The 70,810-nt window shown below is 34.9% G+C and overlaps 1 protein-coding gene across 1 annotated transcript; it reads right to left on the reverse strand.

Annotated features, from left to right (window-relative positions):
- Positions 1-23,343: 23,343 nt before the first annotated feature.
- Positions 23,344-50,688, reverse strand: LOC139699961 (uncharacterized). Its single transcript, XM_071598354.1, has 12 exons — positions 50,492-50,688; positions 49,881-50,093; positions 47,104-47,227; positions 46,178-46,287; positions 38,292-38,501; positions 37,681-37,893; positions 34,065-34,188; positions 30,388-30,464; positions 27,029-27,154; positions 24,301-24,381; positions 23,781-24,008; positions 23,344-23,634 (listed from the first exon to the last, which is right to left on the reverse strand). Exons 1-12 carry the CDS (start codon positions 50,651-50,653, stop codon positions 23,344-23,346), a joined length of 1,959 nt encoding a protein of 652 aa, XP_071454455.1. The 5' UTR covers positions 50,654-50,688.
- Positions 50,689-70,810: the final 20,122 nt, after the last annotated feature.

A 70,810-nucleotide genomic window follows, 5' to 3' on the forward strand; every position in this document is an offset into this window, starting at 1 on the left:
TTAGGCTACATAAAATTGAAGTGCATTAGACTGCTGAGGATTATTTGTTATTCCTTAACTCTTCCCAAATATTCCCATACACTCTGAAAAAACCAATTGTAAAACATAAATTATAACTCTTTAACAGTGACATTGCCCTGTTTTATATAATTTTTTAAATAAAAAATAATTGATAAAGCTGAAAATCTCTGGATGATTATGTATATCTTGATAACATAAATCTAAACAGAAAAATTTTCAACCTGTAAGAATTAAAATTTCATAATTTTTCCATTTTAATCTTCTAATTCATCATTAACTCAAACATACCTATCATTTTTTCAATTTTTGGATCTTCTAAACGTTAAATCAACTTTAAGGCTTATATTATATATAACTATGGGAAGAGTAATGGCACTTGTATGGCTTTTCACCAGTATGTGTCAGCATGTGCCTCTTTAGGTGACTACTCAGAATGAATGCCTTTGAACACAGGCTGCACGTGTGAGGCTTTTCTCCAGTGTGTGTCATTATGTGTGCCTTCAGTTCACCACTCTGGATGCATGCTTTTGAACAGATGTTGCACTTGTGTGGCCTTTCACCAGTGTGTGTCAGTATGTGCCTCTTTAGATTACTTCTACAAGCAAAAGCTTTTGAACAAAAGTCACAATTGTATGGCTTTTCACCAGTGTGTGTAATCATGTGTAACTTTAGATTACCTCTGTAAGTGAATGCTTTTGAACAGACTTTGCACTTGTGTGGTTTTTCGCCAGTGTGTGTCATCATGTGTGACTTTAGATGACTATGCCTTTTGAATGATTTTGAACACATCCGGCACTTGTGTGGCTCTTCGCCAGTATGTATCATCATGTGTGACTTTAGATGACTTCTCTGAGTGAATGATTTTGAACAGATGTTGCATGGGTGTGGCTTTTCACCAGTTTGTGTCAACATATGATGCTTTAGACAATTACCCGTAGCAAATGGTTTAGAACAAATATTACACTTGTGTTGTTTTCCAGCAGTGTGTGTCAACATGTGCCTCTGTAAAAGTATATTTTTAGGAAAACCTTTTAAACACAATGCACATTGGAATGGTTTTTCCCCAGTGTGCGTTGACATGTGAATTTTGAGTTTACTGAAATTCAGAAAGTTTTTAGAGCAGAAATCACATTGGTGCTTCTTCTTAAGAGAATGCACTAAATGGATATGACTTGCAAGGTCATCTTTTCTCTTAAATACTTCCACACAAACATCACATCTGAATAGCATCACCTTGCTAAGGTGCACATACATTACATGATCTTTGAGAAGGTCCCTTTGTTCAAATACCTTGGAGCAAATTTCACACACATGGAGTTGAGTGGATGAAGCATCTTCTCCTGAATCATCTTGTTTTTGGTGTTTATCTGTAAGATTTGAAGTATAAGTAGATATTCATTGAAAAGGTGCATACATTTATACAAACATACATCTACTCTTGCCTGTACATACTCATCAGTCTAAATATGTATGTTAGCAATGTCAGTTGCAATAAAATCTCAGGAACAAAGTATCTGTCATCACCTACTGCTGACCTGAAAAAGGCCTTTTAGCACTTTTTGTTTTACCTTCATCAGTGTCAAAGTGCTTCTCTTTTAAGTGTCTTTTGAGCCTGGGAAACATAAAGAAGTTACAGCAAGCTAAATCCTGTGAGTGAAGATGGAGTGAACATGATGTCATGCTGTTATTTTTCAAAAACTGCATCACAAAGAGGGCAGTATGACAATTTGGTATGCAAATCTTCAGAAGAAATCCATAACTTTGCATATCATGTCTTGAGCAATACAAATGTTTTTGCTGCCAATTTACCCAACAGGAAATAAAAATTTACTGTAGTGTTTTGCTCTGGAAATTTTACCATCATGTTTCATTGCCAAAATGAAAAAAAAATTGTTCCATTGACACAGCTGGTTTTGACTCTTGCAGCCATTTTTTTCTGTTACTTTCGTGTCCTCCTTTGGGTATCTGCAAAATTTTACCCTTTTTGTTATTATGTCAATTGCTTATTTCACCAAGTATGCTTAACCAATGAGCACCTAATCCTTTATAAGTACATACAGTATGTATTAAAAGTCACTCACAGCATCTTCAAATTCTGACCAATAAATGAGAGATAAAAATATGTCATTTTGCTTAATTATGTTTTTTTGCTTATTTTGTAACATAAAGTCTACATTTTTCTTGGCTAAATTATACGAGGGTCATCCGGAAAGTAGTACCCGTTCGTGCCGCATGAAGTGCTGACGACGCGAGTAGCCGCTGGACGAGGTCAGATAGCTTCAGTGGCTTGTCTGCCTTCTCTGAGCCAAGTTGCGTGACGCTAGCATTGCCTGTGTTGTTTCTGTGATTGTTTACAATGTTTAAAAAAATTGAGAACGCCGCCAGTTGTGAAGTGAGGGCAGTGATTAAATTCCTCAATGCAAGAAACGTTCGCCCATGTGATATTCATCGCCAATTAAAGGAGGTGTATAGAGACAATGTAATGGACGAGTCGTCTGTTCGGCGGTGGTGTCGCAACTTCAACATGGGGAGGGGGAATACACACGACGATGAGCGTTCGGAGAGACCGTCTGTCATTACAGACCAACTGGTGAGCTCAGTTGACGAATTCGTGAGGAACGATCGGCGCGTCACAATTGATGACATCTGTGAGCATTTTCCCAATGTTTCTCGAACAATTGTTCATGAAATTGTTAAACATCATCTGCATTATGCAAAACTTTGTGCAAGATGGGTCCCTCGCGTATCTCAATGAGCTGGCGGCGAAGGACTATGCAGCAGGAATACAGAAACTTGTCACACGTTATGACAAATGCCTTAATTTGCTTGGAGATTATGTTGAGAAGTAGTTTAAAGTATCCTCTTTCAAATAAAATTTTTTATGTTTGTTAATATTTACTTTTGTGTCTTTATTTCACGAACGGGTACTACTTTCCGGATGACCCTCGTATGAATCACTGAATTATTTTGTAGCAAATTATTTTTGCAACTTATTTTACATAATATAATTAACTCTTTATGCATTTTTCAGAAGAAATTTAATGAAAATTTATTTTAATTTCTTTAAAAAAGTCATAGGTCAAACTTTAAAACCAAATTTTTGCTGCATAAAAAGGTGTTCTGCATATGTCTTAGCTTATCTTGATAACATATTGACAAGATCAATTGTGAAGCAGTGTTGTGTGATGCTGTTCTTAAATTCAATTATTCCAAAAAATCAACTTTTCTTACTTTTGATTTTATTTAATGACTTTTACCTCCTGAAAATAAAAAAATATCAAATTTTGGCAAAATTTTATCAAGTTGACCTAGCCAATTGTCTATTTTGCCATTTTAATATCTCATGAGGACCTTAGCGTAAATATAAAATTAGAAGGCACTTAACTATCATCTTGGGATCTTAGATTTTTGTGGCATTTAGATAAAAGACTTCACATTCTCAGGATGTGACCATGTACATTGTTTTTCTGACAACAGTTTTGTCTGTGTTTCAATGAGCATCTTCAGTTTGAAGTAAACCAGGTCAGATTACTTTGACCTGAAGATGCTCATTGAAACAGGCAAAACTGTTGTCAGAAAAACAACCTATATGGTGACATCCCGAGTATGGAATTTAACTCTCATCTTAATGTTTAATTAAAACCATTGCGCAGACATCACAATTACAGTATAATTCTTGGCATGTTAATTTTCAAAAAGGTACATACTTCTAACAAGTGCTTTCATAAGAAATTGAAGGTTTCTCCAATTCCGATGGAAACTGAATGAATTAGAACAGCAGGAAACTAATATTAAGAATGAAACTATGGGGCAACTAGAAAAAATTAAATTATTCCTATCCTGTTGTTTCAAACAAAAGCAACAAATACTTTACTAAGAAATAATAGACATGGAAAATCAAAGAAAATAGTTTAACTGTAAATAATGGAAATGTAAAAACAACAAATGAATGGCACTGACACCTTTCACATGATATTTGAATCTTACTTAGGATAAAACATAAGATATTGAAAGGGAAAATGGTTGTGTTTGGTTATATCATTTATAATTCTTAACTGATAACATCTAAAATCAGAATATTTCAAGCAAAATTGAGAAATGGCTTGAAAACATAGCAAGATTAATTAAAGATCTAGTCTGAGTAGCTTTATAAATAATAGTAAATATATTAATAAATAATAGCAAAAATGATGATAACATTATCATCTTTTTTGCAATTTATTATATTTTAAATGGCCTTTCAGTTATTTTTAAAACATTTTGCTGATAGCACAGTCCTTAGCTTTCCTTACCTTGTTCCTGCAACACCTCCCCTCCCAGTCTTACTTTCATCTGAGGTATATCAGCATCACAATCATCCTTAATCTCCACTTCCTCCTCAGAGGGCATATTTACTTCTGCATTTGCCAAATGATCCTGCAAGATCAAGGAAAAAATATTACAGATTTTCAGGAAATGCATGAACAATATGTTTTAAAAACATGTTATTTTAAAAATTAAGATTAAAAAATTGTTAACTTGTATACATTAAATTAATATAATAAAATAGTATTTTAGCTGATACCTCTTCAAAAAAATTTTTTCCTTCAAACAATTGGCTTGCATTGGTTAGGAAGAGACGATTGATATATGCAGAGATTATGAAAGACTTGCTGGGAAGTTGTGTCAGCCTGTTCTGTTAAGAAATACAAAATAAGTAACCACTTAAAACTTTAAACAGTAAAAAACATTTTAAGCCTCTTGCTTTAAAAAAATAAAATGTGAGGAACAGAAATGCCTCTTGAGACTTGGCCTAAGCCCTAGTGAACAGATATGAAGAACCCATCAACTGAGGCTGTGCAGTTTGCCAACTAGTGCTAACTTCATATGCATTATAATTTTGTTTAGGTAATCAGCGGTTCAGTTAGATTATGGATGGACATAACAACCAAAAAGATATTTTTTCAACTGCTAACAAAACAAAATCCAGTGAAAAACTTTACATTATCTCAGTCTTTATCTCTGAGTACTTCTTCCCTTCACCCAATCCAAAATTCTTATATTGTTCCTGCCCTTTCCTCATTTGACTAGCATTCTCCCTTCTATTACAGTTTTTAGCCTCCTATTGCCAGTCAACATGGCTTTCCTCAATTTCTCCTGCCTTCATATGATTTTTTGGACAAACTTATACCCTTGTCCACAATGTCTAGCACTTCCTGATTTGTTTTCTTTTTGGTCAATTACATTTTCTCTATCCATTTACATACCCTCATTTCAAAAGCCTTCAATCTACTTCTGTAAATGTCCCATACCAAATTTGAACAAGTCTTTACTTTACATCCTTACTCCACATCCCTGTCATTAACTCCTTCCTTGTTATTGCCTCATTTCCTAGTGCAGGTTTTCTCCTTACCTCACTGCTGCATTGACAGTATTGGTACTGAACACAATCTAGATCTGTAAAATCTAGTTTTTGCCCTCCTTTTTTTCTTTTCTTAAAAATTCTAAAATCTTTTTTCATTAATGTTGATTGTTATTCAATAGCTATCATATAATTGACAACCCTGCATTACATCTCTTCCTAGCACTGGCCAACATGACCATCTGTTCTTCACTTACAACTTCCAAGTCTGAGATATATGCAGGTTAATGATTAGCCTCCTGTTCATTCTATCTTTTCTTTTTTTCCACATTTACTCATTAGTTCATCCCAATTCACTCTACACACTGACCGGTACACACTGATTGTAATCTAAATTTTTCTTGATTAGTGTTCTCATTGCTTCAAAAGCATTCAGCATGCCTCTCCTATCCTTGAACCTAGACTAAAAATCCCCTTAGTAATTATTTGCCCGAATCTATCTTTTTATCGACAATACAAAGTGCCACTTTAGATGTGCCGTATTTCAAACTTATTGTTCTGTGGTTTTCACATGATGTGACCTTTACCTTACTTGGAAAAGAACTAAAACTTATCACATAACGTTTTCCTGACACATTCCTTCCTCAGAGCTACTATGAATCAGTCCATATACTCATATTTACCAAAACATTTTGGTAATTCTGCAAACATTGTCTACCCTTAACGTCTACCCTTATTGTCTATTTAACTTAATCTGCTATTAAGCCCTTTTTATGTCATCATTGGATATTACTGGACCTAAGGCATCTTCTTCACTGTCATCTTACTTTTCTATGCTTAAGCTTGGTGACCTTAGTTCTTAACCATTCAGTTCTTTGTATATTCTTTCCAAGTTTCTTGGATATTTTCTTTGTCTTAGCTTTTTTTATCTGAGTCAAGTTCTAACACTGTGTTACCATGTTGGCCTAAGTTCTTTAACAGACAGTTTTTCACATTATTCCTTTCAATTCTCTTGGATCTTTTCTATGTCAGCTATAATCTCACTCAACTTATCTTTAACTGCTAGAATAGATCTTTCCTTCTTACTTTCTGATAATGATTTAACCTTCTTAAACAGTACTTTAATTTATTCTTCCTTCTGCGGACTTATCATATTCTTGTATAATCCTGAGAACCCTCATTTCATATGCTACCAATAATTCAGAGCACCAATTACCTCCAAATATAATGAGTAGAGTCAATCCCAGCTTATGAATGGGCAAAGGATAGGTGAGGGAAATTAGAAGTAGTACTAACTCAATAAATATTATAAAAATAAATAACTGAATATAAACCAATAAGAAATACAATAAAAAACTAAAAATAATTGAAATTATTGGAAACAGTAAACAGTTAGAATGATGAAATGGAAGACTGTAAATAAATCACGCACTATCTATCTTGGACTATATAGCATTGATACTTGCTGGTCACATGCACTCACGCTCTATAAGGTATTATGAGACTTTTCTCTCTGCATCAGGGACTCACTAATCACACAAAGGGAAATACAATTACAAATTATTACAAATGGAAAATAATTACATACTCTCTTGTTTGGATGTATTATATAGAATTGATCCCTGGCTAGTATCAAGCACTTACATTTAATCAGGGCTTAGGAGAAATGCCCTCTGCACCACTGGCCCGTTAGTCATAAGGAATATACTTATTATAAACAATTACAAAGTGTATGGATTTGATGTACTATACAGCATCGATCCTTGATAGTAGCATGAACTCACAATCTATCAGGGATTACAAGAGGTTTCCCTCTCCATAAAGGGCCCAGTAATTACAATATTATTAGTGAAATAAAATTTAAAATTAAAATAAATAAAAAATAATCACCCATCCTCTAGCTTAGATGTGCTATATAGCCTTAATGCCTGATAGTCTCAAGAATCACATTCAATCAGAGCTTACAAGAGATTTTCCCTGAAACAGTTGCCCCTCACCCACCAAAATGATTACAAACTATCTAGCTTGGATGTACTAAGCAGCATTCATCCTTACTTGTTGCTTGCACTTACACTATAGCAGGGCTTACAAGAGGTTTCCCTCTGCATCAGGGGCTCACCAATCACACGTAGTGGAATAAAATCAAAAATTATAACAAATAAAATATAATCACCTACCCTCTAGCTTTGATGTAATATATAGCATTCAATCAGGGCTTATAAGAGGTTCCCTCTGCATCACTGGCCTATCAGTCACACATAGTATTATAATAATAAAAGCAAAATAATCACACACTCTCTAGTTTGGATATACTAAGCAGCATTGATCCCTGCTTATCGCATGCACTCCCACTATCAGGGCTTACGAGAGGTTTCTCTCTGCACCAGAGGCCTGCCAATCACTCACTTGCTTGGTTATGTGAAGATGCCTTAATCCTTCCAAAACTCACTCACAGGTCGACCGTGGAATCTCTTGTGACATTTATACTGTGACTGGTACTTAGTGAAAAGGTAAGGGGAGTGCCCAGAGGCTCTTGCATAATAACACCTTGAAGGACATATTCAAGTCAGACAAGGAAGTGCAAAAAGCAGGAGTCAGTTGGCTTTATGATGTGGCATGAGAAAGGTATGACTCAAGTATTATGAAGCTGTTTACAAGGATAAAAAACATGATTGATTGTCAAGGCAACTTTAAATCTTCAGGCTTTCTTAAGGTTTAAACAAAGTTGAGAATACATTTCTTTCTCCATAAAAAGCAATGCAAGACCTTACTTTTTGAAGGGTCTTTGAAAAATGCAGTGAATGTGAATGACTATAGCTCATGCATATGACAATCTAATAAAGGATAAACTTGAACATAAGTTCTCTCATCAAAGTAATACTCAAACCGTACTGTCATTCTTTTTCTTCTTCTTTTTCACAGTATCTTTCAATTAATCTACATCTGACTCGAATATAAATTTCCTAGCTATCAACATTCACACCTAGAAAAATAATTTTAACAGTTTGAACGAGACTTACCAACTATCAACAATAAATTTATTTCAACTGTTGCCAACCATGACATACAAAATCCTTCATCCCCTTCTCACTTTGTCAGTGGCTTTTGTTTCTACAAGAACGCTCCTCCCCAATAAAAATACATGGACCAGCTACTTCACTGTCTCAGAAAAAGTGGGAAACCTGAAAAACTGCTGAAGAGTAACATTCTCAAACCTTCATCCCAATAAACTCCTTTTTTTGAACCAAACTGCCTGAAAAGCCGTTACCTTATCATCACTTCTTTATCCAAATACCATAAAATTAAATAATCTGTGAACTTAGCCTTTACTGTAACTTCTGCCCTGCCTAGTACATCAGTCAATGAAACACCACCATTTCCCTCTTCATCATAACCAATACTATTCTACCAAAACCATCATGATCTTTAACTATCCCATCCTTAATCACCCTGCCTCCCAATACCAATCTTTGATGACCACTTCTCTGTTTAGGTGATTGAAAACCTTTCAAAACCTGCAAGTAGCAGATAGTTAAGAAATGAGAGATGGTGCATATCTGAGTGCTCCTGTCATTAAAGGCATTCCAGCCTAACCAAGCCCACTGAATGCATCAAATACCTGGCTACGAATAATAAATTCATGTGTGAGGGAAATAACAAATAATATGATTTGTACGTAGAGGTATTAAAAAGAATAAAGATAAGGATAAACTAAGTTATCCCAGTAAAAAACAGGAATTTGAAGTTGTATCAGAACATTTTATCCAGCCCTATCAGCTGAAGAGTAGCAGAACACCTTATTAAAAACAGCATCTTTACAATTCTGACATATCTCCTTACTTGGCACAAGCTGTCTATTTCCTGTTCTTAAAATTAAATCCTGCCACAATTTTCACACAAATCTAATACATGTCATGCTACATAATAGCCATTATCTATCTTAACACTTTAATTTGCTATGAAATCCTGGGCATACCTTATCTCCTCTTAAAACACTGACAAATCACTACATTCACCTGTTTGAATGCACCACCTATATCATGAGCAGTAATTCAATGCTTTTGCCTTTTTCATTGGAGAGGAACTACAATAAAACTATATGGCCAAAAACATAAGTCAGAAAGACTAATATAGTATAATTAAATAAATAGCATAACATTTACAGCATAAAAAGTAAACATCTGTTCCTCTCATGGTTATCATGACTTGAAAAATTAAGCATTTGTCATTATGACACAATAGATCTTATTTTTCCCTTACCTCAATAGAAGTCCTTTCCTGAATTTGAATATTGTAGTCCACTTCCTCCTTGCTAGCTGGAATTTCAATAACCTCCGACTCTTCAATATCCATCTTCTCCCTTTTCACAGTGATCTGCATTTATTTGTTAAAAATGATGAACAATAATAAAAAAATATGACTAGCTTTGCCAGTTTTACCATTTAAGTACGAGAATTTTGGAAAGATATTGTGTTACAAAAATGATTTATGTTAGGTTATCATTGGTCATATATGAAGTGAAATGTAAATCTCAGACATTACACAATGACAAATTGAGAATTCTTCTTTTATCAGGAATCATTCAAAATTGTATGTTTTGAGCATATGACCCAATAACTTTAACTATATAAGGATTAGATGCTAGTCATTTTCTTGGCAATTTGTATGTTTACCCAAGATTAAATGAAAAACTACCATTGGTCCAATGTTTACATGAACGAAATATTTCCACATAAAAGTACATCTAATAAAAATGAATACATTAATGAATCTAACAGAGTAGTAAACATACCAAAATACAGGGGAATTACTTTGGCAATGCTATGGAAATAATTGTTTCCATAACTATTTATGTATACAAAGCATAAAAAATGAATGCTAAGATATAATGATGAAAAACACCATAATTGTAATCAGAATAAAACACGTCAAAGAAAGCCAGGCTAAGTACTCTTACGCATGCTCTTGAATAAACAAATCATTATTCAATTTTTTCTTATCTACACATCTTATGTATAAAATATTCACAATTTTTAAGTCATTTCCCGTATTTGCCATTTGGTCCTTAGACCTTTAGGCATTTCTACATTAGGGATGAAATACTCTTAATTACTCTTAATTTTCCCTTACCTCAACAGAAGTCTCGTCCTGAATTTGAATATAATGGTTCACTTCATCCTGGCTTGCTGGAATTTCAATACCCTCCGGCTTTCCAACATCCATCATCTCTCTTTTCATTGTGATCTGTACATAATTGTTAAAAATGTTGAAAATAATAAAAAAATATGACTAGCAACATATAAATTAAAGTAGAGTGCAAAATCAACAATTTTTATTGAATGAAAATGATTGTGGTAATTGCAATTTGAAATTAAACAGCAGGGCTTTTGTCCAGATATCTTGTGCTTATGGCATAACATATTTTCATTTTAATCCGAGAGAAGATCATTTGTATTTATGTATAGTGGGGCTAGGTATCACAGCAAAACCAATTAATAATCTAAAAAATTCTAAAATACAGAAAGACATTATGTTTGCTAATTTCAACATTTAAGGATTAGAAATTTTGAACAGATATAATCTTAAAAAATGAATTGTATTAGGTTATCATTTGATATATATAAAGTAAAAATATAAATCTCAGACGTTCTCCAATGACTGAATGAGAATTATTCAAAATTGTGGAATCATACAAAATTATAAGTGTTGAACAATTGAAACCAAATATTTATATAAATAAGAAAATATGCTAGTCATTCTTTAGATAAATTAGTTTCCAAAATGAACTGAAAAACTAAAGGATGGAAAATTTAAGGAAAGAATTAAAGAACACCAAACATGTGTAAAAAATAAGAGCTTAACATTCCTCTTTGCAAAGAAACTCATCAAAAGTGTCCACTGATATTACTTTGACTTAAATTATTTATTTTGCTTATAAATGTCAAAGGCTTGATGCTTTGAGCAGTTGCAGATTTTGAAATGCATCTGTTGCAAAGATATCCTTGCCAATGAAATTTTGTATCCCTCTCACTCACCACTCCTACGCCTACCACTCTTCCAAGTCAAAGGTTGACAAAAGTATGTCGAATTGGAAAGTCAATTATTTAATTTCATTATAAAACAAGATAAATTGGGAAAATATAAGCTCTCCATGATGCACCAATGCCACATTTGATGAATTAATTATGAGCATATACCTCATAAATTGCCTGTTTTGTAATATAAAATGTCCAGCTTATATATTAGCATGGGTGGATAACGTTCTTCTCTTTGGAAAATTATTATAAAATGTAAGAAGCCTAAATTGTGTTGTAAAAAAATATTAAAAACCGTTTAAAAAATTAAAAACAAGTGCTTTCCGACTATGTCATTAATTATTAGAGAAGATCTCAATGGGAAAATACTAATCAATATGAATAAATAAAACATAAAAAAAAGATTTATCAATTTTCCAACGTCCACTTTACACCTTTTTGGCACCTGCATTAATTTTTAATCCTTGCGCAACTATGATGCCTATATACAATTAAGCTGCAGAATTGCTAAAAAGTAATTGTAGATGTAACTCCGATTCAAATTACAAATTCTGTTGAAAGCACTGATTAAAAACTACACAATTGCACATTTTACTTAATAATTCTCGGAGTTTCTTCATGAGGAGGAAATTTCTTCAAAAAAATGGCTTTGAACAAGAAGTCATTACTATAATATAGTATTTTCCCACGAGATTATATTTCACATAGGTACATACGTAAATTCGTAATCTTTTCCGCTTTTTTACAATTTATGAAGCGTAATTACCTTTTTTTATGAACTAATTTCACTAATTTTTTAAAAGAAGGCAGTTTAAGTACTCTCACACATGCTCTTCTAATAAACATACAAGTATTCAATTATTTCTCACGAACATCGTTAATGCGAACAATATTCACAACTTTTAAGTCGATGCCCGTATTTGCCATTTGGTTATTAGCCATTTAGGCATTTGTACACTTGGGATGAAATCTATTTAATATAAACACGTTTATTAAACAATATGACTAAATTCGTAACGGATATTGTTACCACGGACATTATAAAATAAAAACATAACTTGGAGACAACTCACCTTTTCGCGGCAAATATTTCCCTCTTCCTGTTTGTATTCCGTTTGCCTCTCCAACGTAAGATTGTTTTCGTAGCATTGCTGCTTGAACATATAGAAATCGGTCAGCATTTTAAAGCACTGATAGCAAATAAACCACGGGTTGATTCTATCCATCACTACCTACGAAAACAAGATTATCAAGGTATTAAATCCCACACATCTTCTCTCAAAAGGACTCTTATTATTGACATAGTAATGCAAAGGCTTTTTACTGACCCAAAACAGGGAAATACCGAAAAATTTGCGGTAAAATTACCATAAAAGCGTCATGGTGAAAACGTAAACATTCAATGGCTAGCTTACTTTCAATTCCAATAACTCTTCTATTGCTTCCCGTACAAACTGCTCAGCATCGTCGTTTTCACTAAAAATATTTGTCAACCGACCACCACTGCCAAGACATAATCTACACTTTAAACTTTCTTGTCGAGGCATCTTCGTAACACTTAAAACTGTCAACATTAAAAACACGTAAGCAATAGATTCCAAGATGGCCGACTACATATCGATGGGTCATTCGTTCTGAATCGATTACTAAGTGCGAGGTGGAGAGTCGATCTGGTTATATTTTGACTCCAAGAGATCACCAAATTCAAATAAATTTCAGCATCTTATAATTATTTAATTTCTCACTTAATTGAGTGTAATCATTCTTATCAACAAATAAAACTCTTCAAATAGCAAGAGTTTAAAATAGTATTTGGTTACCTAAAAACGACAATTTAAAAATAATATTACAATTCCGTAGTATTAGAGTTAACCTTATTTATTATTTATACGTTAACCCCCAAGTTTAATCCTTTTAAAGTGATGCTGTGATAACACTGCTGAGATTTCGGATTAAACATTTTCCAAAAAGCGTCACTATTCAGAGTGAAAAAAATATTCATGAAATCATTTCTGGCATAAGTTACCTTTTTAATGTGTTAATGAACCAAGCACAAATTACTTAATACGTCATTTTTTTTGAGTTAATAAATTTTAACATCGGAAGTTGAAACAAAACCATGGCATGGAATCTTAAACATACAACGACTGTTAGACAAAAGACAAATGATTTGAAATAATTATAAAAGTAAAGTTTGAATTGCTCTGTTATTTGCTTTTAATTAGACCATTTAAATTGATAGTTATTTTCCTAAGTATTTGCTGATATTCTTCTGCTCAGTAATTTTCAAAATAAATGACGTTTGTAATGTGAAATGATTAAATCCGGGTTTTCGTTTATTATAAAGAGGCAAGTCCAAAGTCATATGTAAATTACTAGTCATACCTTCTTAGCAAAAGCTACAATATTAATATTTAGATTTTTCTTGACCTGTTTACTCCAGAAAAAACTTATAAAGCTTAAAAAAGAACCTATAAGAAAAAACTTATAAGCTATAAATCAAAGTTTTAATGGCAGTTCTGTGTTAATATTAAAATGAAATTCCGTTTATTTTGAATGAATAGTGAATTAACGTTTTTCATGCATCATTAAAATTCAATAATGATCCATCCTTTGGATTTCTCCCAAACAATCCCCAAACTCCTCCCTTATTTGCCCATTTTTATCCGTTTTCAGTCATGTCTGCTTAACCTCCTACATTTTTCTCCACACACATAATACATAAGGCTCCAATGAACGCCTATTATACTATACTACTACTACTATACTATACTATTAGCAGGACAGTTGACAATAGAAGAGACGGCATGCCATAGTCATACTCCTAAAGCTGCTCATACTGACTCTTCTTTCCCCATGCGCCCCTGATAGCAGTTTCAGACATGGACAGTATGTGGAATAGCTTCCTTTCCTATCTGTGATGTATCCCTTAGATACTATTCCCACCCATATTTGTATAATCAAAACTAGTTGTTCGTTATTATGATAGTTCAAACGATCAGACTTTTCCATTAGCTCAAGATAATAATAGTATTATGGCTCTATGATATAATCCCAAAGATACTCTGCCTCCCAGATTTTCCTAGGCCCATTTATAACTATTAGAGCAGTTCATCAAATTCTATCGAATAATTATTTTGACGAGTATTCTTTAAGAAGCCTAGTGATAAAATGGTACAGTAGAACTTATAATTTAATTTCATTACTCTAGAATTACGACAGCTGATAGATGCCTTTATTTTTGGTTAATCTTGAATGTTTGCCTCGTAAACAATGGTTATTGTAAACCTTTTGACAAGGGTCTTGAAATGAAAGAACGGAACAGCAATGTTTTCATTCATTTATTTATTTGCCAATTCTATGATTTCATTGATACTACAAAAGATGAAAAATATCTTAGGAAAGATTGGATGACCTACTTCTCCATTAGGGGATATTCATTCATCAATTGTTGCATCAATACAGGAAGTTAGCAGCCATTGGTCAGACAATGAAGAGGCAGATAATATGGTAACTGATCATACATATTTCAGCATAAAAAAATAAACACTCTTGTGGAAAATAAATTTATTATTAAATGAACTTGCACAAATTGATTCAAATATTCACCCCCTCTCCCTTCCAAGTACTCTTTCCCTGAAATATAATTGGAGCAGCACGCCAATGACATTAGACAAATGACTATCAGTCTGCACTACTGTACAGTGTACCAATTTCTCACTTACTTTTTAGACTTTTAATAGCCTCTGACAGCCTTTTTACAATTCTTTTTACACTATTTTCATTTGTGTTAATTTATTATTTAATTCTTAATGCTTAGCTCTACTTAAATCTCAGTATTAATTATCAAACTAATGCCTATCTGATTCACCTGGTATTTTTCATGCAAATCTATTTCTTTTAGTGTCAAAACATGGAGAAAGTAATGGCTAATCCTCATCTTTAACCTGCAGAACTCAATTCCTTTCTTCATGCAGTGATTCTCCGAACTAATCACCATCTATTATTTTCCTTACATCTTATTCCAATCTTAAATCACTATCATATGTTACAAATGCTGCCCTATTTTCCGGCATGAATTCATTATTTATTTTGTCCTGTAAAGGTGGTAAATCATATTAATTACTTTCTACTTACAGGTATATTAATTGAAATTCCTAAACTAGGATATACCATAATAACTCTATACCAGAGTCATCTATTCAATGTAACTTTAAATAATAATGCCTTGCCTAATGACTGGAAAAAGGCAAACATAACAACAATGTTTAAAAAAATCCTGTATGATTGCTTTGTATGTAGACCAGAATGATGACAAAGGGTGTCAATCATATGTGCACTTCTACCAATAATAATTTATCAGTTGATAGGTCTATGATAACAATGCTTTTATTAACATTTTCATTCACCATTTTAATCATCCTTAAATATTATATCAGGAATTCAGGGCTCATTATTTTGTTATGCCCGGGTCCATCTAAGACATAGCCACACATGTTTTGAAATAAATGATTACAAGTTTGATGACATGTTATTTATATGGAATATTTATTGATGTGCATGTGATTCAAAGGAAGAAAATGTAGCAAATATTGACCTAGAAAATAAGATTAATTTCTGGAAAGCCTCGGTTTGAGGAAGGTAGAGGCAGGGGTGTGGGAAGATGCTTGGATTTACTTTAGGGAGGAAAATCACCCCCTCCATCTACCTCCCCCCCTTCACCCCCAAACAAAATTTTGAAGTACAACTTCTTCGAATGGATCATATTTCATTTGTTCTTTTCTTTGATTTCAACCCTATTGTTTTAAGAATCCACTCCACCTTCAAATGCCAGGGCACACTTCTGCCTGTCTATATCACACCTCTGACTCTAAAGACATGAGTTCATGCTCCTCAGACCAGCTGAGTTCCATTACGGAGGAGTCTGTGTGGACCAAGTGGCTAGAGTCCAGTGTAGAAGAAGACAGGAGCTGCTCCTGACCCAACTTGAGCAAGTTGGTGCCAGGGATCAGTTCTTCCTAGGGTGCCATTTCATTATTCCCATTGCACCTTGGCTCCTCAACATGAATAACCTCCTACCTGACTGCTGCCTCAGCAGATGATGCTGTTTCACTGCTGGGGATCCTGCCGGCACTACTGGTATGGAATTGATGAAACAACTCCCATCACCTCCAAACTATCCTCACTGACCTCTAGCAACTTCCCATTTCCCCTCTTTTCCTCCTCCTCTTCCTCTGACTTGCCCTGTGTGTCATCAGAGATCTCCTCGGAGATCATTGCCTTTTTGGCTGACTCCTTGATGGAGAGGTACAGGTGGGTATACAGGGAGGAGAGCACATGCCTCAGCTGATAGTGTTGAATCTTAGCAATGAGTCTTATTAGTGGTGCAGGGCCATTCCATCACCTGGCCCACCCTTGGATGGGCCCTGGCTAGTCAGAAGTGGTGACCCTGGGGTATTTTTCAGTATACCCAGCAAGATCTCCATGCTAGAGCAGTTGAGGCTCATTCCATTCATCTTGAACTGGCGGTGGAAGGAAATTGGTCGGAAAAGTGGTCACTGAACTCATAGAAAGGTGAATGGCTCCAGTTCTTCAAGGGCACGGGTGGCATGGACAGCAGTGCCAGTGGATCCTCCTCAGAGAGGTAAGAGCAGCCCATGTCCCTATCCTGACCTTCCTTCACCCTCTCCCTTTTGACCCCCATCAGCCACCTTCCTTGACTGGGGTGCTTCCTCCTGGGCAGGCACCTTGGGGGAAACCAGCACCCTGGTACCCTTCCAGGCCTTAAGCTTGTCTGACAGGCACCAGCTGCAGCAGATGCCTCTTCTGCATCAAGAAACTGAGTCTGTGGACATGGTGTACCTGGTGAAGCAGATACGTAAGTAAGAGGGGCAAGTCACGGACCTCGGCTGGTAATTATAACAGTAGTGATGTCATCCCCCTGACAAGGTCACCAGGGGGCAGTGTCCGGTGAAAGGGGTTAAGGTATAGACCATCCCATGACCGGCCAGATTACCCCTCTTGGGGCGAGTCTTCTTGGCAAGGAAGACCGCAATTGAGGCCCATCTGGGGTGGCTTCTGATGGGGATAAAATCAGGATCCTTTGTGGAATACCCTGCTGCTGGGATTGGAGGATGTGGGCAAGGTAGGAGAGGGAGAGTTGGCCAGGGAAGTCAGCTCCCAGGAGGTTGAGGTGGGAGGTATGGTGCGGGAGATGGCAGATGGCCTTGCCTCTTCCCACTTTTATCTCTTCTTCCTCTACATCATCCTCCATATCTTCCCCTTCCTCCTCTAGCTTAATTGTCCTGCTTATATCAGAAAATGAGGATTCTGGTGATAGTCGTGTTGAAAACCTTAGAAACATGAAGTTGGGTGGTAGATCAGGGCTTCCATGCCATGGTGGAAATACCACAAGGGTTGCTGCTAGGACTGAAGGATACCATCATTGAGCTAGTCATAGGTGATGACATGTCCAATTACCCAGAGTAGGATGCCATTAGCTTGCTGTTCTCATTAATCTTCCACTTCAACACTTTGTTCTCCAGGACAAGCTACTCATTCTGATGGCATTCCCTTTCTAAATTCTCAGACAAATATTTCACTTTCTCTTGTATTTTCATTTTTGAGGTCATCTTGCACTGGAGTTGAGCCTCCAGGTCCTTCACTTGGGCTTGCAAAGCTGCATTGTGTGCAAGGGCACTGTTCAAAGCCTCCCAATTCTGTCAATATTCTTCTGTTTTTCCAGTGGTCATGCAATTTCACCCTTCATTTCTAATAAATGATTGAGGATGCCAACTAAAAACAGGAAAAAGGAAAAGGAAGGACATTTCCCACTTTCAAAGAAATAAATTTATCGAAGAAAAATAAGGTACTGAGATAAGAATATTTAAAATAATCCATAATGAAATCAAACTCAAATGACACATTTTTCTTACTGATCATTTAGGATCCAACAGTTCCTCTCTATAAACAAGCTTAGTGACCCATCAAGTACAACTTTGGAAGCAAGTTGAAAACACTTGCTATGGAAGGAAACAGTACAGTTTAATACACTTCTCCTCTCAAATCAATGTAACAGGACTTCTCCTAGAATATATTAATAAAAATTGACTTATTTTCTATTAAATATTTATTCAATGGATATCCATCATTAGAGTTGGTGCTTATGTAAAATAATAATACAGTGTTAAACGAAATTTAAGAGAAGTTTTCATTGAAAATGACAGGTAAATCATAACAAATGAATACATTTTTAACATTAATTTAATGATTTCACCTGTAGATATGGTAGAGTTATTCAAACAGATATGAGCTCAGGCATCAACCAATCATCTACATTCTAATATCTTCCATAAATATTCTGCAAAGGCACTGTTTGTCCCAGAAGGAAGTGAATGTTCAATGGTTGCCATACATTCATGATTAGGTATTCACTTAATATCTATTTACTATTACATAAGCCTTCCAAAGTTGCATTATTTCATTCTGCAGATGGAAGATGAACATAACTTAAGATTGAGATTTGAGAGAAACTAAAATTAACACCTTGGTATTTGAAGAATCAATAAGTCAGCTCTGTTATTTTTTGTTTAAGTTGAGGGTCTAAGGAGATACTAAAATGGAGATATTATAGTATTTATCAAAGTAACTATAGTATTCTGGGGCTTTTTTTTAGGATTGGAAGTATCCCAATTGGAAGAATTCCAAAATGAGTCTTGAGGTATTTATTGTATATAATATTAAGGGTTGTGGTATATTGTACAATATAGAAGGCAGGGCATTGCTGGCACTTCAGGCAGTGAACCTCATGACATAACAACCTTTCATAATTTTAGTGACTGGATCATTCAGCTTTGATTTCATGTTGCTCAGAAACATAATCATTGAAATACTTTTGAAATGTGGGTTTTGAGAAGGTAAAGTGCGCAGAGAGGAAAAAAACAAGTAATTGCTATTGGTAGATTGAGAGGGAAATGCTGCAAAACATCTTCAGAAGGAAAAAATGATAAAGTCAGAGTTGTGGTCAATCTGATGGTTTCCCTCCAAAGCAACTACAAAATGGCATGGTTTGCAGACTAAACACTAACAAAGAAACTGCCTTTTTACCAAAATGAATGCTCAAAAAAGTGAATAAAATGCTAGCCAAGGATATTGAAATGGCATTTATAAATTCCCAACTGAAACAAGTAATTAGCATATTGATTTTACATAACTTGGTACATCTCAACTGATGGCTCATATGAACTAAAAAGGAGACACTGAGGGCAGTCAAAAGGCTTTTCTTGATGAAAAAGTATACCAACAACGGTGGTGAGACCTTCTCAGCTAGTTCAATCAACTGATCCTATCACAGGCATCCTTCCTCCCAAGGAATCTTAATTATGCACTCATCCTGAATTTCCAATTCTTAATTTAAAGACAAGCAGAATCATTCATTATTTGAAGGATCTTGCAAGATCAAAGAAAAGCATTACGGCTGCATAGATGGTTTCATACTTCCATAGTTATAATGACTGATGGAATTGTTTACATACTCCTAATCACTACTGCAAACAGAGATAGATAAACTGCAGTCATCAATGGTCACAATAACTCAAGTGAAATGATATGATAACAAATAGAAAGTGCAAATTCATGTAAAGAGAGAAGATAATTAAAATTCACATAGCAAATTGTCCAGCAAATTATTCGGCGCACTCTAAAACCTTCATAATGTGCGATAAACACAAATTTGAAGTCTGCAGATTGTGATTAAAAAGTCGCCGTCTCTTGATCAATGTTTTCGGCGACAATATTTAATTCCAAAAAATGTTAGAACATGCGATAGAGGATTTAATAGATGCCAAAGTAAGTTCAGTTGTTTGCTTTAGGTGTTTTTAAAAAATTTTTTTGGCGAGATATCTGAACTGAATTGGTATTTAGTTTATATATTCCGTCCACTGTTAAAATGTAAATTAAAGTTTAGGGAGATGAGTTACGTGGATTCTATTGTTAATACATGGTTATAGCATATTCAATTAGGTTGTGGAGGATACAAATCATCCCTGGTTGGTGTGTTATACCTACATGGAAAAGCTTACGGAATTCTGGCTGCTTAATCATCGATGAGCCCAGTGTTTTTTTTGTTTTATATAATCGCATCAAAGAGGGAAGCTATCATTCAAGGAAATACGTAATAACCAATCGAGAAGAGGTCAGTTGTATCTAATAACATGAACGATATCAATAATGAAGGCAAATTTGGCTAAAAGTTAATAATAATTCCTGACATGTTCCTTGATTAAAATGTGGAAAAAACATTTAATCGTCCCTGCGATCGAACGCAGTCATTTAAATGTTATTGAAAATACTACTTTTTGAGGATTGAATGGGGTTAACATTGAAATTGGAATTTAATTTTATGGATAATTTTTCAAGATATGCGCCTTTTTTTCAAAAGTGTTGAAAATTCAATGTTTCCATCACTTTGCAACTTGAATGTCAAAAAAAAACCTTTCCACATTGAGCAAAAAATTGGCTTTTTGAGTGAATGATATAGTCACCCCTTCTTACTCTTTGATGGAGTTTTCATCATATATTTATTTAGTCCAATAATAGGGTTAAGCCGATGACTTTGGGTAAATAAAAATCAATCTGCCTTCCTGTGTACTGCAACAATGTCACCCTAACTCTTTAGACATTCCATATCCTCGCACTAAATCTTGGCAGTGGTCCCTTTTTTTCTAAAAATGATTTACTTCTGTTTATTATTTAACTAATTACATATTTGGCTGTTGTCATTCTTTGGCAAGATAAATAAAATACAATAGATTTATATTTTGGTGTCCTTACCAAAACTTACATTTAAATTGTAGTCCACCATGCAATAATATGTAATCTTTTTATGAATAGTTGATGTCAGCAATTTAATTGTCTTTGGGTACAATTGTTACTTTTTTGCGAAATGAATGAGTCCCCCATGATTGTAATTAGAAATATATGAAAGAGTTTTGACATAAGGATTTGTTTTCTTGGTACTCTTATTTTGAAATTGTGAAGTAAGGATGTTGATGAATTATGGCATTTTAATGCTTTGCGGTGCATTCCTGGTGAAACCGAGAAAGAGTATTCTGACGACTTGATTGACAGTGATGTTATTGACAAGTCGGCTGTGTCATACCTGATGACATGATCATTGTCTAAGACGAGGTTGACATTGCCATTAGATGCTCTATTTTTACAGTAGAGGATTTTCATTCATGCATTGTTGCATGAATACTGGAAAGTAGCAGTCATTGGTCAGACAATAAAGAGGCAGGTAATATGGTAACTTATTATACATATTCCAGCATTAAAATAATGCACATTCTTGTGGAAAATAAATTTATTATTTAAATCAATTGCACAAATTCATTCAATTCTTCATCCCCTCTTCCTTCCTAGTTCTCTCCCCCTGAAAGTTTAATATGACCAGCAAGCCAATGACATTAGGCATATGACAATACGTCTGCATTACTATATACTGAACCAATTGCTCCCTTACTTTTTAGACTTTCCACAGCCTCAGACAGCATTTTTTTCAATTCTTTTTACTCTTTTTTTCATTTGTGTTAATTTATTATTTAATTTTTAATGCTTGATTCTACTTAAATCTCAGTATTAATTATCTAACTAAGTCCTATCTGAGTCACCTGGCAATTTTCATGCATACCTATGTCTCTTAGTGTCAACACAAGTAATAAGTAACAGATAATCCCCATCTTTAACCTGCGGAACTCAATTCCTTTCTCCATGCCGTGATTTCTTGTGTGTAAACTCTAGTCTCCAACCTAAACACCATCTTCTTTGCCTTTCATCTCATTCCAATCTTTAATCATCATTGTCTGTTACAAATGCTGCCCTATTTTCCTGCATAAACTCATGGTTTATTATGTCCTCTAAAGGTGGTAAATCCTATCAATTTCTTTCTGCTTATGATTGCTTGGTATGTAGACCAGAATGATGATCAACGGTGTCGATTCCGTGCAATTTCTTGCTGGAAAGCCTGGGTTTGATGAAAGTAGAGGCAGGGATGTGAGAAGATGCTGGGATATACCTTGGGGAGGAAAATCAGTCCCTCTCTCCCACCTTCTCCCCAATACCAAATTTTGAAATACAACTTCTTTGAATGGATCGTATTTCATTTCGTCTTCTCTTTGATTTCAGCCATAACATTTTAAGAATCCAATCCACCTGCAAAGGGCAGGGCAGACCTGCCTGTCTCCGCCACACGTCTGACTCTGAAATCATTAGTTCAAGCTCCTCAGACCAGCTGAGTTCCATTACGGAAGAGTCTGTGTGGGCCAAGTGGCTAAAACCCAGTGTGGAAGAAGACAGGAGCTGCTCCTGACCCAACTTGAACACGTTGCTGCCAGAGATCAGTTTGTCCTGGGGTGCCCTCTCATTATTCCCGTTGCACCTTGGCTCCTCCACATGAATGACCTCCAACCTGACCGCTGCCTCAGCAGATGATGCTGTTTCACTGCCGGGGATCCTGCCGGCACTACTGGTATGGAGTTGATGAGACAATTCCCACCACCTCCACACTGTCCTCACTGACCTCTAGCAACTTCCCATTTCCCTTCTTTTTCTCCTTCTCTTCCTCTGACTTGCCTTGTGTGTCATCAGAGATCTCCTCGGAGGTCATTGCCTCTCCGACTGACTCCTTGATGGAGAGGTGCAGGTGGGTATACAGGGAGGACAGCACATGCCTCAGCTTGTAGTGATGCATCTCAGTGGTGCTGGCCATTCCATCCCATGGCCCACCCTTGGATGGGCCCTGGCTGCTTGGGAGCGGTGACCCTGGGGTCTTTTTCAGTGTCTCCAGCAAGGTCTCCATGCTATAGCAGTTGAGGCTCATTCTGTTCATCTGTAACTGGCGGTGGAGGGCAATGGGTCGGAAAAGTCATCACTGAACTCACAGAAGGGCTAACAGCTCCTGTTCTCTGAGCACATGGGTGCTTTGGACAGCAGGGCCACTGGATCCTCCTCAGAGAGGTGACAGCAGCCCATGTCCCTATCCTGACCTTCTTCCATCTGTCCCACTTGACCCCTGTCAGCCACCTTCCTTGGCTGGGGCACTTCCTCCTGGGCAGGCACATTGGGGGGAACTGGCACCCTGGTACCCCTAAAGGCCTTAAGCTTGGCCAGGCAGGCACTAGCTGCAGCAGAGGCCTCTTCCACATCAAGCAACTCAGTATGTAGATATGGAGGGTGTACCTGGCAGAGCAGATGGTTTAGTTGGATGGGCAAGGCATGGACCTCAACTGGTGCTTATGGAAGTAATGATGCGACCCCCCTGACATGGTCACCAGGTAGCAGTGTCCAGTGAATTGGGTCAAGGTGTAGACCATCTTATGACCAACCAACTTATCCCTCTTGGGTTCAGTCTTCTTGGCAAGGAGGATGGTGTTGGAGGCCCATCTTGGGGTGGCTTCTGTCGGGGATAAAGGTAGGATCCCTTTGTGGAACATGCTGCTGTTGGGGTCGGAGGATGTGGGCAAGGTAGAGGAGAGAGATTTGGCCAGGGAAGTCAGCTCCGGGAGGAGATTGAGGGAGGAGGTTGAGTGCAGGGGAAGGTGGATGGCCTCAGCCTGTATTTACAATGAGAGGCTGAAGGCAAGGATGACCTCTTCCTTCCTTACAAGCCACGAAATAGACTCATTCTTCTTCATCAGGGTATTGACCTTTGGAGTGATGGGTGTCAGTTTGATGCTCACATTGCTTCATCTTAATCATCTTTGTCTTCCTTATCTCTCCTCACCTTTGTCTCTTCCTCTTCTTCATTGTCCTCATGTCAGAAAATGAGGAGTTTGGTGATAATTAAGGTAAAAACCTTAGAAACATGAAGTTGGGTGATTAACTAGAACTTCCAAGCACAATTACCATGGTGGAAATATCATGAGGATCACTGCTGGGACTGGAGGAAGCCATCATAGAGCCAGTCATGGGAGATGACATGTCCAACTGCCCAGAGTAAGATGTAATTAGCTTACTGATCTCATTAATCTTCCACTTCAATTCTTCATTTTCCAGGACAAGCTGCTCATTCTGATGGCATTCCTTTTCTTAATTCTCAGACAAATACTTCACTCTCTCTTCTAGTTTCCTTTCTGTGGCCAACTTCCTCTGGAGTTGAGCCTCCAGGTCCTCGACTCGGGCTTTCAAAGCTGTATTGCGTGCAAGGGCACTGTTCAAAGTCTCCAATTTCTGTCAATATTCTACCATTTTCTTCCAGTGGTCATGCAATTTCACCCTTCATTTCTAATAAATGATTGAGGATGCAATCTAAAAACAGGAAAAAGGAAAAGGAAGGACATTTCCCACTTTCAAAGAAATAAATTTATCGAAGAAAAAAAAGGTACTGAGATAAGAATATTTAAAATAATACATAATGAAAACAAACTCAAATGACACATTTTTCTTACTGATCATTTAGGTTGTAAGAGTTCCTCTCTAAAAACAAGCTTGATGACACATCTGCTACAACTTTGGAAGTAAGTTGAAAACACTTGCTATGGAAGCAAACAGTACAGTTTAATACAATTATCCTCACATATGAATTTAACATGACTTCTCCTAGGATATATTAATAAAAATAGACTTATTATCCATCAAATATTTATTCAATGAATAACCATATATTTGTTTGCTGTTGGGTAAAATAATTACACAGTAAAGACATTATTTCACGAAATCAAAGAGAACTTTTGATTAAAAATGACAGGTAAATTAAAATTAATGAATACATTTTTAATATCAATTTAATGATTTCAAGAGTAGTTAGGCAAAGTTATTCAAACAGACATGAGCCCAGGTATCAGTCAATTATCTGCATTCTAATGTCTTCCATAAGTTTTCTCCCAAGGCAGTATATGTCCCAGAAGGAATTGAATGTTCAATGGTGGCCATATACTCATGAATAGGTATTTACTTAATATCTATTTACAATTATATGTGCCTTCCAAAGTCGCAATAATTCATTCTGCAGATAGAAGTTGATCAGAAGTTAAGATTGAGTCAATTAATAACTAACATTAACAGCTGGCTATTTGAAAAATCAAGGAGTCAGCTCTGTTATTTTAAGTTTAAATTTAGGGTCTAAGGATGAGAGGGATATTAAAATGGAGATATTATAGTATTTATTGTGGGTCGTGAAAGTCCAATGGGTAGAGCATTGGACTGCTGACCAGAGGGTCCAAGGTTCGATTTCCAGGCAAGGCACTCTGGGCACCCGCAGCTCCACTTAAGCTAAAATGATTGTTTGGGTACCAGGTCTCCCTTGGAAACCATAACTTGCAAAGGGGAAGCAACTGGCCTCCCTACCCTGATGTGTGAATCTTCACATGCTGTATAGGGCTTAGTACTGTGTGATCTCTAAACCTCGTCACATACTAAACCAACCTTAGGGTTGATTACTGTGTTTATGGTTTTTTATAGCATTCATCAAAGGAATTGAAGTGTTCTGGAGCTTTTTTAAGGATTGGAAGTATCCCAATGAGAAAAATTCTAGAGTGAGTCAAGATGTAATTATTGATTCTAATATTAAGGGTTGTGGTATATTGTACAATATAGAAGGCAGGGCATTGCTGGCACTTCAAGCAGTGAACCTCATGACATAACAGGCTTTTAATAATTTTAGTGACTGGATAATTTAGCTTTGATTTCATGTCGCTCAGAAATATAATCATTGAAAAATTTTTGAAATGTGGGTTTTTAGAAGGTAAAGTGGACAGAAAGGAAAACAAACAAGTATTTGCAATTGGTAGATGGAGAAGAAAACGCTGCAAAACATCTTAAGAAGGAAAAAATGATGACGTCAGAGTTCTTGTCAATCCAATGGTTTAGCCCAAAGCAACAACAAAATGTCATGGTTTGCAGACTAATATCTAACAAAGAAACTGCCTTTTTACCAAAAAGAACCCTAAAAAAGTGAATAAAATGCTAGCCAAAGATATTAAAATCGCATTTATAAATTCCCAACTGAAACTAGTAATTTGCATTTTGATTTTACATATACTTCGTACATCTCAACTGATGGTTTATAATAATTAAAAAGGAGACACTGAGGGAGGTCAAAAGGCTGTTCCTGATGAAAAAGTATACCCATAACAGTGGTGAGACCATCTTATCTTGTTTCAGCAACTAATTCTTTTCCCAGGCATCCTTCATCCCAAGGAATCTTAATAACATACTCATCCTTAATTTCTAATTCTTAATATACAGACAAGTAGAATTCTCCATTTTTTGAATGATCTTGCAAGATCAAAGAAAAGCATTACTGTGGCAAAGATAGTTTTATAATTCCATTGTTATAATGACTGATAGAATTCTTTACATTCTCCTAACCACTACTGCAAACAGAGGTGTATAAACTTTAGTCATTAATGGTCACAATAACTCAAGTGAGGTGATAGGATAAAAAAATAGAAAGTGAAAATTCATCTTAAGAGGGAAAATAATTAAAATTCAAATAGCGGTTCAACTGAACAATACTGATTTCAAAGCACAGATTGCTATCTATGCAAGCAACATGAATATAAACACTCACCAAATTCTCTGCTTTATCATTGCTGGACCTGTCACTTTGCATTGATTTGATTGGCAATTCTACATCCTTTTCTGGAGCAGCAAAGCAACTGCTACAAGTGTCAACCTCCTCATTGACAAGGATCATATCATTCCAGACATTCACAGCCTTATTCTCTTCAGCATCACTGGCAGTTGCATTTTCAGCAATCTTTTTTAAACCTTACCAGTAAACTAAGTCAATATAAAAATGGCAGACAAAAATGGTAATTTAAAAATGGCAGATGATAAAAATTTCAAAAAAAGAATATCACACGGACAAACCTTTAGAGATAATTGAAAAATGAGCAGCAGTAGAAAACCTTATTAATATCAGAGACTTAAATAATTAACTTTGGGAAATAATATTTGTTAAGACTGCAATACATAATTGTTGTATTCTTTCAACTAAATCTTCACTTTGTTGTCATTAATATTGACCATGCCATATCTTCATGTGGCTACTGTATAACTGTCATTTATCTCAAATGCTGTTATTTGATGCATATGATTAATAAATACCGTGGCACTACTCAACATCCATATTTTGCATGAAGCAAAATAAACCATGTCCCCTCCTGGCCCTTCCAAACCTTTGTTGCATTGGCTTAGGATATAACTCTGCTCCTTACAAACCACCAACAGGAAAGGTTGATTTTGTAGTCAATGAGAGTTAACAAATATTAAGCCATACCCTGAATTATGTGAAATTCACCTATTGCAAGGTATTAAAAATGGAAGAGAGTCAAATTTTCTTCTCATTCCAAAAATAGTTTTCAAGGGGGACATCTGGTACCTTTTAAGGATAAGACAGGGCAGGTGAATGGCAGAGGTTGACCAGAGGTATACATGAGTGGACATGATCTGAAGGCACTCTTCCTCTCTGACCCTTTTTGACCAACCAACTAACTCAGAACTTGTCCCACCTATATATCCACCTGACTCCCTAATCTGAGGCAACGTGAGCATAGGGAGGCAGGATAGTCCAAGAAGGATAATCACCTGGATTATATACCAGGGAATGTACCTCCAGGTCACATTCTGTGACCATTCTTTTATTAAGCTCATAAGTGGATAAAACATATCATGACACATAAGTATAACAACCTTTTCCCCTAGTCAGGGATGCAATTACAGCTTGATTATTGTGATAAATTATTACATTTGTATCGGGGTCCGCAATGCTGATTTTATTATGGGCTGCAAATAAGGCCAATAATGTCTCTGTCTCCATAAGTGGTCTCTAATGCTCTATGGCCCATATTTCGGTAGTTTAAAACATCGGGATCATCCATGCCACCTGGAATGGGGTGGCGTCACTGAACACATCTAAAATGTACTTATAATTGGAATACACTCTGGATCCCTGCCATTAATTGTCATCCCATAGGCACTCCAGCAACATGATGTCACCCCTTACTGTGTCCTGGACTAAGAATAGGGTGGAGTTTCAAATTGTAGGTTATCCAGGCAATATATGCCGCTGCCTAGGATATATCCTTTTGTTGGATTCCCTGGACCACATCAATAATGTATCTGATCCACTTTAACACGTACTTTGTCAAGCTGGGCAACATTAATGTAGTGTCTATATGAACCTCCTGATATTTTATTCTCACTGATGGCTTTAACAAGCTCTTTTCAAGATCAAGCAATATTCCTAGGTCCACTTTATGAACTGAAGTATTTGTTTCACCAATGTTGTTTGGTCACTACGCAACAGGATTAGCCAATCATCCAGATATGCTATCATGACTACCTGGAGTTTCTCCTACAGTTCACTTCTAATTGCCTGCACCTTCCATTGCATAATGGCGGGTGCAAATGTAAGACGAATTGGGAGTCTCATCCAAATGTAATCGGTTCCCTGGTGATAAACCCCCTAAAAATGGCGGTGCTGTTGGGTATCTGCCAAAAGGCATCTTTTATATCCAATTTAATCAATTGGATATTGATGGGAATTGCCTCTAGATTCTGTGTGGCTGAGTGGAGGGTGAACTTTGGAGTTTGGATATACATGATGGATGGAAAGGGGAAAAGTCCCAATTTGACTCAGTGATATCATCCTTTTCAACAAAATCGAACTATGCAGAGGCTGACAAAAAAATTCGCAATTCACTGGTTTTTTCTTTATTTAGTTATAATATTTTCTGCATGTCTTTTTGATTCTTTATTATGTTTTAATATCGTACTGTAAATGAAAAATGTTTTAAAAAAACATTCGTTTTGTGTCTACAAATCAAAATATAATTGCTAAAAAAATATTCTTCAAATTCATGATGCTGTCGTAATTACATTAATTTTTCAGATGATGTAAATATATTACATCATTATTAAATACAATATTATATTTTGAAATAAAAACACTGCATATGGGTATCTTAACAAATAACTTCATAATGGTTTTTTTTCTAAGGTGATACATTTTCTCAAATTACCCTTCGCATTTCTCACTAGTACCCCTGAGATCCCCACCGCACTAAGACAGTTAATTATTGTTATCATGATATACATAATTATGCTGAGATTTGTCACTTTATCAATAATTTTTTAATTAGAGAAATTACATAAAAAAGGATAATAATGTCACTTTGTTACAAAGTTGAAATTAAAGTTTTACAATCCTTTCCTTAGAGTGAAATAAGCTCTTGGATCTTACATTTTTATGATAATTTTGCAGAGTGTGTCTTCATGTGTGAGATTAGATGACATCGCTGAATGAATGCTTTTGAACAGACATTGCACTTGTGAGGCCTTTCATCAGTGTGTGTCTTCATGTGACTCTTTAGATGATGAGTCAGAGCAAAAGCTTTAAAACAAATGACACACTTGTGTGGCTTTTCACCAGTGTGTAATCATGTGTGACTTCAGATGACTTCTCTGAGTGAATGCTTTTGAACAGATGTTGCACTTGTGTGGCCTTTGATCAGTATGTTTCAATATGTGATCCTTTAGAAAACATTTATAAGCAAATGCTTTTAAACATACATCACATTTGTATTTCTTTCCATCAGTATGCGTCAACATGTGCCTCTTTAAGCTACTATTAAGAGCAAATCCTTTGCTACATATTTCACACCTGTGTGGCTTTTCTCCAGTGTGTGTCAACATGTGCCTCTGTAAATGTATCTTTCCAGCAAAACCTTTTAAACACAATGCACATTGGAATGGCCTTTCCCCAGTATGTGTTGACATGTGGATTTTGAGTTTACTTAAATATGGAAAGTTTTTGGAGCAGAATTCACATTGGTGCTTCTTCTTAAGAGCATGCACCAATTTGATATGACTTTTAAGGTGTTCTTTTCTCTTAAATACCTCCAAACAAACATCACATTTGAATTGCATCACCTTGTTATGGTGCACATGCATTACATGATCTTTGAGAAGGTCCTTTTGTTCAAATACCTTGTTGCAAATTTTATCCACATTCGGTTGAGTGGCTGAAGCAATTTCTCCTGCATTATCTTGTTTTTGGTAATCATCTGAAACATTTGAAGGATAAGGTAAGGTTGATATTCATTTAATAATATATTCCTGCAATTAAAGAATTATTTAAAACAGTTTGGATAAACGTATTAATGTAAATAAATTATTATAGGTATTCATGTACACATCATTTCCTGTAAAAAGTCATTGTATGTATGTTAGTAACTTCAGCTGTGCTGAAATCCTAGGAACAAAGCATCTGTCATTAACTAAAGCTGACCTTAATTATGCCTGTGTATAAGGGCTTCTCTGGTTTCGCACCAGGTCAGGTTGGGTAGCACCAACATTTTGACAGCTAATTTCACCATTGTCTTCAGGGTGAAGTGACATTGCCGGGATTGTGCCCAGTATTTATAGGTTTAGCGTGGAGTCCGCTATCTTGTGATTGCCAGAGCCTGCATCCCGTTTGTGTGCACCATATTGAAAAAGATTGGCAGGATCCTTAAGAAACATAAGGTGGAGACAATACATAAACCTCAGAGCAAGTTGAAATCCTTTGTATCCACTGTGAAGGATGACCGGAATCTAAAAAGAGCTGGAGTTTACAAAATACCCTGCGAGTGTGGGAGATCATACATTGGGGAAACTGGGAGAACAGTGGAAAAGCAACTCATTGAACACAAGAGAAATATCCAACTCTGCTACCCCAAGAAATTGGCGGTGGAAGAACATTGCATCGAATTGGAACATAGAATAGAATTCTCCAAGATAAAGGTCCTTTGTCCGGCCAATGGATACTGGGACCGGATTGTCAATAAAGGAGTCCACATAAGATTGAACAAGAACCTGGTAACTTGAGACAATGGATTCCAGATTAGTAATGCATTGAAACCTGTACTCAAAAAGATCACGGAATCGAAAGAACAAGCATCTTAAGCAATCACGAGTGGGCAGACTCAACAGCAAACAAATACTGGGCACATTCGTGGTAATGTCAATTCACCCTGAAGACGATGGCAAAGTTAGGTGTCGAAATGTTGGTGCTACCCAACCTGACCTGGTGCAAAACCCGAGAAGCCTTCATCCACAGTATTTGCCAGGAAAGCCTCAGATCATTCGGAATTATGCCTTCTAGCACATTTTGTTTTACCTTCGTCAGAGTCAATATGCTTTTCTCAGGGTAGGGGAAGTGGAGAAATGATGTCATGCTATTATTTTTCAAAAACTGCATCATAAAGAGAAGGGTATAAGCCCAATATGGCCGCAATAAGGTATGAAAATCTTTCTTTTCATATGCAAATCTTCAGAAAAAATCCACCAAAAAGAAATGCAAGGAAATTCCAGACATTTTACAGAGTTGATCAATGGTTCTGTGATGATCTTCACCAAAGAGTGTATTGATTTTGTCAATATTTTCATCAGCTACTGATGTTGAAGGGTAGCCTGAATTGGGTTGGTCTTTTGAATTGCATTGGTTCTCAAAAGTATAAATCATTCATAGACTCTGGGTTTCCTTAGAAGAGATTGGCATAACAAGTCTTGAGCATTACTAATGGTTGCACTGGTATTTCATCCAACACGAAATAAAATTATACTGCTGTATTTTACTCTGAATAGTCCATCATCATGTTTTCTGCCAAAATGAAAAAAAATTGTTCCACTGAAACAGCTCTTATTGACTACTGCATCCCAATTTCTGTTACCTTTGGGTCCTCGTTTGTGTATCTCAAAATTTTACCCTTTCTGTTGTTACGTCAATTGCTTATTTCATCCATCATGCTTAATCAAGAAGCACCTTATCCTTTCTAAGTACATAAAGTATGTACTATGAGTCACTCACAATATCTTCAATATCTCCCCAATAAATGAGAGATAAAAACTAGGTTATTTACCCTGGTAATATTTTATTGATAAGATTTAAACTGATATTGCTGAGCAAAAAAGGAATATAGCCTGGCCTTGAAGTAAAATGAACTCAGGTTTTTTATTGCAAATAAACAACCAGTAAAGGAAAATAGCTAATAAAAGGGGTCATAATTGTCTCACATCACTGTTCCACATGGGTTTACTTAGTGTTACCCTGATATTAAAACCGTTATTTTTTATACAAGGACTTCAAGAAAGATCAAGAAGAACATTTCTGAAGTATTTCATAGCACACAGGAAAGGAAATATATCATTTAAAGAATGATATATTTTTCTCTGAGAATAGAATGTTTAAAATCAGGGAAATTTCATATTGCTGCATTTAATATAATAAAGAAAATAAATCAATAACAATGGATATGACATAATTAAGAAAAAAATAAGATTTAGACTAAGAAAATGTGAGTATGAAGCAGTTAACATTAAGTTGGGCAATTAATTAGTTTTAATTATCATACATATCTTAGGGTTTCCAGATGATTTGAACTATTCAATAATTGTGTTGGGAACATAAATTGCACATCTTTCTTAGCTAAAATATAATGAATTACTTAGTGGCAAATTATTTTTGCAACTTATTATGATGAATTATAATTAACTCTTTATGTATTTTTCAGAAGATATTTAATTAAAATTATTTTTAGTTGCATTAAAAAAAACTAATTAATCACATTTTCACACCAAATTTTTGCAGCATTAAAGGTATCTTGTATATGTCTTAGCTTATCTTGATAACTTATTGACAAGATCAATGGTGAGGCAGTGCAATGTAATGACCTTCTGAAATTAAATTATTTCAAAAAACCAATTTTCCTTACTTTTGATTTAATTTCATTGAATGACTTGTATATACTTTGATTGGCTAAAATAAAAAATATCAACTTTTGGCAAAATTTAATCAAGTTACTAAAGCAAATTGTCTATTTTGCCATACCAAAATAGCCCATGAGGACCTTAGGGTAAAATTAAAAGTCACTAAACTAACTCACATCTTAGGATCATAGATTTTTGTGGCATTCAGATTAAAGACTTCTCATTCTCAGGATATCACCATGCAGGTTATTTCTATGACAACAGTTTAGCCTGTGTTTCAATGAGCAACTTCAGGTTTAAGTAAACCAGATCAGGTAACTTTGCCATGAAGATGCTCATTGAAACACAGGCAAAACTGTTGTCAGAAAAAAAAACCTGTAGGAGGACATCCTGAGATGGAGAGTCTTCATCCAATCTTAATGTTTCATCAAATCCATTGTGTAGACTTTATAAATACATAATGAAATTATGCATGTTAATTTTTTAAAAAGCTTAATATTTCTCACAAATGCTTTGGTGAAAGTTGAAAACCAGATATTGAAATGGGGAATGGTTGTGTTGGGTTATTTCAGGTATCATTCTTAACTGATAAAATCTAAAATAAAAATATTCAATCAAAACAAAAGAAAAGGCTTAAAATACAGCAAGATTAATAAAAGATCTAGTCTGAGTCGCTAAATAAATAATATAATATACATTTATAAATAATTCTAAAAGCAATGATAATATTAACATTTTTTTTTGCAAATTATCAAACTATTTTAAATGGCCTTTCTGTTATTTTAAAAACAATTTTAAAAAATTAACCCAGTTTTCCAAAAAACCTTAGTAGTACTGCAAGAGTTAATCTCCAATGGTTATATTACACCAGACAGTAGAAAAAGTGAAGTGTCAGCACAGTCCTTAGCTCTCCTTACCTTGTTCCTGCAACATCTTTCCTCCCAGTCTTACTTCCACCTGAGGATTATCAGCATCACAATCTTCCTTAATATCAACTTCTTCTTCAGGGGGTATATTTATTTCTGCATATTCCGAAGGATCCTGCAAGATTAAAGAAAAAATGTTACAGATCTTCAGGAAATCATGAAAAATATATTTGTTAAACATGGTTTTTTTGAAGATAAAAAAATTGATAACTTGTACGCAACATAATAAATATTTTAGCTGATTGCTCATGAAAAAAATCCCCTAAGTAATTATTTGCTCGATTCTATCCTTTTGTTGATAATCCCAAGAAGACCACTGTAGATGTACAGTATTTCACACTTATTGTTCCGTAGCATTCACATGTGAATGTGAACTATACCTTATTTGGAAAGGAACTAAAATTTATCAAAAAACTTTTTCTGGCCAGATTCCATCCTCACACCCACTATTAATCAGTCCATTTACTTTTTCTCTCATAGTTTCCAAAACCTTTAGGTAATTCTGCAAACATTGTCTATCCATTCCATCTTATTTAAATTAATCCGCTTTAAAGCCACTTCTATGCCAACATCGGATATGCCTGGACCTAAGCTATCTTCCTCACTGTAAGCTTACTTTTTCATGCATAACCTTGGATAACTTAGGTCTTATCCATTCAGTTCTTTTTATATTCTTTCCAAATGTCTTTATCTAAGTCAAGTTTTTTTACTGTGCTACCATGTTGGCCTAAGTTCTGTAACAAATGGTTTGTCACATAATTCCTTTCAATTCTCTTGGATCTTTTCTATGTCAGCCATAATCATGCTGAATTTATCTCTGATTGTTTGAATAGATCTTTCATTCTTACTTTCTGATAATGATTTAACTTGCTGAATAGTACTTAAATATTTCTCATCTTCTGTAAACTTACCATATACTTGCATAATCCTGAGAACCCTTATTTTATAAGCTACCAAAAATTCAGAAAACCAATAATCTCTGAAAATAATGTGAAGAGTCAATACCAGCCGTACTCTTATAACTGGGCAAAGGATAGATGAGAGAAATTAGAGAGGATATAAGCAGTAAATCTCTAAAAATATACAAATAACTGAATATAACCAATAAGAAATAAAAAAAAAACTAAAAATAATTGAAATAATTCGATACCATAAATGGGTAGAACAATTAAATGGCAGACTGAAAATTAAGCATGTACTTTCTAGCAATCACATTCAATCAGGGCTTAAAAGAGGTTCCCTCTGCACCAGTGGCTAATCAGTCATATGTAATATAATTATAAAGGCAAAATAATTACAAACTCTCTAGCATGAATGTATTAATCAGCATTGATCATTGCTTGTCGCATGTACTCACTAATGACATATAATGAAATGAAATTAAAAATTATAAAAAATGAAAAATTATTACCTCCTCTTTAGCTTGGATGTACTATATTGCAGTGATCCTTGCTTGTCTCAAGCACTCACATTAGATCAGGGCTTACGAGAGATTTTCTCTGCACCAGTGGCCCATAAGTCACAAGTAATATAATAATAATAAAAACAAAATAATTACAAATTCTCTGGCTTGGATATATTAAGCACCATCGATCCTTGTTAGTCTCAAGCAATCATGCTCTATTAAGGCTTACGAGCCCACGAATCACTCACTTGCTTGAGTATTCGAAGATGCCTTAACCCTTGCAAAACTAACTCAATCACCCATTGGTCTACAGTTGAATCTTTTCTGATGTTACAGACTGTGACTTGACCTTTGTGAAAGGATAGGAGAAGTGCCGGGAAGCTCATGCAGGGTAACACCATTACCATTAAGGTTAGAAAAATATTGCAAGACCTCAATTTTTAAAGGGTCATTATAAAATGCAGTGAATGCATATGCCAATATCCCCTGCACATGCCAATCTATTTATAGGTAAAATTGAACATAAGTTCTCTCATCAAAGAAACACTCAAACCCCACTGTCATGTCTTTTTCTTCTTCTTTTCCAGTATCTTTCAATTCATCTATATCTGACTCTAGTATAACTTTCCCTGCTATCAACATTCACATGTTAAAAAATAATTTTAACTCAGTCTGAACGAAACTTACCAACTATCAACAATGAATTGATTTCAACTGTGGCCTCCCATCATATACAAAATCTTTCATCCCCTTCTCATTCTGTCTGTGGCTTCTGTTTCTACAAGAACGCTTCTCCCCTGATAAAAATACACAGACCAGCTACTTCACTGTCACAGAAAAAGTGGATACCCTCAAATACTGCTGAATAGTAAAATTCTCAAACCTTCAACCCAATACACTTCTCTCTTTGAACCAAACTGCCTGAAAAGCCCTCACTGTATCATCACTTCTTTGTCCAAATACCAAATAATTAAACAATCTTTGAACTTAGCCTTTACTGTAACTTCTGCCCTGCTCAGTATGTCAGACAATTAAACAAAACCCTTTCCCTCTTCAACATAAATAATACAATTTTACCAAAACCATCATGATCCTTATTTATCCCATCCTTAATCAACCTGCTTCCCACAACCAATCTTTTGTTTACCACTTCTCTGTTAAGGTGATTAAAAACCTTAAAAAACTGTCAAGCAACAGACAGATAGAGTGCTCCTGTCATTAAAGGCCTTTCAGCCTAACCAATGCATCGAATACCTGGCTACAAATAATAAATTCATGTTTCAGGGAAAGAACAAATAATATGATTACCATGTAGAGATGCTAAAAATAATAAAGAAGGGAACAACTAAGTCATCCCAGCAAACACCGAGCATCACCACAATTCTGACTTACCTGAACAGTCATTACTTTGCACAAGCTGCCTATTACCTGTTCTGAAAATTAAATCCTGCCATAACTTTCACACTAACCTAATACATGTCATGCTACATAATAGCCATTATCTATCCTAACACATCTATTTGCTATAGAATCCTGGGCATATCTTATCTCTTCTTAAAAAACTGACAAAAATCACTACATTTACCTATTTGAATACACCACCTTTATCATGAGCAGTAAATCAATGCTTTTGTCATTTTCATTTGAATAGAGTTGCATATGCAGACCATTGCAATCATCTTATACAACAAAAAGCAGTAGTCTTGTTTATATACACTAATACCATTAAGTAAATAGCCTGATATTTACAGCAAATTTACAGTAGAACCAGATTTCTGGTTGGCGAACAATAACTGATGTCCTGCTGTTTCCGCAACTTGAAGAGCACTGTAACTGGTTTTGAAGCATAGCTTAGAGTCCCTCCTACTTACCAACAGTGACTTAAATCCACTCTATTCAATAGGAATGGCATGGGAAATGTGATTGCATTACTTTTGGAATACACCCTGTATATATGGGAGAGCATTTAAAGCAGACTCATTCTGCTTCTTATTGACCGAGGGTATTATGGTTATAAGTTTGACCCTATACAAAAAATCTGGGAGACAAAATTTATATTACGTGATCTTTGCCCAATCAGTCTGAGAAAATTGAAGTGTTCATTACATTTGTCGAAGATAACACCACTTTGAATCTGAAAAGAAAATTTGATCTAAAGTGTAGATTGATAATTATGCTCCTGAAATGAATAGATGCACTCACCAAATGGCTTGAATCTTCATTGTCCAACCAATGACTGTCACCTTCCTGCATTGATGAGCCAGTATCAATTTTCAGAGGAACAGAGCATCCACTGGTAATGTCAATTTCTTCTTTGACAATGATCATGTCATCTTGGACATCCACCTCACTACCGTCAACAGCATTACTGGCGATGGTCTCATCTTCAATCTCTTTCTTGATCTCACCAGGAAACTAATTCAAAGCACATTATTAAACATCATTATTCAATAATGGTATTTTATTAACATTTCAAAATAAGTGATTCAGAGCAAAAAATCTTTTTGGTCAAACTTTGTTATGTAAGTCTTGCTCGAAAATAATTTTGGAATCCATTATTTCATTAAACAGATAATGATTATGACTTAAGGTGCTTAAATTGCATGCATCTACCTTCATTCAATGGAATAAACATTATCATATGATGGTTCACCATTTCAGTGTAGGTGATTGAAAGGCCAGAGCCATTGATACCTATTGCACTTCTTCTCCATGCTTAAGAAAAAAAAACTTAAACTTTCAAGACACTACAATATTAATTTGCAAAATAGAATTGGTTATGATTGCAATGGATAACAGCTCAATTCACTCACCTCAATATTCACTTCATTGCAATCATTCATGGCCATAAAATGCATTCCATGGACTGGTGAATATGGGTTCTTCATCTCAACTGATGCTGTTCCCACGGAATGTACAGCAGATTCCACGGTACTACTTGAAGCCCACACTTTGTCTGATGTACCATCAACCATATGCTCTCTAGGATTATTATTGTCTTGGGTCAGGACATCACTCAACTCCTTATAAATAAAAACAGTGATCAACACAGAAGGTCAATTTGATAGGTGATGGTAGCATTCACCAAATACTAATTACTTAATGGCATTATGTTAAATTCACCTATTACTGTGGACCCCATTAAGAAGTATAAGGGAATCGAACCCAATCCCACTGTTCGGTAGTGTAAAAATGTCAAAAAAGAATGGTTCTTGAATCATTTGAATTATTTTATACATAGATATGAAAGGGCGTAATGAAAGGATGTTCAAAAAAATGATCGCATTTACTTTGACATGGAGCGCAGTTATGAACAGTGCGGGAACATGGTCATTGAAGATGCAAGATCATTGAAATAAAAGATAGGATGCCTTTGCATATGTCGGTTTGGGAGTAGTGAAATGAACAGTAATTGAAACAAAATTACTTTTCCAAGCGCACATACTCAAATAGTGCACAATTTTGCCACAAATGATAATGCCTGTGATTGATAACAAAGTTATCAATCACAGGCATTATGAGATACGGAAATGAATTGTACAGCATATAAATACACACAGATGCAACGAAATATATTCATTTGGGGCAAGATATGATTTTGTTACATCTTTCAAATAAATGGATGCAACTGACCTGTTGTCGATTAGTTAACCAGTCTTCCGTCACAGGATTGAACCCCTTTTGGATACGATTGTAGTACACAAACAGACACTCTGCACATCGATTCTTAAATAGCCGGAATTCCGTAAGCTTCTTCATGCAGGTCGAACAAATCAACCAGGGATAATTTGCATCCTCCACAACCTGATAAAATACACCAAAAGAATATTTTGACATTATAATGCTGAAATCTTCTCTTGTCTACTAATCACTATAGTTTTCCCCAATACCTTAGGTATGCCATGAACTAATTGCTTTTAAGTACAACGAAGATCTTACAAAAATATTTTAGAAAGGACATCACACAAACAATTCACTTACTTTTACATTTATCAAATCCTCTAGTTTTTTCCAACATAAATTCCGATTTATTATTCTTGTCGAAAATGTTTATCAGAACCCCACCACTGTTTAAACACAATCTGCATACCACAAAATCAATTTTATCACACATTATGAACGTTTTAGATTACGTCGGATGATTGACCGGACAATATAACGTTAAATATATAAACATCAGTCAAAAATTACGTGAAATAGTTCGATTATTCACACAATACAACATCAGAAATGCTTCGACAACTTGAGATTGGCATTTCATTTTTCTTCTTTTTTCTTCAACACAGCAGTTCATGTGCAAGAGCCAAAGGGTCGATAAAAATGACCGACTCTTTGGAGGAAGAGGATCACAATTCCTCACATTACACAAGTTGACGAATCCCACCCGGTGAATAACGTCATTCAGTAAGAGAGTGAATAAAAGGCGGAATAGGTGTTTTTCTAAATAGATTTGAGCAGGATGGAGTGTCACAGGTATCGGACACGGATTTACTGAAGAACCTTACGGTAAATATATGATAACATCGTTCCCAATTTACTTGAATTACTGTTCAAAATTGATAAAAAACCTTAGTAAACAAAAAAAACTTCCCAGCTGGGCACTTGCGTTTGGTTCTTCATCTGTTCAATTTATTTCTGCGGTATTTCTTGTAAATCAAAGCAATGATACGAGTAGAGTCGATCTGAATCTGGGTCAGAACATATGAACATATTTGGGAATTATTAGACGTATCACGAAACGTTGACACTTAAAATTACCTTAAGATTATTTTGAGATCTTAATTATCTGATTAACCATGACAAACAACGTTCAATGTTAACTTGACATAGATTCAGATCGTCAGACAAAGATTCAGTTCGTCAAAGTCCCGTTCCTACGGGTCGAAGATTTATTTTGATGTTTATTCAGGAAGGAACAGAATGAAGAGACGGTTACATGGTACTTGTAATATTTTTAATACACTATATGTCTACAACGCACAATAACTTTCGCATGTATAAATACTGGGTTATTCTTACATTTAGCAATCATCAGCAAAACGTATCTGAATCTTTTGATCCAGGTCTTTCAAATGAATGATCGGAACATATTAGACCTTTTTAGTTTTTTCGATTTGTATATAATACCAAAGAATGCCGGTCATTCTTCACTAACTAATAAAATTATATAAAACGGAATTATTTTTCCTGCCCTTAATTACTAGATTACATTGAAATACCAAGACATATAACTGATCGGATTAATATTCTTTTTTCCATATCACTCAATTCCATTGAAGAGTGTGACAGATGAAGAACGGAATGCAAGTGTCCAGCTGTTTAGTTGTTTAATTTGAGTTTTCGGCTGTATTTAATAAAGTTTAGTTCTATTTCAAGTAAACTGTGACAAATTGCAGAATTAGTTTGGGTAAGATTGCAAAGTAAATCATTCGGAGTAGTCTTAAAACTTTCATAATGTGCGATAAAGTCGAATTTGAAGTGTGTAGATTGTGTTTAAACAGTCGTGGACTGTTGATCAATGTTTTCGGCAAGAATAGTAAATTACAAATCATGCTGCAAAAGACTATAGAAGATTTAATAGATTTCAAAGTAAGCTTAGTTGTCTGTGTTCATTGCTTAGAATGTAATGTGTGTAAAAAATCTAATATGAGATAGAAGTTCGTTTGTATGTCGCGTATACTCTTTTGTAAAATAACGGTGAAAGTCCAGAAGATTTTGTGCGTTATTTGGTGAATATCTGTTTATGAAATATTTAATCAGGTTGTGCAGGATGAAATTCATTCCTGGTTGGTGTGTTCTTTCTGCATGGAGTTACTGACTGAATACCGGCTATTTAAGCGTCGATGTGGCGAGTGTTTGTCTGTTTTTTATGATCGCATAGAAAGGGGTGCAATTTTACGGCGAAGGACTTGATAACCAATAGAGAAGCGGTCAGTTGTATTTATTAAATTGAACTATATCAACAACGAATACAACGAATTTGATGGTGTATTATGTCAATTTATTCCTCCTTATGATTCCTCCGAGGCATTAAGACCTGATCAATAATCAAGTCTGTCAGTTCTGTGTACTTCTACCAATGGTATTCTATCTTTTGCTAGGTCGATGTTGATTAGGTTTATATTTACTTTTTCATTTCATAATTTTGCCATCCTGATATTTAATTTTGCATATTCGGTGGTGTTATATGTCCATCAATAACATACCCTCATACTAAAGGTTTATTAAATGTTATCAAGGCAGGAGGTTTCTTTGCTATTTACATGGGATTAAGAAGAAATATAAATGGTAGATTGAGGTGTGGTAGGCAGGTGATAGATATTGAATCGCCAACTGGGAGACTTCAATTGGATTTGTACACACACTGCTATGGTCACTCTATATCAAGGACTTCAGCATTTTCAATCTTATTTTGTTACCAGATGTAATCCTGAAAAATCATTGGTGGCACAGGGATTGAATTTATCTACTCCTAATTATTGATATACTTGTAATGGCTGAATTTCACATAATGACATGTAGGGGTTAAAGTTGGGTGAACTATAACATTAACTGCCAAATGGAGGTTCCCATTGATTGCAGTGTTAATGGTTTATAATGAAGAGGGTGATGTCCTGAGCAATGACAAAGATGTCCTGAGCAATGCTGCAAAGAGGCTAGGAGAGGATATGGTTTGTGGTATGTCATGCAAATTGTTTACATTCAGTAGTGCTGTAGCATCTCATATCATTCGCCTTGAACAGAAATAATTGATAGAGATGTCAATTATTTCGTGAGCACTTGGAAGAATTGGATTGCCACTAATAAATACAACAAAGTATTGATCAAGGTTAAAGAGTTGAGCTATTATGCAATGCAGTCAAAACAAATGTTGTTTCACAAAGTAAATTACCAAATTAGCTTAAAGTGATTACATTTTTTACTGCTGTTTCTAGTATTTGCTTAGCTGGAAAGATGTATTGTCCTGATGCTCTTATTTGTAAATGTTAATCATCTGCGATTATGATATTATAACCTGTTTATGCTTTCCATTATTTGCCCACTGAGAATCAGAAAGACTTGGATAAGGATGCATTCGCATTTGACACTGTTGGCAGTAGTGCCATGAATGACAAAGATGACTTGTTTATTGTAAAAGAAGGGGCTGAGACTTTTAGTGGATGCTCTTTTGCTCCAGAATGGATGTAGAACTGCCAATGGTTGCATGAATTCAGGAAAGTGAAAATCATTGGTGCAGTAATGTAGAAGCAAAGAATTTGGTGAGTGTCTATATATAATGTTGTGTGTGTATGTATAATAATGTGTACACAATTAACCATCTGCATATTAAATCTAGCCATTTTAAGGTAAAACTTTCCTTGCAACAATTTCAGAGTGTAAAAATCATTTGCATTGATTGGAATTTGAACCCAGATCCCTCAATATCCGGTAGAGTTCTTTAGCCACTTAAGCTACTGAGGCATCCTCTTAAACTCTGAAATTTATGGGCTTTTCAAGGAACAAGATGTTGTTTTGAATTATCGTGCATACAATGTCACAAGCATTGATATTTGTGCACAACATGCCACATCCCACAAGGTTAAAGCCAACTTTAAACACTTATGGTGTTAATACATTGACAAATTGGGGAGACACACTGGGGGATATGCCGCTACAATCTGAAATTGTTGCATTGAAATGCAAATTAGCAGATGACTCTGTTTAAAGTTACTATTGCGGCATCTCCTTCAGTTTCTTTGGAATAAAACTATCCTTTTTATTTTCTTGAAAACCCTCTTTTATCTTGATGGTTGCACTTGGTTGTTTGTTATCCTTTCATTCCTCCTAATATTTTTTGACCAATGGGGAATTGTTCCTATTTTTCTTTTTGCAAAAGTTGTTAGGAGAATATTAATACTTCCATTACTCATTATTGTTCTATGAAAACACATCTCTCTCTGAAATGAGATCTCACTCTATCTGTAATGTTTTTCTTCCAGGACCCATTGGAAGATAGAGATGTTTCATTATCCTTTAATAAGGAAGTAGATATAAAAGAAGACTGTCATTTTGACATTTCTCAGGACCCATTGGAAGATAGAGATGTTTCATTATCCTTTAATAAGGAAGCGGATATTAACCCTTTGCGGTCCAACGTCGAGTCGTACTCGACAGTCTCAGCGTAAGTATCTGGTCCAACGTCGAGTCAGGCTCAACAGAGCTGCGTGCGGCATTTATACGCCTTATCAGTATGGTTCTACCATCTGGTATCATTTGGTTGTACTTCTTAGACTTACTTAAACCTTTCCGTGTGTCTTTCTTGGATGTAATACCTTTTAAGGATATGAATGCAATGAAACACGTGATGTTCAATTTTGCATAGTTTACGATCGTAGCTGATGCAATTAAGCCATGGTTGACATTATTTTTCAGTGTTTTTCAACTAACTTTGGAGGTTTCTGCAAACTATCGGTTAGTTCTTTTGTAAAATTACCTAATTATTAGAATGTATTATTATTCCGTTCCAAATATTGCACACATAATGCATAGTAAAGTCAGTTTTCTTTGTTTTTTATACCAGTGATTCATTTCTATGGATTTCATTTACAAGCTCTCTTCTTATTTTTAGTGCTTCAAAAATGGATGAAGATGAGATAAGAAAAGAAATTTATGCTGATAGTTGTGACGAAGATGACTATATGTGTGATGTTGATGACGAGTTTGCAGATTTGTCTAGTGAAGAAGATTGCAGCTTCGGGAAGGATTTGGATCAAATTGTGACGTTAAACGCGTTGTTTCTTTGCTCAGTACTTGGAGCACATCATCTTCGGAGGCTGTTTCAAGGAAAGCAAAGGGAACTTGTCAGATTCAAGAGGTTGAGAAGCCAAGTGTCGTTGTGCACTATACAAAAAATATGGGCGCAGTGGACACTGCAGATCAATATACCTCCTCCTACTGCTTCCTTTGAAAGACTCTAAAGTGGTGGGGAAAGCTGTTTTTCTGGGGCATGGAGGTATCAATAATAAATGGGTATATCCTTTACCAGGAAAACTGCAAGATTCAAAATAAAAACCTATAAGTCACCTAAGATTCAGGAGGCAGTTGTTGATGGAGCTAGTTGGCAACTTCAGCCAGGGAAATTCTGCAACCAAGAGAGGAAGAACTTCCGATTCAGACAAGGAGCAGAGACTAAATGGGAAGCTATATATAATTGTTCTGAATCCAGAGGGAAAGCACAAAGACTGTCTTGTGTGTTCGAAAAGAAATGTGCCAGGTGGAAGAAGGGAGACAATCTATATATGTGAAACTTGTGACCATAATCCTGGACTACATGTGGGAAATTGCTTCAAAAGATATAACACGCTTAAAGATTTTAAAGAATAAATTAAATCATTTGATGTGCTTCACTATAATAAAGAGGAAACCCACATTAAAAAAATGCAAATATGAACAATAAAATATACAACATTAGCATCTGACGTTTTATTTCTTTTTTTCTTAAAATAATTTGGACCAGACTGTTGGAATTCCGAAATAAATATTGGACAGCAAAGAGTTAAATAACTACACTTAGTAAACCTTTAAGAACATATGATGCACTTGAATGGCTTTTCACTAGTGTGTTAACATGTGAGACTTAAGCTGACTGTTGAAAGTGAATTCTTTATCACATATTTGGCTTTTCACCAGTATGTGTCAACATGTGAGTCTTTAAATGACACTTCTGGGTAAAAGTTTTTTGACATATCCTGCACTTGTAAGGCCTTTCACCAGTGTGTATTAACATGTGAGTCTTTAGACCACTACTCTGGGTAAAAGTTCTTTCACATATCCTGCACTTGTAAGGCTTTTCGCCAGTGTGTGTCAAGATGTGTGACTTTAGATGGCTCTTGACAATAAATGTTTTCAGACACAAATGGCACTTGTATGGCTTGTCATCAGTGTGTGTCAACATGTGAGTCTTTAGAATACAATTCTTGGTAAAGGTATTATGACATATCCTGCACTTATATGGCCTTTCACCAGTGTGTATTAACATGTGAGTCTTTAAATGACACTTCTGGGTAAAAGTTTTTTGACATAACCTGCACTTGTATGGCTTTTCGCCAGTGTGTGTTAACATGTGAGTCTTTAGATTACTACTATGGGTAAAAGTTTTTTGACATATCCTGCACTTGTAAGGCTTTTCGCCAGTGTGTGTCAAGATGTGTGACTTTAGATGGCTTTTGACAGTAAATGCTTTTAGACACAACTGGCACTTGTGTGGCTTGTCACCAGTGTGTGTCAACATGTGAGTCTTTAAGGTAAAATTTCTGGTAAAGGTATTGTGACATATCCTGCACTTGTAAGGCCTGTCACCAGTGTGTGTCAACACGTGCCTCTTAAAAGTACCAATACAAGTAAATACTTTAGAACAGATCTCACATATGTGTTCCCTTCTGTCAGTATGTGTCAACATGTGCTTCTTTAAATGTATCTTTCCAGCGAAACCTTTTATACACAATGCACATTGAAATGGTCTTTTCCGAGTATGTGTCAACATGTGGATTTTGAGTTTACTTAAATATGGAAAGTTTTTGGAGCAGAATTCACATTGGTGCTTCTTCTTAAGAGCATGCACCAATTTGATATGACTTGCAAGGTCAATTTTTCTCTTAAATGCCTCCAAACAAACATCACATCTGAATTGCATCATTTTCTTAAGGTGCTTATGCATTACATGATCTTTGAGAAGGTCCTTTTGTTCAAATACCTTGTAGCAAGTTTCACACATATAGCTTTGAGAGGCTGAAGCATCATCCCCTGCATTAACTTGTTTTTGGTGTTTATCTGAAAGATTTGAAGCATAAGGTAAAGTATATACTCATTAAAAAATAAATACTTCTGATGAAAAAATTGTTTTCACCAGTTTGAATATACTAATTATTGTAAAATTATAATTATAGATATGCATGTTCACATTGAATCACATACTTGTACATGAATTTGCATACAATCGTATGTCTAGTCTTTTCCTGTAGAAATTCATCACTCTATGTATACATTTTAGCAACATCAGCTGTGCTTCAATCCGAGGAACAAAGCATGTCATCAACTAATGCTGACCTGAATTAAGCTATCTAGCCATTTTGGTTTTACCTTCCTCAGTGGCAAGTGCTTTCCTTTCAAGGCTCTTTTGAGCCAGAGAAACCTAAAGAAGTTACAGGGAGCTAAATTCAGCCTTTCACACTAAGTTTTGATCTTACTTGGGGAAAAACATAAGATATTGAAAGTGAAAATGGTTGCTTTGGGTTATTTCATTTATAAGTCCTAAGCAATTAAATTTAAAATCAGAATAATCAAGCAAACAAAGAAATGGCTTGAAAACACAGCAAGATTATTAAAAGATCTAGTATGAGTAGCTTCATAAATAATATTAAATGTGTTATAAATAATTGCAAAAAAGGGATGACAATATTATCATCCTTTTTGCAATTTATCATACTGTTTTAAATGGCCTTTCAGATATTTTAAATAAAATTCTATAAAGTTAACTCAGTCTTTCCAAAATACATTAATGGTACTGCAAGGGTTAATCAACAATAGTTGTATTACACTAGAAAGTAGCAAAGGTGAAGTGATAGCACAGTCCTCAGCTCCAATTACCTTGTTCCTGCAACACCTCCCATTCCAGTCTTACTTCCATCTGAGGAATTTCAGTATCAAAATCTTCCTTAATGTTTACTTCCTCCTCGGAGGGCATACTTATTTCTGCATCCTCCAAATTATCCTGCAAGATCAAAGAAAAAAATAACAGATTTTCAGGATATCCATGAAAAATGTTTGAATAACAGGTTATTTGTAAAATTAAGATGAAAAAATTGTTAACTGGCATACATTAAATTGTTATAATAAATAATATTTTAGCTAATACCTCTTGAAAAAAATTTTTTCTTCAAATAATTTACTTGCATTGGTTAGGATGATAGGATTAATGAATACAGAGATAATCAGAGACTTGCTGTAAAGTTATCACTCTGTTCTGTTGAGAAACACAAGAGAAATAACTACATATGACTACAGGGTGAAAAACTCTTAAAATCCCTTGTTTTAAAAAAATGAAGAACAGAAATGACCCTTGAGACATAATATTTCTATGGCCTCTGTCCAATCGAACGGATTATAAGAATCCATCAAACAAGGCTGTATAGTTTGCAAACATGTAATAACTTCATATGCATTGTAATTTTGTTTAGGTAATTACCATTTAGGTAGATTATGGATGGACATAAGTACCAAATAAATATTTTGGGACTGCTAACAAAACAAAATCCAGTGACATACTTTACATTAAGTCCCCCTTCATCTCTGAGTACTTCTACCTCTACTTGGTAAATGATTAGCCTTCTGTTTATCCTATCCATTCTTATTTTCTGCATTTTACTCTAGTTCATCCCATCCCAGAGCTTTTGAAATCAAGTAGTATTATTCAGGGAAGGCAACCAACAGCCAAGGTCATTTGCACCATAGGGGATGGATAGGAAAGGTTAAAGGGTGGAGAGAAACCCAGCATCGGCATTAGCCAACTCATTATGAAAGGTGCCAATTGGTCTGCAGCTTAACGTCCCATCTGATGGATGCATACTCACTCAATTTCCCTCCACAAAGCACCTTAAATAGGGATTGAGATACCTCTGAAAAATATTCTACACTGCCAGGATTTGAACCCGCGCCCTCAGGGTGGGAAGCCAGTACATTAGCCCCCGCATCATCTTGATCCCCACTGTACTGTCATGTCTTTTTCTTCTTCTTCTTTTCCAGAATCATTCAATTCATCTATATCTGACTCTAATATAACTTTCCAAGCTATCAACATTCACCCATAGAAAAATAATTTTCACTCAGTCTGAATGAACCTTACCAACTATCAACAATAACTTTATCTCCAACTGTGGCCTCTGTTCACATGCAAAGTCCTTCATCTCCTTCTGACTCGTTCTGTAGCTTCTGTTTCAACAAAAACACTCCTCTCCATTAAAAATATACCAACCAGCTACTTTACTGTCTCAGAAAAAGTGATTACCCTGAAAAACTGCCGAATACTAAAATTCTCAAACCTTCAACCCAATACACTTCTCTCTTTGAACCAAACTGCCTGAAAAGCCCTTACCTTATCATCACTTCTTTGTCCAAATACCATAAAATTTAACAATCTTTGAACTTAACCTTTACTGTAACTTCTTCCCTGCTCAGTATGTCAGTCAATTAAACATCACCCTTTCTCTCTTCTAAATAAATAATACAATTTTACCAAAACCATCATGATCCTTATCTATCCCATCCTTAATCAACCTGCTTCCCACTACCAATTTTTGAAGACCACTTCTCTGTTAAGGTGATTAAAAACCTTAAAAAACTGTCAAGCAACAGACAGATAGAGTGCTCCTGTCATTAAAGACCTTTCAGCCTAACCAATGCATCGAATACCTGGCTACAAATAATAAATTCGTGTTTCAGGGAAAGAACAAATAATATGATTACTATGTAGAGATGCTAAAAATAATAAAGAGAGGAACAACTAAGTCATCCCAGCAAACACCCAGCATCACCACAATTCTGACTTACCTGAACAGTCATTACTTTGCACAAGCTGTCTATTTCCTGTTCTGAAAATTAAATCCTGCCATAACTTTCACACTAACCTAATACATATAATGCTACATAATAGCCATTATCTATCCTAACACATCTATTTGCTATAGAATCCTGGGCATATCTTATCTCTTCTTAAAAAACTGACAAAAATCACTACATTTACCTATTTGAATACACCACCTTTATCATGAGCAGTAAATCAATGCTTTTGTCATTTTCATTTGAATAGAGTTGCATATGCAGACCATTGCAATCATCTTATACAACAAAAAGCAGTAGTCTTGTTTATATACACTAATACCATTAAGTAAATAGCATGATATTTACAGCAAATTTACAGTAGAACCAGATTGCTGGTTGGCGCACAATAACTGATGTCCTGCTGTTTCCGCAACTTGAAGAGCACTGTAACTGGTTTTGAAGCATAGCTTAGAGTCCCTCCTACTTACCAACAGTGACTTAAATCCACTCTATTCAATAGGAATGGCATGGGAAATGTGATTGCATTACTTTTGGAATACACCCTGTATATATATATGGGAGAGCATTTAAAGAATTCTGACTCATTCTGCTTCTTATTGACCGAGGGTATTATGGTTATAAGTTTGACCCTATACACAAAATCTGGGAGACAAAATTTATATTAAGTGATCTTTGCCCTATCAGTCTGAGAAAATTGAAATGTTCATTACATTTGTCGATGATAACACCACTTTGAATCTGAAAAGAAAATTTGATCTAAAGTGTAGATTGATAATTATGCTCCTGAAATGAATAGATGCACTCACCAAATGGCTTGAATCTTCATTGTCCAACCAATGACTGTCACCTTCCTGCATTGATGAGCCAGTATCAATTTTCAGAGGAACAGAGCATCCACTGGTAGTGTCAATTTCTTTTTTGACAATGATCATGTCATCTTGGACATCCACCTCACTACCGTCAACAGCATTACTGGCGATGGTCTCATCTTCAATCTCTTCCTTTATCTCACAAGGAAACTAATTCAAAGCACATTATTAAACATCATTATTCAATAATGGTATTTTATTAACATTTCAAAATAAGTGATTCAGAGCAAAAAATCTTTTTGGTCAAACTTTGTTATGTAAGTCTTGCTCGAAAATAATTTTGGAATCCATTATTTCATTAAACAGATAATGATTATGACTTTGGGTGCTTAAATTGCATGCATCTACCTTCATTCAATGGAATAAACATTATCATATGATGGTTCACCATTTCAGTGTAGGTGATTGAAAGGCCAGAGCCATTGATACCTATTGCACTTCTTCTCCATGCTTAAGAAAAAAAAACTTAAACTTTCAAGACACTACAATATTAATTTGCAAAATAGAATTGGTTATGATTGCAATGGATAACAGCTCAATTCACTCACCTCAATATTCACTTCATTGCAATCATTCATGGCCATAAAATGCATTCCATGGACTGGTGAATATGGGTTCTTCATCTCAACTGATGCTGTTCCCACGGAATGTACAGCAGATTCCACGGTACTACTTGAAGCCCACACTTTGTCTGATGTACCATCAACCATATGCTCTCTAGGATTATTATTGTCTTGGGTCAGGACATCACTCACCTCCTTATAAACAATAAAAACAGTAATCAAATTCAGTCGGTTTGGTAGGTGATGGTAGCATTCACCCAATACTAAGTCCTTCATGGCATTATGTAAAATTCACCTATTACCGTGGACCCCATTAAGAAGTATGAGGGAATCGAACCCAATCCCACTGTTCGGTAGTGTAAAAATGTCAAATAAGAACGGTTTTGAATCATTTGAATTATTTTATACATAGATATGACAGGGCGTAATGAAAGGATGTTCAAAAAAATGATCGCATTTCCTTTGACATGGAGCGCAGTTATGATCAGTGCGGGAACATGGTCATTGAAGATGCAAGATGATTGAAATAAAAGATAGGATGATTTGCATATGTCGATTTGGGAGTGGTGAAATGAACAGTAATTTCATTAAATTTACTTTACCAAGCTTACGTGCTCAAATAGTGCACATTTTTGCCACAAATGATAATGCCTGTGATTGATAACAAAGTTATCAATCACAGGCATTATGAGATACGGGAATGAATTGTACAGCATATATATCAACACAGATGCAACGAAATATATTCTTTTGGGGCAAGATATGATTTTGTTACATCGTTCAAATTAACGGATGCAACTAACCTCTTGTCGATTAGTTAACCAGCCTTCCGTCACAGGATTGAACCCCTTTTGGATACGATTGTAGTAAACAAACAGACACTCTGCACATCGATGCTTAAATAGCCGGAATTCCGTAAGCTTCTCGATGCAGTTCGAACAAATCAACCAGGGATAATTTGCATCCTCCACAACCTGATAAAATACATCAAAACATTATTTTGACATTATAATGCTGAAATCTACTCTTGTCTACTAATCACTATAGTTTTCCCCAATACCTTACGTATTCCATGAACTAATTGCTTTTAAGTACAACGAAGATCTTCAAAAAATATTTTAGAAAGGACATCACACAAAAAATTCACTTACTTTTACATTTATCAAATCCTCTATAGTGTTTTCCAACATAAATTCCGATTTATTATTCTTGTCGAAAATGTTTATCAGAACCCCACCACTGTTTAAACACAATCTGCATACCACAAAATCAATTTTATCACACATTATGAACGTTTTAGATTACGTCGGATGATTGACCGGAGAATATAACGTTAAATATATAAACATCTGTCAAAAATTACGTGAAATAGTTCGATTATTCACACAATCAACATCAGAAATGCTTCGACAACTTGCGATTGGCATTTCATTCTTCTTATTTTTTCTCCAACACAGCAGTTCATGTGCAAGAGCAAAAGGGTCGATAAAAATGACCGACTCTTTGGAGGAAGAGGATCACAATTCCGCATATTACACAAGTAGACGAATCCCACTCGGTGATTCACGTCTAATCCAGTAACAAAGTAAATTTAAGGCGGAATAAGTGTGTATGTAAATAGATTTGAGCAGAATGGAGTGTCACAGGTGTCGGACACGGATTAACTGAAGTACCTAACGGTAAATATTTGATAACATCGTTCCCAATTTACTTGAATTATTGTTCAAAATTGATAAAAAACCTTAGTAAACAAAAAAACTTCCCAGCTGGGCACTTGCGTTTGGTTCTTCATCTGTTCATTTTATTTCTGTGGTATTTCTTGTAAATCAAAGGATTGATACGTGTAGAGTCGATCTGAATCTGGGTCAGAACATATGAACATATTTGGGTGTTATTAGACGTATCACGAAACATTGACAGTTAAAAATACATTAAGATTATTTTGAGATCTTCATTATCTGATTAACCATGACAAACAACGTTCAATGTTAACTTGACATCGATTCAAATCGTCAGAAAAAGATTCAGTTCGTCAAAGTCCCGTTCCTACGGGTCGCAGATTTATTTTGATGTGTATTCAGGTAGGAACAGAATGAAGAGACGGTTACATGGAACTTGTAATATTTTTAATACACTATATGTCTACAACGCACAATAACTTTCGCTTGTATAAATGCTGGGTTATTCTTACATTTAGCAATCATCAGCAAAACGTATCTGAATCTTTTGATCCAGGTCTTTCAAATGAATAATCGGAACATATTAGACCTTTTTAGTTTTTTCGATTTGTATATAATACCAAAGAATGCCGGTCATTCTTCACTAACTAATAAAATTATATAAAACGGAATTATTTTTCCTCCCCTTAATTACTAGATTACATTGAAATACCCAGACATATATCTGATCGGATTAAGATTCTTTTTTCCATATCACTCAATTTCATTGAAGAGTGTGACAGATGAATTACGGAATGCAATTGTCCAGCTGTTGAATTGTTTACTTTGAGTTTTCGGCTGTTAAAATAAACTTTAGTTCTATTTCAAGTAAACTGTGACATATTGCAGAATTATTTAGGGTTAGATTGTAAAGTAAATCATTCGGAGTAGTCTAAAACTTTCATAATGTGCGATAAAGCCGAATTTGAAGTGTGCCGATTGTGTTTAAACAGTCGTGGACTGTTGATCAATGTTTTCGGCGTGAATAGTAAATTACAAATCATGCTGCAAAAGACTGTAGAAGATTTAATAGTTTTCAAAGTAAGTTTAGTTGTCTGTGTTCAGTGCTTAGAATGTTATATGTGTAAAAAATCTTATATGAGATAGAAGTTCGTTTGTATATCGCGTATACTCTTTTGTAAAATAATGGTGATATTAAGACCAGAAGTTTAGTGCGTTATTTGGTGAATATCTGTTTATGAAATATTTAATCAGGTTGTGCAGGATGAAATTCATCCCTGGTGGGGTTTTTTCTTCCTGCATGGAGTTACTGACTGAATACCGGCTATTTAAGCGTCGATGTAGCGAGTGTTTGTCTGTTTTCTATGATCGCATGAAAAAGGGGTGCAATATTACGACGAAAGACTTGATAACCAATCGAGAAGAGGTCAGTTGTATTTATTAAATTGAACTATATCAACAACGAATACTATATTCCTCTATGAAAACGAATCTGCGAGAAAAGAATTTTGTCATCACCAAGGTCATGATCAATGCCAGTTATTAATAAGTGTGCGAATATACCCAATCCTAGAAAGGGGCAAAATGAAAGTTTCTAAATTTTATATTCTAGGAAAATTTGTCACAAGAGATAATTTTCCTCGTTGTAAAAAGTTAAAAAAAACGGAAATGTATTCTATAAAAGTTAATGCATTAAATTGAACAATATCAAAAACGAATACAGCTTTGAGCTAGAGGGAATCTTTCATTGCATCTTCTCTGGAATGGATTTTGAAGTGTTTTCTTGAACATATGAAGTAATCTTACTGATAACCTTCTGAGTCACCTTGAATAATTTTTCCTTGTATTCAAATGCCTTTTTTGGTTTTGGTTAGTCATCGCCAAGTTTTGTTGTTGACTATCCCCTGTCTCTCTCCAGCAGAACTCAATTTCTTTCTCCCTACATGCATTAGTTGCGCATAAACCATAGTCTCACTCTTCTGTTCCATCTTTTCCGTCTTTCTTCTTTTCCTCCTCATCACCATCTCTTCCATTGCACTGTATTGCATATCTCTTTGCAGTCACTATCAAGGGTTTCCCTGCAGTAAAACACACCCTATTATGTCTTCTATTTGATGCTATATTATGTCAAGTTATTTCTTATGATTGCTTGGAGGCATTGAGACCTGATCAATAATCAAGTCTGTCAGTTCTGTGTACTTCTACCAATGGTATTCTATCTTTTTTTAGGTCTATGTTGATTAGGTTTATATTTACTTTTTCATTTCATATTTTTGCCATCCTGATATTTAATTTTGCATATTTGGTGGTGGCAATGTCCATCAAGGACATACCCTCATACTAAAGGTTTTTCCAATGAATTGAAAAGGGTTTAATTAAATGTTATCAAGGCAGAATGTTTGTTCTCTTTTAGAATGGGATTGAGGAGAAATATAAGTGTTAGATTGGGGTGTTTTAGGCAGGATACTGAATTTCCAACTAGGAGACTTCAATTGGATTTGTACACACACCGCTATAGTCACTCTATACCATGGACTTGAGCATTTTCAATCTTATTTCGTTACCAGAGTTAATCCTGGGAAACCATTGGTGGCACAGGGAAAGAATTAATCTATTCCCAATTATTAATACACTGCTAATGGCTGAATTTCACATAATGACATGTGGGGGTTAACATTCCGTGAACTATAACATTAACTGCCAAATGGAGGTTCCCATTGATTGCTGTGTTAATGGTTTATAATGAGGAGAGTGATGTCCTGAGCAATGACAACAAAGCTGCAAAGTGGCTAGGAGAGGATATGGTTTGTGGTACGTCATGCAAATTGTTTACATTCAGTAGTGCTGCAGTATCTCATATCATTCGACTTGAACAGAAATGATTGATAGGGATGTCAATTATTTCATGAGCACTTGGAAGAATTTGATTACCACTAATAAATACAACAAAGTATTGATCAAGGTTAAAGAATTGAGCTATTATGCAATGCAGTGAAAATAAATGTTTACTATCAAATTAGCTTGAAGTGATCAAGTTTTTTACTGCTGTTTCTAGTATTTGCTTAACTGGAAAGATGTATTGTCCTGATGCTCTTATTTGTAAATGTTTATCATCTGCCATTATGATATTATAACCTGTTTATGCTTTCCATTAGTTGTCCACTTAGAATCAGAAAGACTTCATTAAAGATGCATTCGCCTTTGACACTGTTGGCAGTAGTGCCGTGAATGTCCAAGATGACTTGTTTATTGTAAAAGAAGGGGCTGAGACTTTTAGTGGATGCTCTTTTGCTCCAGAAAGGGATGTAGAACTGCCAATGGTTGCATGAATTCTGGAAGGTGAAAATCATTGGTGCAGTAATATACAAGCAAAGAATTTGGTGAGTGTTTATATATAATGTTGTGTGTATATGTATAACAATGTGTACACAATTAACCATCTGCATATTAAATCTAGCCTATTTAAGGTAAAACTTTCCTTGCAATAATTTCAGAGTGTAAAAATCATTTGCATAGATTGGGATTTGAACCCAGATCCCTCAATATCCAGTCGAGTTCTTTAGCCACTGAAGCTACCAAGGTGTCCTCTTAAACTCTGAAATTTTTGGGCTTTTTAAGGAACAAGATGTTGTTTTGAATTATCGTGCATACAATGTCACAGGCATGTCATGTATTGGTGTATGATGTGCCACATCCCATAAGATTAAAGCCAACTTTTAACACTTATGGTGTTTATACATTGACAAATTTCAACGACACTGGGAGAGATGCCGCTACAATCTGAAATTGATGCATTGAAATGCAAATTAGCAGATGACTGTGTTAAAAGTTACTTTTGCGGCATCTCCCTCAGTTTCTTTGGAATAAAACTATCATGTTTATTTTTTTGAAAACCCTCTTTTATCTTGATGGTTGCACCTGATTGTTTGTTATGCTTTCATTCCTCTGTATGTTTTTTGACCATTAGGCAATTCAATTTCTATTCTCCTTTTTGCAGAAGTTGTTAGGAGAATATTAATACTTCCATTAGTCATTATTGTTCTATGAAAATACATCTTTCTCTGTAATGATATCTCACTTTATCTGTAATGTTCATCTTTCAGGACCCATTGAAAGATAGAGATGTTTCATTATCCTTAAATAAGGAAGTAGATATTAAAGAAGACTGTCATTTTGACATTTCTCAAGACCCATTGGAAGATGGAGATGTTTCATTATTTATAAATGAGGAAGTAGATATTAAGGAAGACTTTTATTTCGACATTCCTCAGGACCCATTGGAAGTTGGAGATGTTTCATTATCCTTTAATGAGGAAGTGGATATTAAGGAAGACTGTCATTTTGACATTCCTCAAGAGGATAAATGCCTGGGAACGGATCTGTTGCAGGGACAAGGTAATGTCTCATGCCTATTTTTTTCACTTTTCTTTAGGCAAGACCCTTTCATTGCCCTCAGTGTTTCCTATTCAGTGAGATAGAACTGTTATTGGGTATACCAACAGTATGTGTCAAAACATAATTTCAAGGAACTTGTTAATGTTCCTTATTTGTAAAAGCCAAAGCAATGCCTATGATAACTGTTAATTCTCTTTTTTAACATTTTTTGTGATATAATTGAAGTTTATTTTTCAAGATATAGTCTGCATGCATGGCAATTGGCAAGTGCTGTGGACTTATGCCATTGGATGAGGACCATCCATCAATCCTGCTTCCTTTGGGTTTTTCCTAACAGTCCACTTTCTCTCCACAAATAGCACTTTCTAATATGTTTTTCTTTCTGTCCACTCCACCTTCTTTTCAGAACCTTCATTTTAAAGGAAATCAACTCTTGTTTCTCCTCTTGTTTCAATGACTATGTTTCCAAGCAACACAGAGCCAGAGCTTAATGATCCATTCAACAAAATTTAAAAGGTTTCTATTCCTTATTACATTCATTCCCTACCACATACCCTAGGTTAGTAACAGGGGATTTCATGAATCAGGGAGACAGATCAATCCTTAGAGATCTCTAGCCTTACCTCAAACATGATAGTTCCTTCTTTATTCTTTTTCCTAAATGCTTCTTGTTAACTTTCAAATGCCCTACCAACTTATCACACTTCAAATCAAACAATCCCATCCTTAACATCTCAACCTCTTATAATAATAACTCTCATTCCCTGCAATAAAATCAAATGTTAAATATTTGTTTTAAAAACCGGAATCTCACCCTTATCCCATACAGTTTTTAACTCTCTCACCAATTACCTTCTCATCATGACCTCCAATAATGTAGTTTATCTTCTGAATCACCAACTTTGCCATTCCCTCTAATATTGGACAGTGTGTCACATCCCTCAATATTTGAATTAATAATCATGTCCGGCCTCATGCAAAGTATTTACACTGATTGAGATGTTCCTGAACCCATATTTTACTCTTCGTACATATACAACTGAACAATTTAGAGCAATGCTTATATTGTAACAGTTGCTATCCATATCAAACCAAATGGTCCATTCCTTACTACCAGTCCATAAAAAGATATAGTCTGTAATTACCCAGACCATTGAGATATTTTTCTTTCAAATCTATGCTATGTCCTTTTCAAAAGGACCTCTCTCCATCAAATCCTCAGATTTATACAGAATAATAAGTATTCCATACATAATCATTACTTCTGGAAACAAAAGTTAAATGGTGTTTTTTTTCAATTTTGCAGATCATTCACACATGATAATCCCCTTTATCCCCAACACCTTACATGTTATTCCCATCCTTCTAGAAATCCATCATCCAATTTTTACTTTTCCATATCATACCAAACCTATCCCTTCCATCCAGCATCCTCAGACTCTTCTGTTAAAATAATTTCCTTAGTTCCTTCTGTCCCTTCCTTAAAAAAGTTTCTTGCAACTTTTCTTCATGTACAAGGTCAGTTCAATAAGTACCCATGTTAGAAAAGAAAAAACCACATTTCAAACAATTTTTTTTATTTTTCAACATTGTCCCCTTTTAGAAATATATAATTCTCCCAACAATGGGGCAATTTTTTTAACCCCTCCAAAAAAGTAGGATTTGTCAACATCTCCAAATTATGCCTATGTCTCAGCGATAACTTTCTCATTTGAGCTGAATTTTTCTCTCTCAAAGCATTTCTTCATGTTAAGAAATATAAAGAAGGCACAAGAAGCCAGATCAGGTGAATAAGAGGGATTTGCCAGGAGTTCATAATGTAGCTCATGCAGTTTGGTGGCGACAACTCCAGATCAGCTTGTTGTCCACAATGGGCAATTGCAGCAACCATTGGGCCAACAATTTTTTCATGCCCTTCTTATCAATTGAAGTATTGCCATTCTGGTTGACACACCTATGACGCCTGCTATTTTGTGCACTATGAAGAGCCATGGTGTAGACTTTTTGAATGATTTTCTGGGTAGCCATGTCTGCTAGGTGTCCTGGTCACTTCTCATTAAAAACAGATGTTTGTCCACATTAAAATTCATTTAACCGATATTTAACTGTGATCATGGTTGGCAAAATTTCCCCATAAACAGAACCAACTTTGCTTTTATCTCCTTGCATTTCTATCCATCCAAAAACAAAAAGTGAACTACTGAGTAATACTACTCTCTTTCCATCTCATTAAATATCACAAAACACGTCTTTTTCAAATCCAAACTAGCCTTTAAATCAGTCTGAAATTTATTTCCTTATCATTTGATAGATGGCAGCACACAATGAAAACATATACTTCGCTCAGAAAGGCCCTTTGTTGTAAAACACGGGTACTTATTGAACTGCCCTCAATCAGGAGGTATATGTGTATGTACCTATATGTATGTGGCTAAGCAGTAAATACATACATACATATATATATACAGTATTTATACATATATTTATAGCATATATAAACATGTAGCCAAGTGGTTAAGAGGTCAATCTGTAAACTGTAATCAACATGACAGTTTGTTTATTTGCTGGGTAGCAGTAGATTTCATCCAGTACTAAGTCTGATTGTGAAATTCACACATCAGGGAATGGGAGCCAGTCCCTTTCCCTTTTCCAGAGAAAAGACTTGGCAAGCAAAGAAAAAATTACAGTTATTTGATAGAAAAACAATCTGTATGCTCCATATAATATGCCATAGCCAAAAATAGTGAGTAACATAACCCTAAATTCACTGACATATGTGTTACCATATCAGTTTTTATTGGTTTATTTTTTGCTTTTGAGTAAAAGGAGCAGCATGGAAGTTGTATTTTGACCTTTTAAAGAAATCCTTCCCCAATTATTATTTTTTCATTATTCTCCTTATTTTTTTAAAGTTCAGGAATGGTTGTTTTTTTCCTTCTCAAAGTTCCTGTCAAAAATATATTTTCTTGACAAATAAATATCCTAAATTAACACTTTTGGAAAAGTTTTGCAAGACAACATGGAACCCCCTTTTTTTTAGATAATTCCTTTGCATCCTTTTTTGCTAAACAAAAAATAATAAGTGTCCAATATGTTTCATTTAGAAATCAGGCGACACAGGATAAGGATATGACCCCTTAATAATACTGCGCCAATAATCAGGTTCTTTTAATTAAATGTAAGGCTTGGTGTTAGGTGAATTAAACCATCACTAACTAAAATGACCATTTTTTGTCATTAAAAAATTGCTCATGATAGAACTCATTATTTTATTCAACGCTAAGTATTGTCATTTTCATAGATCCCATTTTACTTTTTTTAGTTTAGCCTTTTCAGTGACTGTTGTTTTACTTGTTGTTCATTGCTTAGAATGTTATGTGTGTAAAAAATCTTATATGAGATAGAAGTTCGTTTGCATGTCGCGTATACTCTTTTGTAAAATAACTGTGATATTAAGACCAGAAGATTTTGTGCGTTATTTGGTGAATATCTGTTTATGAAATATTTAATCAGGTTGTGCAGGATGAAATTCATTCCTGGTTGGTGTGTTCTTTCTGCATGGAGTTACTTACTGAATACCGGCTATTTAAGCATCGATGTGGCGAGTGTTTGTTTTTTATGATCGCATAGAATAGGGGTGCAATTTTACGGCGAAGGACTTGATAACCAATAGAGCAGAGGTCAGTTGTATTTATTAAATTGAACTATATCAACAACGAATACAACGAATTTGATGGTATATTATGTCAATTTATTCCTCCTTATGATTCCTCCGAGGCATTAAGACCTGATCAATAATCAAGTCTGTCAGTTCTGTGTACTTCTACCAATGGTATTCTATCTTTTGCTAGGTCGATGTTGATTAGGTTTATATTTACTTTTTCATTTCATGATTTTGCCATCCTGATATTTAATATTGCATATTCGGTGGTGTAATATGTCCATCAATAACATACCCTCATACTAAAGGTTTATTAAATGTTATCAAGGCAGGAGGTTTCTTTGCTATTTACATGGGATTAAGAAGAAATATAAATGGTAGATTGAGGTGTGGTAGGCAGGTGATAGATATTGAATCGCCAACTGGGAGACTTCAATTGGATTTGTACACACACTGCTATGGTCACTCTATATCACGGACTTCAGCATTTTCAATCTTATTTTGTTACCAGATGTAATCCTGAAAAATCATTGGTGGCACAGGGATTGAATTTATCTACTCCTTATTATTAATATACTTGTAATAGCTGAATTTCACATAATGACATGTAGGGGTTAAAGTTGGGTGAACTATAACATTAACTGCCGAATGAAGGTTCCCATTGATTGCAGTGTTAATGGTTTATAATGAGGAGGGTGATGTCCTGAGCAATGACAACAAAGGTGCAAAGAGGCTAGGAGAGGATATGGTTTGTGGTACGTCATGCAAATTGTTTACATTCAGTAGTGCTGTAGCATCTCAAATCATTCGCCTTGAACAGAAATAATTGATAGAGATGTCAATTATTTCGTGAGCACTTGCAAAAATTGGATTACCACTAATAATTACAACAAATTATTGATCAAGGTTAAAGAATTGAGCTATTATGCAATGCAGTGAAAATAAATGTTTACTATCAAATTAGCTTGAAGTGATTAAGTTTTTTACTGCTGTTTCTAGTATTTGCTTAACTGGAAAGATGTATTGTCCTTATGCTCTTATTTGTAAATGTTTATCATCTGCCATTATGATATTATAACCTGTGTATGCTTTCCATTAGTTGTCCACTTAGAATCAGAAAGACTTCATTAAAGATGCATTCGCCATTGACACTGTTGGCAGTAGTGCCGTGAATGTCCAAGATGACTTGTTTATTGTAAAAGAAGGGGCTGAGACTTTTAGTGGATGCTCTTTTGCTCCAGAAAGGGATGTAGAACTGCCAATGGTTGCATGAATTCTGGAAGGTGAAAATCATTGGTGCAGTAATATACAAGCAAAGAATTTGGTGAGTGTTTATATATAATGTTGTGTGTATATGTATAATAATGTGTACACAATTAACCATCTGCATATTAAATCTAGCCTATTTAAGGTAAAACTTTCCTTGCAATAATTTCAGAGTGTAAAAATCATTTGCATAGATTGGGATTTGAACCCAGATCCCTCAATATCCAGTCGAGTTCTTTAGCCACTGAAGCTACCAAGGTGTCCTCTTAAACTCTGAAATTTTTGGGCTTTTTAACGAACAAGATGTTGTTTTGAATTATCGTGCATACAATGTCACAGGCATGTCATGTATTGGTGTATGATGTGCCACATCCCATAAGATTAAAGCCAACTTTTAACACTTATGGTGTTTATACATTGACAAATTTCAACGACACTGGGGGAGTTGCCACTACAATCTGAAATTTTTGCATTGAAATGCAAATTAGCAGATGACTCTGTTAAAAGTTACTTTTGCGGCATCTCCTTCAGTTTCTTTGGAATAAAACTATCCTGTTTATTTTCTTGAAAACCCTCTTTTATCTTGATGGTTGCACTTGGTTGTTTGTTTTCCTTTCATTCCTCTGTATGTTTTTTGACCATTAGGCAATTCAATTCCTATTCTCCTTTTTGCAGAAGTTATTAGGAGAATATTAATACTTCCATTAGTCATTATTGTTCTCTGAAAACACATCTCCCTCTGTAATGAGATCTCACTTTATCTGTAATGTTCGTCTTTCAGGACCCATTGAAAGATAGAGATGTTTCATTATCCTTTAATAAGGAAGTAGATATTAAAGAAGACTGTCATTTTGACATTCCTCAGGACCCATTGGAAGATGGAGGTGTTTCATTATCCTTTAATAAGGAAGTGGATGTTAAGGAAGACTTTCATTTCGACATTCCTCAGGACCCATTGGAAGATGGAGATGTTTCATTATTCATAAATGAGGAAGTAGATTTTAAGGAAGACTGTCATTTTGACATTCCTCAGGAGGATAAATTCCTGGGAATGAATCTGTTGCAGGAACAAGGTAAGGTCTCATGCCTATTAGTTTTTCACTTTGCTTTAGGCAAGACCCTTTCATTGCCCTCAGTGTTTCCTATTCAATGAGATAGAACTGTTATTGTGTATACCAACAGTATCTGTTAAAACCAAATTTCAAGGAACTTGTTAATCTTCCTTATTTGTAAAAGCCAAAAGCCAATGCCTTTGATAACTGTTTATTCTCTTTTTTAACATTTTGTGCAATCATAGTGAAGTTTATTTTTCAAGATGTAGTCTGCATGCATGCTAATTTGCAAGTGTTGTGGACTAATGCCATTGGATGAGCAGCACTGTGAATCCCCTAATCCTGCTTCCCTTGGGTTTATACTAACAGTCCACCTTCTCTCCAAAAATAACACTTTCTATTATGTTTTTCTTTCTTTCCAATGACTATGATACAAAGCCACACAGAGCCAGAGCTTAATGATCCATTCAACAAAATATTAATGGTTTCAATTCCCTAATACATCCATTCCCCAGCACATACCCTAGGTTGGTACCAGGGGATTTCATGAATCAGGGAGATGGATCTATCCTTAAAGATCTCTAGCTTATCCTCAAACTTGATAGTTCCCTCTTCAATCTTTTTCCTAAATGCCCCTTGTTAACTTTCAAATGCCCTACCAACTTATCACACCTCAAATCCAACAATCCCATCGTTAACATCTCAACCTTTTCTATTAATAACTCGCATTCCCAGCAGTAAAATTATATGTAAAATATTTGTTTTAAAAACCAGAATCTCACTTGTATCCCATACAGTTTTTAACTCTCTCACCAATTACCTTCTCATCATGACCTCCAATAATGTAGTTTATCTTCTGAATCACCAACTTTGCCATTCCCTCTAATTTTGGACAGTGTGTCACATCCCTCAATATTAGACTTAATAATCATGTCCGGCCTCATGCAAGGTATTTACAATGATTGGGATGTTCCCGAACCCAGATTTTACACTCCTATACATATATAACTGAACAATAAAGATCAATACTTACATTGTAACAGTTGCTATCCATATCAAACTAAATGGTCCTTTCTTATTACCTATCCATAAAAAGATAGAATCTGTAATTACCCAGACCATTGAGATATTTTCCTTTCAAATCTACGCTATGCCCCTTTCAAAAGGACCTCTCTTCAACCAAATCCTCAGATTTATACAGAATAATAAATAAGGCATATATAATCATTACTTTTGGAGACAAATATTTAATGGTGATTTTTTCAATTTCGCAGATCCTTCACACATGATAATCCCCTCCACTCCCAATACCTTCCATCAATTCCTTCATCCAATTTTTACTTTAGCATATCTCACCATACCTATCCCTTCCATCCAGCATCCTATGACCCTTCTGTAAAAATGATTTCCTTAGTTACTTCTGTCCCTTCCTTAAAAAAGTTTCTTGCAACTTCTCTTCACGTATAAGGGCAGTTCAATAAGTATCCATGTTAGAAATGAAGCCACCACATTTCAAAAATATTTTTTTATTTTTCAACATAGTCCTTTAGAAATATACACATCTGCCAACATTGCGGCAATTTTTTAAACCCTCCAAAAATAGGATTTGTCAACATCTCCAAAATATGCCTATGTCTCAGCAATAACTTTATCATTTGAGCTGAATTTTTCATATCTTCATGTTAGGAAATATAAGAAAGGCACAGGTAGCTCAGGTGAATAAGAGGGATGGGCCAGGAGTTCGTAATGTAGCTCATGCTGTTTGGTCGACAACTCCAGATCAGCTAGCTGTCCACAATAGGCAATTGTGGCAACCATTGTGCTGACAATTTTTTCATCCCATACTTATCATGTGAAATATTGCCATTCTGGTCGACACTCCCATGGCCGCTGCTATTTTGTGCACTATGAAGAGCCATGGTGTGGACTTTTTGAATAATTTTCTGGGTAGCCATGTCTGCTGGGTGTCCTGGTCACTCTTCATCAAAAGAGATGTTTGTCCACATTAAAATTCATTCAACCAATATTTAATTGTGATCATGGTTGGCTAAATTTCCCCATAAACAGCAACCAACTTTGCTTTTATCTCCTTGCATTTCTATCCATTCAAATACACAAAGTGAATTACTGAATAATACTGCTCCTTTCCCATCTCAGCAAAAATCACAAAACAAGTCTTTTTCAAATAGCTGCCAAATTCAAACTAACCTTTAAATCAGTCTGAAATTCATTTTCCCATCATTTGAAAGATGGCAGCACATAATGAAGACATATACTTCCTTCAGAAAGGCCCTTTGTTATTAAACACCGGTACTTATTGAACTGCCCTCATTCAGGATAGATATAGATGTGTACCTATATGTATGTGGTTAATCATGAAATACATACATATGTTACCTGCATGTTTATATATGTTATATGTATGTATACTGTATATATATATATATATATATATATATATATATATATATATATATATATATATATATATATATATATATATATATATATATAAATATATACAGTATACATACATATATATAACATATATAAACATGCAGGTAAGTGGTTAAGAGGTTAATTTGTTAACTGTAATGAACATGAAAGTTGGTTCGCTAGGTAGCAGTAGGGCTCACCCAGTACTAAGCCTGACTGAAATTCACACATCAGGGAATGGGAGCCAGTCCCTTTTCCTGTTCCAGAGAAAAGACTTGGCAAGCCAAGACAAAATTACAGTTATTTAACAGAAAAAACAATCTGTATGCTCCATATAATATGCCATAGCCAAAACTAGTGAATAACATAACCCTAAGTTCACTGACATATGTTCATTGCCATATCAATGGTTATTGATTTATTTTTTACTTTTGATCAATAGCAGAAGCATGAAAGTTGTATTTTGACCTTTTAAAGAATTTCTTTCCTTAATGATTCAGGTTCAGGGAAGGTTCTTTTTTTCTTCTCAAAGTTCCTGTCAAAAATATATTTTCTTAAAAAATAAATATCCTAAATTAACACTTCTGAAAAAGTTTTGCAAGACAACATGGAAACCCCTTTTTTTAAATAATTCCTTTTTATCATTTTTTGCTAAACAAAAAGTAATCAATATAATAAGTGTCCCATATGTTTAATTGGGAAATCATGTAGCACAGGATAAGGATATGACCCCTTAATAATACTGCGCTTATAATTGGTTTCACATAATTATATATAAGGCTTGGTTGTTAGGAGAATTAAACCATCACTAACTAAATTGACCATTTTTTTCATTAATTAATTGGTCATGATTGAACTCATGATATTATTCATCGCTAAGTATTGTCATTTTCATATATCCCATGTTACTTTTTTTAGTTTAGCCTTTTCAGTGACTGTTGTTTTACTTTGTTACATTTGTTGAAAGCAGTATAATGTTATGTTTTTAATTTAATTTTCTGTTCTTTATGTTAAAGAATTTCCTTCTCTATGTGCTATTTTCTTTTCCTGCTTGCTTTTCTTTTTAAGCATAGGAAATATAATTATCCATTCTCAACTTTAATCAACCCTATCCCTTCTTGACTTTTAATGCCTACTTGTTTTAAGTTAACAAAAAGGTGTATGTTGGGTTAAAAAGTACATTGACATAGTCAACAATAAGCTGAAAAAATTGCACTAGGGTCATAGTTTTCATTCAATGGCAGTTAAAGTTTTAAATTATCAACAAGAGGAAATAACTTCAAAAGTATTTAAAAATTATTCTTTGATATGATTTTATAAAACCACAGAAATGAGCAAAAAGTAACTGTTCACATAAATAGTCACAAATTTAATGCCATATCCTGACAATAGACTTCTTAAAAAGGTATATATAAAGGCTAAGAAGAATTTAGCCTATCTTTTCGTTTTGAGTACAAGTATTTTCAGTGGACATTATGGGAAAATCTCGTAGAAGTAACTATTAATGTTAGCATTATGTGATGACAGCTGCCTTTTTCCTGAGATTTTAGCATTATTGAAGTTGATAAGATACATAGACAGCCAGATGAATTTGTATGAAGGAAGACTTTTAAGCATTTGATTGTAAACCTACATGCATTAATACAATAAGAATCTATATGAATATGTATAAATATTATTATTTATGTACAGAAAAGTGAATATCCCCACATGTGATGAAAAACTGGTTTATAACTAGTTATTGATTATCTTATTTTTCTTAAAATATTTAGAGAAAGGCCAGAAGCAGGATGGTACAGGGAAAAATGCTGTAAGTAACCTACTGCACTCTTGTCAATTAGGCGTGCACCTTAAGAAAAGGATAAAATTCATATGTGATATTTGCTCAGATGTATTTAAGTGTAAAAATGACATTGCAAGACATATCAAAGTGATGCACACTCTGGAGAAATATCATCAATGCCAACAGTGCACCAGAAACTTCTTAAGATTGAGTCAACTCAAAAGCCACATGTTAACACATGCTGAAGAAAGGTCATTTAATTGTGGAACATGTTTGAAAAGTTTTTCTCCAAGGTGGATCTTAAAGAGACACCTGTTCACACATTCTAAGGAGAGTCCTCACAAACGTAAGATGTGTGCGAAATCTTTTAAGGAGAAACATCTCCTTGGGAATCATGTGCTGACACATTCAGATGAGAGGCAGCATAAGTGTGATATATGTTCAAAAGCATTCTCAAAGAAAAGAACCCTAAGACAACACATCCTGACACACAATGCTGAAATGAGGCACAAATGTAATATATGTTCGAAAGAATTTTCTCTCAAGGGTAATCTGAAGGTGCATATGAAGATGCACGCAAGTGCAAGACCATACAAGTGTGATATATGCTCAAAGGAATTTACTCACCTTAGAAATCTAAAGAGTCACATGCTGAGACACACTAATGAAAGACTCCACAGATGCAAAATTGAACCAAAATGAGAACTAATATTTGAAGTGCAATAGAACACTGAGCACTGTAAAATTTAAAAAGGTGCTTGCATTAATTCCCTCACATTAACTAGATTCCATTATAATCACTAATATCACAATAAAAATGTTATTGTGTACATATTATCCTGTTGTGTTGTGATTTTCTCAATAAAATATGATATAATATATCACTTTGTACTTTTCTTTTATGATTACATCAATTTATTACAGAACTCTTCCGTACATTTACATTAAAATTTCATGATCATCAAATTAGCTTTCTTTCAATTTAATATCATTGTCTCAAGAAGTAAATTTTCATGTTTTTGGTATACTTAACAATGAATTAACCATGAGGCTTCCATGGCCATGTTTAAACTCTGCAGCCCTTTATTTAATTAACCGTATTGGGAAGCTGCGGGAATGGAACTTTCAATTATGCAGGGATCCTTGGAGGGTCAAGAGGTATATATATACCTCACAAAACTTTGAGAAGAAAATTTTAGAGAAATAGCTGAGAAAAGTGTACCATTGATGAAGGCTGGCAACGATATGGGGCATTTGAAAGAATTCATTCATTGTAATGCTGAATGAACATGAATAACTATTAATTTAATTTCGAGGATTGCCTTAGCGAGAACTGTACAATCCAAAAGTGGCCAGAGGAGGTAACTGAAGCATTTAAAAATATTTTTTTTGAGCATTAACCATTGAAAATTCAAAGGAATAGGGGTGGTGGATTTTTAAATAGCAAATTTAGGAAATTTCTTACTGATAGAGGATTAAAATCAACACTTGTATTTGTCCCAACACTACAATGAGTATCCTGAAATGCTAAAATTATATAAAATACTGTTCTCTGGTTCTACGGAGTTTCTCTGTAAATGAAATCCAACTTATAATAATATGGTTAATTCCAACTGTACATAAAATCGAGAAAAATTTCACGATTTCATCGGAAAACACTCAACATGAAGATAAACACGTGTTTTTTATCGGGCAAACCAATTCTCAGACACGAATTTAATTCGACGCCATGTTTTTCGATGAAAACTGAACGAATGGGGAACATAAGTGGCCAAACTACTTTCATGAAATATTTTAAGTGAAAACATGTGATGTCATTGGAAACACGAAAAATGGATAAATAAGATCTATTTTTCAAGACCAAACCTTAATACGTAAAAGGCGTGAATCATCGCGTCGTATTGGAAGTCAAATAGCTCAGCGAATGGTGAAATAAGCTGGTTAAAATTTCAAAAGAAAAGAACTAGAGAAAAAATACGAGATTTCAATTAAAACCTGAAAAATGAAGGAAAGCGGTCGTTTTTTAGAGAACTAAGCAATTCACTACCGCGATTTGCATTGCAACGCCATCTCGATTTTTCGATGAAAAACACAGCGAATTGAAAATTTAGGTGGACAACTTTTTGCATGGAAAACATCAAGTAAAAATGCGTGATTTATTGGAAACACGAAAAATAAATAAAAAAGATATATTTTTCAAGAACAAACCTTAAAAACGTAAAAGATTGGAATTATTCCGTCGTATTTTTCGAATAATAACTCTGCGAATGGTGAAGCAAGCTGGCTAAAAGTTAAAAAGGAAAGATTTTGAAAAGAAATGCGCTAATTCATTGAAAACAGTAAAAATAAAGAAACACGGTCGTTTTTTCGAGAACAAACCAATTTTTAGACGCGATTTAGGTTGCAACGCCGTAATTTGCGAAGGAAACCTTAACGAATGGAGAAAAAAGGTTACATCCTAATTAATCTGGAAATCATGAAGTCAAAATACGTGATTTCAGTGGAAACACGAAAAATAAATTACAAAGATCTATTTTTCCAGAACAAATCTTAACACGAAGACGTTTGGTATTATAGCGTCGTATTTCAACACGAAAAATCAATCAATTGTGATAAGAGGGGGCCAAATATATATGATGGAAACAAATTCAGAAAAAATTCGCGATTTAATCGGAAAACACTCAAAATGAAGAAAAACTGGTGTTTTTTAGCGGGCAAACAAATTCACAGACGCGAAATTAATGTAACGCCATATTTTTCGATGAAAAACAACACTAATAGGGAAATAAAGTAGCCAATCTGCTTTCATGAAAAATATTAAGTAAAATTCCCTGATGTCATTAGAAACACGAAAAATGGATAAATAAGACCTATTTTTCAAAACCAAACCTTAAAAACTTAGAAGATTGGAATTATTACCTCGTAATTTTGGACGAATAACTAAACGAATGGTAAAACAAGTTGGTTAAAATTTTAAAGGGATAAAAATTGTGAAAGATACGAGAATTCATTGTAAACACGAGAAATAAAGTGACCCGGCCGTTTTTTATAGAGCCACCAATGCACATGAGGATTTTAATGACAACGCCATATATTGGGATTAAACAATTAGGGAAAATATTAAGAGTATTAAGTAAAAATACATGATATTATTGGAAACACGAAAACAACATTAAAATGATCAATTTTTGAAGTACAAATTTTTAAAATTCACCAGATTGGAATTATAACGTCGTATTTTTGGACAAACTACTTTATGAATGGTGAAACAAGCTGGATAAAAGTTTAAAAGGAAAGAATTTGAGAAGAAATACGCGAATACATTGAAAAAAAACTAAAAATAAAGAAACACGGTCGTTTTTTCGAAAAAAAACAATTTTTAGGCGCGATTTATGTTGCAACGCTCACCTCAACGAATCTCACACGAACCTCAACGAACGGAAAACAAAAGGTAACAGCCTACTTTCCCGGAAATCATCATGTAGAAATACGTGATTTCATTGGATACACGAAAAAGAAATTAAAAAGACTTACTTTTCAAGAACACAAATCTTAACACGAAGAAGTTTGGAATTAGTACGTCGTATTTAAACACAAAAATATCAATGAATGGTGAAAAGAGGGGACCAAATAAATAAGATGGAAACAATTTAGAAAAAAATCGCGATTTCATCGGGAACACTCAAAATAAAGACAAACTGGTGTTCTTTAGCGGGCAAACCAATTCACAGACGCGAATTTTTATGCAACACCATATTTTTCGATGGAAAACTCAACAAATGGGGAACAAAAGTGGCCAAACCACTTTTATGAAAAATATTATGTAAAAATACGTGATTAATTGGAAACACGAAAAAGGAATTAAAAAGATATATTTTTCAAGAACATACCATAAAAAACGTAGAAGATTGGAATTATTATGTCGTAATTTTAGACGAAAAATTCAACGAATGGTAAAACAAGTTGGTTAAAATTTTAAAAGGAAGGAAATTGTGAAAAACACTCGAATTCATTGAAAACACTAAAAATATC

The sequence above is a fragment of the Hetaerina americana genome, unplaced genomic scaffold (assembly GCF_022747635.1).
Source record: "Hetaerina americana unplaced genomic scaffold, ioHetAmer1.1.p SCAF_99, whole genome shotgun sequence".
In the NCBI taxonomy this organism is placed as follows: domain Eukaryota; kingdom Metazoa; phylum Arthropoda; class Insecta; order Odonata; family Calopterygidae; genus Hetaerina; species Hetaerina americana.

Coding starts and splice junctions, on each gene's coding strand:
- LOC139699961 (XM_071598354.1), bottom strand. CDS start 50,653: ATGGTTGATGGTACATCAGACAAAGTGTGGGCTTCAAGTAGTACCGTG. Junction 38,502..46,177: donor AGGACCTTCTCAAAGATCAT/GTAATGCATAAG, acceptor TTTATTTATAAG/GAGTTGAGTGATGTCCTGAC. Junction 27,155..30,387: donor TGGATAAAATTTGCAACAAG/GTATTTGAACAA, acceptor GGTTTAAAAAAG/ATTGCTGAAAATGCAACTGC.